Here is a 72,089-nt window from a genome sequence, read left to right as displayed (position 1 = left end):
CCCAAACAGTCTAGAGACTTCCAAAACATCTCGAATTAGGGATATATTATCCACAATTGATCTATTAGGTACACAGTAGGATTGATCTAGATGTATAACCTGTCCAATTACCTTCTTCATTCTATTCGCCAAAACTTTTGATAAAATCTTATAATCAGTGCATAATAAAGACACTGGCCTCCAGTTTTTTATCTCTTTGAGATCACCTTTTTTGGGGAGCAAAGTTAAAACAGCTCTCCTGCAGCTTAGTGGCAGTTGTCCTTTATCCAAACTATCACTTAAGACTGCAAGTAGATCTTCTCCCAACAAATGCCAGTATGCCTTATAAAAATCAACAGGCAACCCATCCAATCCTGGTGCTTTACCATTCTTCATACTCTGCAAAGCATTAAGAAGTTTCGTCTATTGTTAATGGGCATATCAGGTCTGCATATGAATCTTCATTCACTTTTGGTAAATTGGACACAAATTCAGCCATTAACTGGCAATCCACAACACTATTGGAATACAGCTCCTTGTAAAAACTGACAGCTCTTTTTCGGACGTCAGAAACCTCAGTCAGAACTTTTCCATCTTCTGACCTTAAACACTGAATACTTTTTCTTTGGCCATTTTTCCTTTCTAAACTGAAGAAGAACTTGGACGGAGCATCCAAAATAATCCTTTCCAATCACATGCCAGAAACATTTATAAAATTCAGATGGAAGACCATCTAGACCAGGAGCCTTCTCTGATGCAAGATCTTTTGCAGCTTTTGTCACTTCTTGAAAAGTAATTGGTAAATCAATAACTTCCTGCTGCTCAGGCATCAACTTCTTAAGACATGAAAATAATTCTTCTTTACATTCAGGATCTGTGACATTGGCTGTGTATAAGTCAGTGTAAAAATCAACAGCAATTTTTCTCATTTGATAAGAGTCATAGGTAACAACACCTTCATCATTTTTTAAACCCACCATCAAATTTGTTTGATTAGTCTTTCGTTCTAAATTGAAAAAGAATTTTGTGGGTCCATCAATGTCTTTAGTTTGGATAAAACGTGCCCTGACAAGGGCAGATTTCACTCTATCATTCAATAAGGAATTCAACTGAAGCTTTTTCTCTGAAAGAGCAGTCTCCAAAAGCAGTCCACTCCTTGCCACCATTTTCTCTTCAATATCAGAGATCTCATTTTCCAAGTCTTGTATCCTGGTCTTTAATGTCATTTTTGAATATGAAGAATATTGCTGACAGAAAACTCTAATTTGCACTTTTCCAATGTCCCACCATTGTTTAATATCATCATAATTTCCTTTTTGCATTTGCCATGTTTCCCAAAACAACTTAAAATGTGCACAAAAAACATTGTCTTGCAACAGCTTATTATTAAAATACCAATACAGACTTCTTTTACTTTCATTTAAAAGAACAAAATCCATTGTTATCATTTTGTGATCTGAAATGATATTTGGAGTTATATTAACATTACCCACTCTGTTTCTTGAATCACTTGTAATATAAAATCTATCCAGTCTGGCAGCATGAACTCTACCATCTGTAACTTTTAGCCAAGTGTATTGTTTAAGCAATGGATTTTTTATCCTCCAAATATCTTCCAGATTTAGACTTTTAACCACATCAGATAAAACAAGTGCTGATTTATGGTGAGGTTCTTCAGCATTTCTATCTATATTGAAATTCAAAGTGCAATTCCAGTCTCCTGCCATTATAATTATATCTCCTGAGTTAAGAGCTTTTAAAACACGACCCAATTTCTCAAATAAAAGAACTATTTCTGTTCCATCATTAGGGGCATACATATTAACAAAAAGAAAATGGAAATTATTTATTTCAGCTCTAACTAAAAGCAATCTTCCAGGTTCTATGTCATATGAAGAAAGGATGTTTGCTTTTAAAGTAGGATTAAACATGATCGCAACTCCTGCACTAACGTTACAGCCATGACTTAAAACATATTCTCCTTTCCACCACAATCCCCATTCAGACTCATTACTTATATTACTATGGGTTTCTTGAAGAAAACCTACTGCAATATTCTTAATATTAAAATACTCTGAAACTAAAGCCTGCTTTTTCTTATCTCTCAGACCATTCACATTCAGAGAACCTATTCTAAGAGACTCCATCAGATAGAAAGGGTAGAGAGAACAGCAGAGGAAAAGGGAAAAAACACACAGATATATACAAGCCATAGTGTTCATTTAGCTTTTCCTCGAGACCTTCTTTCCTCCTCATTCCTTTTATCCTGTCTTATCATCGTTACATACTTCTTAAGTCTGTACCGTTTCTGTTGTGATAACACAGTATGGTTGTACGTTTTACGTACCCACACTACAGACGCGACGAACTTTTCCTTATCAGGGAAAAAATCTCCTATATCTACCCTTCTCCCTTTAGTCTCGTCCAAAAAAGAATTTATTTGTTCTACAGAATACAAATCATCTTTAGCTTTATAGAGATCTGACAAATCCGACAAGCTCTCGTCATCCTGACTCTGCGTCATGATATCAGAAGCATCATCATCATCATCCCCGATGCTTTCACACTGCACACCACTGACGCGTAGGCCATGATCATCATCAACTACAAGATGCTCTTCTACAACGGTTGCAGTACCATTTACATTGCTACAACTCGGCTTTTCATTATCAACATGGTTTAAGTTACTCACAACGCTCTCACTCACCTCCATTCCAGTGTCCTTACTCGTCTCAGCCACCGGAGCTTCGTCCAAACCTGACGTTTCCCCTCCTGCTTTCTGTTTTAACTCCACATCTTTGCGCACCGTTGATACATCCGTCTCACCACTAATCTTTGCTTCTGCCGAAGTTTTCTTTTGAGGGCACGAGAGTCTCTTATGTCCGAACTCTCCACATTCAAAACATCGCAAACTCTCCGTACTTGCAAATATCAGATACGAACTATCGCCATCTTTCACTCTAAACGATACGTCCAGTAATTTATCCGGAAAATTAAAAAAAACGAACACTTGTCTCCTAAAAGACATGACATGTTTAAGCGCAGGATTTTTGCATCCTAAGGGAACCGTTTTAACCTCGCTCACCACTTTTCCGAATCTTGCGAGTTCTCTGACAATGACCTCATTCTCAATGAACGGAGGGACGTTTGAAATGATCACTTTCGTAGCCGGAGCAAACAGCGGAGTGGTACTAACGAACATTTCTTTCACCCACAAACCGTTCTCAATAACCTTGTTGATCAATGCTTCTGTTTTTAAAAAAACAACTACGGCTTTATTCATTCTCGAAGCCGAGACGATATTTTCATAGCCTAACTGCTCACCAACTGCTATCAAAACATCCTCCACTGTAGCACTCGCTTCTGGCACGCACCTGAAACCATGGCGGAGGGATAATGGCGTCCTTCCACCTGTGGACGCCATACCTAACGTCAGGTGAACCGTGCAAAGCACGGCACGCTAGGCCTACTTACTAGAACCCTAAATTAATCTTTACAAACAATAAATTATAAATATCAAGAAATAGAAAAGAAAAAACACAAAAAAATATATAAAGAACAGCGTACGATAGAACCACGCTCTCACACACGCACCCTCCTCACTCCCAACACGCACTCAGAGAGAGAGAGAGAGAGAGAGATGTGCATTGCAAGAACGGTCAGAGAAGTAGAGGAGATCGTCTGTACGTGCAAAATGAATGAAGATTTAGAGCATCTTTACAAATTAATATGATCCAAATTACATAATACAAAGGACAGGGGAAAGTACTAATAACTTTTCAAAAGCTTTGCTCCACAATAATCAGAGAATAATTGTGTCTGCAACAGGGACCGTCTGCTATGATCAAACTCCTGGGGGCTGTTCCATAAAAGATGCTAAGAAAAGCGGGGATTAAACTCCAAAACCCGACTTGAATAAACCTAACAAATAAGTTGGGGCTAAAGCGGTTTCATAAAAGGTAATTCAAGTTCACGCAATCCCACTAATTTGATCCAGGTTTATCTAGCCTAGATAACTGCGTGCGCACGCGTTTCTTAAGCAGCCCTGGAGGTCGATCATAGATCAAATCGATCCACCATCAAACTGCATATATTTTGTGCTTTTTTATGCGTTTGAGACATGGTGTTTGCAAAACTTACATTTCACAGGAATATTCTCCATCTGAAAATCTTAGAAAGTCGTGCAAATAGTTCAATTTTGCTGTAAACTTCACATTGAACGAGCGCTGCTGCGCGCATGCGCGCCAAATAGGAGCGCAATAATTCTGACTAATATACATTTTGCTTGGAAAATTAATAGGCTATGCGATATTTTATAACACCAAAAATATCTTCTGATTATAATAATTTATCTTTAGGATGTTGGATCAGTTGCAGTGAACTTATATCTCATTACACTCATTTTATACTTATAATAAAACAATTGAACAGAAGTAGGCCTAATTCAGGGAATTTTTTTTTTTTAAGAAACCAAATATAATAAAGATACAAAATATAGTTTTGGGTTTAGGACCTAAGCTACTTAAAAAAGATGACTTATACTTATTTAAGTAGAATGCTGAGAATTACAGCTTTTAAAGCAATCTTTTTTTTTTTTGGAGAAAGCAAGAAGGTTTGGTTAGATTTAGTTTATACAGTTTATTATGGAGAGGATAACATGAAATTAAGAGCAAAAGTATACATTTTGAAAAGATATGTGCAACTCTAAAATCAAAGAATTTTCCATAAAATAAATGAATACAATAGCCTATAACTAAATAACCTTCCCTCCCTTAATTCTATTTATTTGTTATTTTATTTATTTACTTATTTAATATTTGATATTTAAATAATATTACTTTAATAACTTATTATGAATTATGTGTCATTATAAGAGTTTGATATAAATATGTGAATGTTTGATTTGTTTAAAAAAAAAATCCATGTAAAAGTGTCTAACTATGTACTTAATGGTTATTGTTCTAATTGTTTTTATGTGTTGGTGGGTATTATCACAAAAGAAAAAAGTAGAAGGAAAAATAAGATTTATTGGGGGGAAAATATTATGTCTTTAAAGGAACTGTCCATTTGTATAATTGTGAAATGTATTTGAATTGAAAGACATAATAAAGTACATAAAATATAAATGCTAAAATATTGGTTGTTGGACATTAGATGTGCCTTATTTATAATTTTAAACCTACAATTTAGTGTATTTTTATGATATACAGTGCTATGCATAAGTTTAGACACCCATGCTAAAGTTGACTAAAAAGAGGAATTAAAAATCATCTTTTGGAAATTTAACTTAATGCCTTAATTTAAAAAAATAGGAAAAATCCAACCTTTAAGGACACCAATTTTCTTTGTGAATGAATAATGTATCGTAAATAAATAAATTTTCTTCCTTAAAATACAGGGTGCATAAGTTTGGACAACCCTATGTTAAATTCCCATAGAGGCAGGCAGATTTTTATTTTTAAAGGCCAGTTACTTCATGGATCCAGGATACTCTGCATCCTGATAAAGTTCCCTTGGCCTCTGGAATTAAAATATCCCCACATCATCACACACCCTTCACCATACCTGGAGATTGGCATGGTTTTATTTCAGTTAGCCTAACAGCTGGTTTGATTTGCATTGAGAGATGATCTTATGGAAAGTACTCCATGCCAATCTCCAGGTATGGTGAAGGGTGTGTGATGATGTGGGGATATTTTAATTCCAGAGGCCAAGGGAACTTTATCAGGATGCAGAGTATCCTGGATCCATGAAGTAACTGGCCTTTAAAAATAAAAATCTGCCTGCCTCTATGGGAATTTAACATAGGGTTGTCCAAACTTATGCACCCTGTATTTTAAGGAAGAAAATTTATTTATTTACGATACATTATTCATTCACAAAGAAAATTGGTGTCCTTAAAGGTTGGATTTTTCCTATTTTTTTAAATTAAGGCATTAAGTTCAATTTCCAAAAGATGATTTTTTATTCCTCTTTTTAGTCAACTTTAGCATGGGTGTCTAAACTTATGCATAGCACTGTAAATAACTGTAAAGGGACTATTGTAATGGGGTAAATCAAGTGTAGGTTAATATAGCAATTACTAAGCTCAGATTCATCTTACCAGTTTAAATGTATACTGTGCTTTGTAATTATTTATTTTAAATGTTCTGTTTCATAAATTTTTAAAACTATCTAATTAAATCACAAAACATTCAGCCAGTAAGAAAATAAAACCTGTAGGATATATATGTATATATATATATTTATATATGTATATAAACCCCAACATATATATGTTTGTAGGTCTATATTGTCTAATTTATCATTGTAGCCTTATTGAAGTTGATTTTCTTCACTGCATATTTATTTTTGGACTTATAGTGGTTAATAAAGTCAAATAATGGTATGAGAGATTGTCAGTATTTGTGTTCCTATTGGTCAGTGTTAGAGGATCTGTGTAACAACTGAGGCTTAGCCTGACAGTTAGCCTGCCCTGGACCAGGCTAGTTTCCCAGCATAAGTTGCCAGGGTAACTGAGTTTGAACTATTTTAAGTTTGCTTTATGAAACAGAATCAACCGACAATAAGTCTGACTAACCAAAATAAGCCTGGCTTGTATTCTAATCTTGTTTTATGGAACAGCCCCCTGGTGTGTGTGTGTATTCGAAGTTAGTGTTCTGTGTTTATATCCCTCCCTCCTGTAGTTCCTCTGTTTCGTACTTAATTGAATATGTTTAATATTTAGTTCAAAAGGTTCCATTCGTCTGAAATATATTGATATTAATGTCGTGGAAGACTGTAATTACTGCAACAGACGTGTGCCGTGTGCATCTGTTATTGTCTATGACTTTGAAGTGGACGGTTTTAATTAATTTGCTTAATTATATTTCAAAGCTTCTAATGAAGTACGGCAGATTAGCATACACAATAAATCCATCACTGGAAGCAGTGACAGCTCCTCCCACACACACACACACATGCACAGTGATATTAAAGCTGGACGTCCTCTCTCATCTCTATGTTACGACCTCCTGCATGCGCTCTGTGTAATTAGCTTTTATCTGAAAGGACACCCAGGCTTCTGCAGACACCCGTCGCTGTCGATACTGTTGTGAGGCTCGTACGAACATCTGCACGCCCCTCGAGACGCCCGGACGCCAGTAAGCTCCCCAGACACTGTGCGCGCATTTTCATCATCGCTCTAAATGGCGACGGTTTGTCCTTCATTCTTGTGGGTTTTCCCATAAAAACCTGGAAAAGGAACCACCCACAGGACCCTAGCAACTGCCAAGTAACCACCTAGCAACCAATTAGTAACTACTCAGAACACCCTTATAACGTCTAATAATTTATATAATAGTATTTATTTATAGATTATCATAATTATACATAATTGTAACGCTGTGTTGCTGTGGCTGTAATGACCAAGCACAAAAAGGAACAATGTGACATGCAAGCACGGCTTCAGAAAAACGCAACAATAAGTAGTTAAAAGAAAAACGGCAACAATAATTAGTTCAACGTTTTTAGATTATTTTAGTCAGAAATGGCTGAAAAATGACAAATACAATCACTTATCACTTTTGACCAATAGGTGGCGCTGTTATCAAATTATTATGGTGTGGTCAGCGTGAGGTGACAATGAATCATAAAAAGTTTGGTGACAATAGGAGGAGTTCGAAAAAGTAGGTTTTCAAAGAAATTCAAAATGGTTGACGCCCAAAATGGCCAATGTGGAAAAATTGGGTATCATTCAACTGCACTTCATCAGAAGATCAGAAGAATTTTGGGGCAAACCATTAAGATAATTATAAACAAAAATAGCCATTTTTCATATCTTTGGAACAGTAGGTGGCGTTGTGCCGAAACACTGCATGTAGCCTGAGGTCATGCTTGTGATGACATGTACCAAGTTTGGTCTAAATACGCTAAAGTGTTGCGTAGATATTGCCTCGTGTGCAATTTGGTGTGCTCTTTGTCAAATTCGGTTGCACGTTATTCGAAAACGGTTGGGTTTATCAAAAAGCTTTTGATTAACTTTTTGCCAGCATGGTCTGTAGATGATCTGATTCGAAATGGCATTTTGAGCCAAGGAATCAGAGGGAAAGCTTCTAGCACTTATGGTTCAAAAGTTATTGTAAGTGAAACTTTGGACAGAGGGATTGAGTTAAAGACTCCAAATTTGCTGTGATGAATGTCTGGACTGTCCTCTATCTGTGTGCCAAATTGCACAACCTTTTACCATACGGTTCTATGGGCTGCCGTAGACTTCCAGAGCGGAAGAAGACGGGAAGATTACAGATGCAATAGGTGCCATCGCACCATTTGGTGCTTGGCCCCTAATAATATTAATAACATTCAAAACTAACAGGAACACGAAGGAGATCTTAGGAGTAACAGAGCAGAACACAACCATGTATTAACACTAACATAACCTTAAACAATACAGGATAATGAACTAAGGAATCGCAGGGCTTAATTACCAGAGGAATGTAATCAAGTTAGAAACAGGTCAGGTTTGTGGAATTAGGGACTATAAAAACTAATTAGAAACTCAAGTAAATGCTAACACAGTGAAAACAAACTTAAAAAGAACATGGGCAACATTAAAATAATGGTAAATTATTCATTTATTTTGGTATTACAGTAGATTTTAAAGTGGATTTAGGGTAACTGCTAACTGCCGTTTTCTGCAGAATTATAGTTACACGTTTTTAACGTTAGAGTTTTTGATGTTAAAGTTTACTCTTTCTAGCAAGCCTCTGTCTGCAGTCATCTACCATTTGTTACATCACAGAACACTTTTCAGAGATTCATGTTTTTTCAAGTTAACACTGAGGATTTAATTTAGAAACACAATGCTACAATTTGCACCTACTTGATAAACCGCTAAGTTAGCTAGCGTCTGTGTTCAGTCATGAATGTTTCAAAATACACTTAATTATGTGAAGCTATTAATTGCCATTAAGTACTGACTGACTGATTTGCTAAACACAAGCTGGCTCCATGAATATTTTAGGAGATATCTAACAATGGAGCATCTAACACTAAATTACCCGATCTGGAACGAGCTGATACGGCTTTAGACTTTGTAGGTGATGCATGAACGAGAACACAGTGGAGAACAGGCGTAGCATACTTACTGAGCGCTAGTTTGTTGGATAAATCTTTTTGATGTGTGTTAACATGCGGGGCAGTACAGATACGAATGTGGACTTTCATTGATGGGTTCTACTAGCGCAGCACTGAGGACTCCTGGGAGATAAGGACGGTGGTAGATGAGTGTTGTTTTGTCCTTACGTCGACTCTCAGCTGAATGCTAACAACTGGCACCGCAACAGAAGATGAAACGCAAACAATCAGCAGAGGCCGGCTCACTGAGTCAAATAACGCAAAGCACCACTCAGCTACTCCTGGACCTCGTCCACAAACAAGGACGCAAAGAAACTGAGCAAAAGTCATAAAGCAGTCAGATGTCCAGGGATGGAGGTTTTGTGTTTTGGTCATGTGTGAGTGACGGCTGTGGAGATAACAAATCAATGTATTTTAAATTGAATACATAACATTGTCGCTGTAGTGTGGGTAGAAAACGTATATTTCCATATTTCGTCAGGTTTTTCTTTTCATGAAAGATTATTGGTCGCCCTTTAAGTCTGACTGTCAGTGGGTTTTGCACATAATTTTGACGAATGAAAAGTATTAAAAAGAGCTTATGATTAAACCTCCTAACTTGCTTGTAATCTTGTAACTCTATTTTATCTTGATTTTGGTAAAATGTTAAGAATATAATGACGCTGTATGCAATTGTCTTACCAAAGCCACAATATCATCTTTGACATCACATTGTTACGCCATTTCCTGAAAAGTATTAGTTTTGAACTTGGTTTCCGCCCAATGGCTAAGATTTATGCTTATGGTTTTGTTATTTTTTAACTAGAAGGAAAACAACTTAATATAAAGAATAACATGTAAATATGGCAGATTTGTATATTTTTGTGAGAAATATGACTGTTTTCCCATAGAAAGCTTGCCACAATGATGCTAGAGCGTTAGTGGTTTTTGCCAATGCATTGATATGTGGTTGATATGGTAATCTGGTTGTTTTCCTACTGGCCAGTGTTGATTTATTTATTTTTTTCTGGCAAAATTATAAAACACACAAAAAAGCTGGACTACCTGACGTGGACCACCTAGGAACGACCCTAACAGCCACTTAGTAAACACCTTGAACACCTCCTACCTACGTCATTCCTTCCTACCAACTTTTTTGGCCCATTTTTATCTCTTGAGTGAAAATACGATGGATTAAGAAAGCAATCGTGGAGTAAATGATGACAGAACTTTAATTTTGGGTAAACTGTTAAGAGTCAGGTGTTTTAAACAAATCCCTATATGAGTAATAGTGACGCTTGCATTGGCAGCAGTAATTGGCTTCATTTAAGAGCAAAGTTGATGGGAAGTTCCAATTTAGATGTGCACATTACCCACGTACGCTAATTTTTTCCAGAGCAAGTGACTCATTAGAAGTGTGTTTGCTAATGAGGACACTTGACGAGTTCTCACCACCAATAGCCCCCTGCTCTCCTCAGCGAATGACGTCAAGACTGCGGCCCACACGCTGACCTGCTGATGTCAAACTCTGAATGAGAGTGTGAGAACCAAAGAATGAGACAATCAATTGGCTTGTGTAACTGACTCCTCAGCTTAAGTGACTTAAACGGGGAGAATGGCTCAACAATTGAGCTCCCATCAAGTGTTTTCACACAAGTTTGAGTGTGCTTATTAGTACATAAGTGTGTAATATCTGCATACCAGCCAAAATAAAGGTCAAGCTCTCATGTAGCGATGTATTCACAGCTGACTGCACTTAGCTTTTAATGTTCGTGCCTGTTATTTAAATAGGTACTTTGACACAAAATAGTGTCTTTAATGCTAAAACTAAAAGCAATAGTTCACTCAGAATGAACATCTGCCATCATTTACACACCCTCATGAGTCATGTCCTTTCAAACCTGCATGACCAGGGACATGCAGAGAGTTTATCCGGCTCAAATGGAAGCTCAAATGTAAAAAAGGGCATCTATCATCACGGAGTAATTCTAAAATGTAAATTGCTAATATAATAATAAGATGGATAATTTTATCACCCTGGTAGACATTTCAAACAGACTGTCACAATAATGAATATGAGACTACTGAAATAGACTTGTTTTTTATTTTTTATTGGGGCAGTCATGTCCTAATGGTTAGTGTCAGACTGGTAACCCGAAGGTTGTGGGTTTGATTTTCAATACCGGCAGGAAATGGCTGCCCTTGAGCAAGGCACTTAATCCCCAATCACTCCCCAGGTGTGTGTGTGTGTGTGTGTGTGTGTTCACTACTCGCTACTCCTAATGCATGTGCACTAACTTGGATGGGTTAAATGCAGAGGACAAATTCCAAGTATTGGTTACCATACTTGACCTTTACATGTTGCTTATTTTTACAATTAATAGAAAAACAGTAATTACAAAAAATAGGGAACAAATTAGTAGAGAGGTGAATATAACAGGAGTATTTAAAGTAAAAAAAAAACATCATGAAATTAAAAAGAAACATCTGTGTCTACATCAGGACAGAATATCAAAAAATTATTTTCACTGTAACATTGCTTTCTGAACTGTTAACTTACTTTTTGGTCTCATATTTTTAGCCTTCTGCTGGGAGCCATTTGTTCAAATATGTTGATTCCTTCCATGAGGGATGTCCCTCTCTATGCCAAGTAGCAGTAAATCAGACTGTCTTTCCTGTCCACAGAGACTCCTCAATATGGACTTGACCAGTTTAAGCTTAGACAATGATCGCTTTACTGTGACTATGGAAACTGGTAATGTAGCATATATTTTCACCTGCTGATATAAGGCTGGGAAAACAAGGTGAACGTTGCTGTCTTTGAAAATCTCCAACATTAGGCTACATTGGCACTTTTCACTGGGCATTTGTTGGCAGAATGAAACACTCTGACTTTTGAATATGGGCATGAGCTGCTTCTTTGGCCTCATCCAACACACCTATCCATTTAGATGTATCTGTAAGTGTATGGAGTGACTTTATGATCTTGCTTGTCTTTATCTGCATTGTTGGGTTCTAGGGCTGGGATAAACGATTATTTTTTAAACGATTAATCTAGCGATTATTTTTCCCGATGCATCGATTAATCTAACGATTATTTTCCCCAGTCCGATTCGATTTCGATTATCGATTATCTGCCCATTAATTGACTATAATAGCAATTTATACATGTTGATTTACATGTCTGAATGAAAAAAAACATGAATTCCTTAACATTGCAATAGCCTATATGTTTATTGCTCTTAAAATTCCAAAATAAAACATTGTACAAGTGCATGCATTTCTTAGTCAGAGGTAGCATTCAATAAAACCTTGATTAAATATCAACAAGTAGGCTAATCAAATCCTATGTGTGTAATATAAAGATTTCAGATTAATATATTCGTTTTCCTTAAAATTTGAATTAACAGAACAACTTAAACACTTTGCAGTTTGAATGATGTCCTGTAAACAAAATGACGGAGTATGTTTTTGTTTCCACTGTTCGATCGCGCCTCACACTCACACACACACACACACATAATTAAACACTCTGCGACTTTGCGATCGCGCCTCTCTCTCTCTCTCACACACACACACACACACACATAATCAAACACTCTGCGACTTTTCGATCGCGCCTCTCTCTCTCTCACACACACACACACACACACACACACATAATCAAACACTCTGCGACTTTTCGATCGCGCCTCTCTCTCTCTCACACACACGCGTACACAAATATAATCAAACACTCTGCGACTTTGCGATCGCGCCTCTCTCTCACACACACACACACAGACACACACACACACACACACACACACATAATCAAACACTCTCAGACTTTTCGATCGCGCCCGCGCCTCTCTCTCTGCCGTGGTGCTAGAATGGAAGGCCATCTCCATTTTGCAAAGACGACATATCAGGGAATTGTTTCCTTTTTAATTAAAGAATTCCCACACTTTAGAGGAACGAGTGCGTGCCGCCTTGCACTTCTGAAAGTCTGAGGAGCGAGTGGTGTTGCTACTACTCTCCGACGCCGCCATTTTTGTTTTGGGTCTGACGAATCGACGTGCATATTTTGCGTCGACGTATTTTTTGCGTCGACGTCATCGATGACGTCGACGCGTTGTCCCAGCCCTATTGGGTTCTCTTTCCCATTAAAAAAGGTATCTGGAGCTCTTGCAAACAGACATCCAAAAATGTGTAGAAAAGTCTAACCCTGTAAAGTTGTTTGAGTGTGTGTGGCTCATGATATTCAGTTGCTGATGTTGAGCATTGCATCAGCTTTGCAGGTATTTTTTGTCCATGCCCAGGAATGACATCAAGAACATCAATACCTGCTGCCTCAGCATAGCTAGTGGCTCTTTCATAGATGCTCTTGAACTCCTCCTCAGTCCATAGGTCTCTTAGTAGAGTGACAATGCTACTCACTATGTCATGCAGCTTCCAAATCTAATTCTTCTGTTTGAAGGGCAATGGAGGCACATGCGGTTTCAAGGAACACCGGAGTTGTCATTTCCAGGCAAAGCTGAAAATCGTAGTTTATTGAATGCAGCAGTATCTTTGCTTCTCCAATTACGGCTGCATCAGGTGGATTTTGTTTTATTAATGTGGTCAGGAATTTCAGGAAGTTCTTCAAGGCTTTCTCCCTAGATGCCCACCAAACGTCAGAGAGCCTTTCTAGGTTCATTGGACGCTGATCTGGATACATTTCTTTCTGGGTCTTCACAAAAGAACATGCTGCTTTGAGGAGTTTGCAATGAAAGCATGAAGCTTTTCCACCAAAGAAAAAAAGGTTGCCAAAAGAATGCTTGACTGCAGATTCCACAAGCACTACATTTAAGCAGTGTACCTGGCAGTGGACATGCAGTGCTTTATTTCTTTTTTTTGGATTCGCGACTGAAGTCTTTTTGTAGTGACAACTCAATTAGCAGCACCATCATATCCTTGGCCATTTATGTTCTCCACTTTGAGGTAGGCTTATTCTCACAGAGAACTCATGACCAGGACAGCGACATAGTGTCGGCCCAGGTCCGGCCAACATCTGAGCCTTGTGGAATCCAACCAGATGTGGGCTGGATCTGGGACCAATTTCTCAAGCTCTTCTCATGTTGTGAAATCCACTTGGCACAAGTGAATTAGGCATTCTTTTATTTCCATCTTATGACAAATTATGCTTTGGGAAAAAAAATGGATGCATCTTGGATTTCACTGTGTATGACTTTTCAAAAGTATAAAGCAAGGGCTTATATAATGTCATTCTGCATTCGATTTGAAAGGAGAGACACCTGTGGTCGTTTCTTTGACTTTTCTTCTTTGACTGACTCAAGATGGAGTTGTAATATGCTGTTATACTTCCCTAGGAGTTCAACCAACTCCAGAAAGTTTCCCTTACTTAAATTACTTGAACTGTCATTGTCACCACGGAAGGCAATTCCTTGGCTGCATCCAAAATCACATACAGTACTTCCCTTTTAGATAGTAGGCAAAAACAATATGTGACAAAAGTATTTCCGAATTACCCAAAAAAGTACCTAGAAGACCTACTTCTTCCGGCGAGATTCTGAATTGTGCATATGATGAACACTTTGCTATCTCATAGGGAGAGGATTTGTGATTGGCAGTGAAGCGACAGTAACTGACGCTGGTAGGTCACATGATAATGACAACATGGAGAATGTAGTAGTACATACGATATAGAGCAGGGGTGTCCAAACTTTTTTTAGTGAGGGCCAAATACAGAAAAATAAACAAAGGGCCGGGCCACACACTATATTGACACATGAATACTGCATTTTTACGACCTGGCTTGTTACTCAAGGTCTCAACATAAAAAGGAACAGGAACAAACAGTTTAGGTTTTAAAATTTAAAATGAATAAAGAACTGTTTATTATTAAAGTAAAAAGTGTGGTATGAATTAAATACAATGTCAGTTGTGTGTGTTTGCAAAGAGTCAGGTAGGTTAATAACTGGAACTGCACTGCTCGTGCACTGGAACGACAGGCCTGCAGGTGGCACATGAAAACATGAACATGTGTAAACTGTAAGGTTTACCATATTTAGCAGGACTTGTCAGACTAATAATCTGAGGCAATTTCAAGAGACTGCTAATTCACCTAAAGAACAATTCTCACAAATAAAAAATACTTCAAAACTAACGCACACAATTCAAAAGCGACAACGAGGAAGGTGCAGCAAGACTCGCGCAACAACCAACTCACAGCGCTCGCCCCCGGGGGGAAACGCGTTCATGTGACAGATCTGTGCGCGGCGCCGATGTCCGTGGTACTAGGTCACACGCGCACTGCTTTTAGCTTTATTGCTAACAGAGTTGAGCTCAAGCTTCTTGTGTGGGCCATATTCAATTATATTTTCAAAATTTGCCGCGGGCCAATAAAAACTGGATCGCGGGCCACAGTTGGCCCGCGGGCCGTAGTTTGGACACCCCTGATATAGAGCATACTTTTTTAGCGGTCGTGAAGTAATTACTTATTCGAAATAAGTACCTACTCAAGAGAGTATGCAATTTCAGACGCAGGCCTTGTCTTGCCAGCAACAGTGTTACATCAATTAAACGACACAACAGTGACCAGTTCCTCTGTCTTTATGGTTCTCTGGAGGCAAGCAGTTCTTGGTCTGCTCTTTCAAATGAATTTCTGCAATTAAAGCATTTCTCTCGAGTGCGTTCCATTTTTATCATACTCAGCATATGAGACTCGGTACTACTTTGCTCTTTGATCTTTTGCTTTGCATTCTTCCAGTTTTTAACACCAGGCGTCATCCATCCACTTTGGGTTTTGAAACTGTCTTCATGGCTTATAAATAATCGACAACTGAATATTCAAGCCAGGGATTGTCACTGTAACACTGCCCCCTTTCATCTTTAGGGAACTTGACGAGTTCACACTTACATCTAATTAAATAGAGTAAAGGTTATCCATATTTGGTGTGCTGTCTGGGGGGAGGGCATCGAGCTGGACCCAGAGTACTCCCCCCGGTTGTGGTAGGAATAGTTTGAACTAGAAGTGTGGAGATTGGGTGGTGGAGGGATGCTGATAAACTGTCAACGAACAGAGGCAAGTCTGCTGTATGTTTACCTCTTATCTCGTTAATTGAGTTGATTAACTGAATGCGCTCCTCTCGTGTTAATTAAGTTATGTGCTCCTCCTGAACTTTGTTAATAAAACATCACTTCATATACGGTCGGCATGGTCCTTTTTTGATGGCAAACTTGATATAACCTTGTTTGGACTTGTTTTACTACCATTTTTCTGTAGTAAACCAGGATCTGTTGGATGTTTATGTTGTAAAAGACAAACCTATTCTGTGTTATTTGCTTCATCAAAGTCTGTATCTGGTACTTTCTTTTCAAATGTCACATCACATTCAGCCTATTCTCTCTCTCTCTCTCTCTCTCTCTCTCTCTCTCTCTCTCTCTCTCTCTCTCTCTCTCTCTCTCTCTCTCTCTCTCTCTCTCTCTCTCTCTCTCTCTCTCTCTCTCTCTCTCTCTCTCTCTCTCTCTCTCTCTCTCTCTCTCTCTGGCATCTATCAGCGGCATGCCGCTTTCAAACGCTCCCATGTGTATCTGTGTAATTGCTCGATGAAGAGCGTCAAAGACATCATGTTTTTGAAGCTTTGATCTTTTGTAGCCAATCACAGACATATATTTTCAGCGTGTGAACACATTGGCCAATCAGAGACATACATGTTGAGCATGTGGACACAATGGGCAACCAGAGACATATTTGTTGAGCGCGTGAACAAAATGGCCAATCAGAGACATGTTGTGCGCATGAATGCAATGGCCAATCAGAGGTGTATAAGAATCCGTTCAACAGCGCTCAAAGTGCTAGAGGCAAATATTGGTATCGTCAAATTTATCAAATTTCAGTACTGATTTGGTACCAAAGTCAGTACTTTTCACAACACTGATATATATTATAAATATATATAATTTTACCAAAGATTATAGCTAAACCTTTTTTTTTATCCATGCTGATAGAGAAACTGTCGCTTTCACTGTCTCCTTTCATCTCTTTGTTTGGCATCTTTACTCCCTTTATAGAGTTCTCATGTCTGGAAATGTAACAATTTGAAGTTGAAATGTACCATAAAAGTCCTTTATTTTAAGTGTGATGGCAGAGGGGAAACGTAAATTTTCTTGAAGGGAGGCAGAAAAGAGCAGAAGAGATGAGAGAGAACAGACCTCAAGGTGCTTTATTGATCAATTAATGCTATAAAATTTTAAAACATTTTCTCCCAAAGACCTCTGAGCCCTCTCGTGATTAAAATGGAACATGGATAGCTTGGAGAGAAAAAAAAAAAACTGTCACAAATGCAATATTGCTCAGCTCATTGCTAAGTAAAAGACTTAAAAAAAGATAATATATGTAACAATTATGTAACAATTTTGTAATAAAAGATCCAAAAATCACTTGGACAGTGTGATATATTTCCTGCAGTTATGTACTTACAATATCCCAAAAGTCTCCAAAGATTTTTTATTTCAGAGAAATTCCAATTTTAAATAATTGTCCGTCCCGGAAAAAAATGTCGCCTGTCAGTGATGCAATATCCGCAATATCACGTGGACAAATGCGTTAGTAAAAAAAAGTTGCTCTAGCTGGGACGTGAACTCGGGTCTCCCACGTTATATGATGGCAGACTTGCACACGACACTATCGTGATGCGATAGCCTATATCAACATTATAAACCATACAAAATTGTCGGCCGCGTCCCCGCACCCACGCATGTAATAGCCTATTATGATTTCCGTCATTATTTTATATTCTGTACAAGGTGGGCCGGCCAGTCCGTGACCGAGATTATGGCAGTGCAATTAAATACAATCGGATATCTGTTGTTAAAAAATATTAAGCCATTACTTGCAAATGTCCGTTCAAATTACATTTTACTACGATTGGTTTGAACACGTAAAACAACAAATCATTAAACATCCTAAAACTACGCAGCATTAACCTAACAAATCATTTGACAAATAGCTGTAAAAGGGATAATATAGCATAACATTTCTGGTTCCTTATAGTTAATTCATTATCATGACATAAAATTTCGCGTTCAGACGTAAAAGTAATACAAAAACTAATAAATTACCTCATCCGTGATCATGATTCACTTGATGATGACTGGTGCATAGATGTATACACTAGATGTCGCCTTGGCTACGGCAGTTCATTGGAACGAATGTCTTTAATGCGACATCTAGTGTATATATATCTATGCACCAGTCTGCGCACACGTCACACAGAAGGAAGCGCCCGCGCCCTCAGATCACTTGAACATGGCTGTGTTACAAGAGGTAAAAACTATATAAATACTGTTCGTTTTCTCACACAAACCGCTCGTTTCGTGTCTTAGGCCATCAATGTGTACTTACATTTACGAGTCATTAAATCATGTTTAATTTGGACTTCTCTGTGCATGCTCTTTGAGGTGGACCCCATAGACCTGCATGAAATGACTGTCAAGACAACAACGGTTTGACCTAAAAATATCAAAATTGAAAATACTGTGGAAACAAAGACACCTACATCTTGGATGCCCTTGAGGTAAGCTAAAACATATCAAAAATTTATTTCAAAGTGAACTATCCCTTTAATTCCATACGTCTCTGGATGTTGAAAACGACATCTCCCATCGTTCCACTCTCCTTCATAGCGTCATCAAGATTCACCTTTGTTATTGTTGGAAACAGCGCCCTCTTGTGGCTTTAAATCTTACATACTGTAGCTTTAACTTCTCGATTTCGGCCTTTAAACAGAGCCATGGTTCCTTTTGCAATCGCATAGTTGAACATAATATTGATCTCTCTTCTAGTAAACCTGTTCATATACATTGAGAGCACAATAAAAGTAAAAATGCTCATCCAGCCCATCACACCATCAATTTAGTATATTATTTAACAATGGAATCGATATTCAATCACCCAAAAATAAGAAAAAATACAGATACATCCCAAAATACACTGGTCATTCTCTTGAAATCACAGGAAGAAATTACATCTGAAAATATATTCGAATAGAAAGTAGTTGTCCACATGAAAGTGCTATACATGCTTCATTCATTCGTTCGTTCATTCATTCATCAACAGTTATTTAAAAAAATTAAATACAATGTGTAATTTAACTACCAGAAATGTATTGTATGGCTATGGTGCTTATACATTTAGCCTAAAGAAAATCAGAATTTTTTAAATAAGTAATTTTCATGGCACACATGACAGTAGATTAAGCCCCACACACACTAGTACGGTTCCCGGCTGTGCTTGTGTCTGTCTCTAGTTATTACACCATACACACATCTGTCACTGCAGACTACCAGTCCTTTTCTCATTGGTTTTTGATAAGGTCTGCCTCATGCCTTTACTGCTGTCCATCACTGGAGAGCGTGATGGTGCAATACACACCCAAAAAATGAAAATTCTGTCATCATGTCGTTCCAAACACAAGACTTTTTTTTTCTTTCTTTTTTTTTCAGTTGAACACAGTGATTTCATGACTGTTCTCGTCCATATCGTAGGCAGCTGTCGGGTGGAAACATTGTATCTTCATATTTTGTCTTTTTTTGTGTGCATAAATCTTTATTATTGGTCACCCTTTGTCTTTCTGTGGGTTTTGGCAAATATTTAACCAATGAAATTAAAAAGAGCTTGTGACTAAACCTCATAACTCTATTGCCTCAAATAGGTCAAACCTCAACCATCTTTGCTTGTTTACAATCTGAGGGTAAATAAAGAACTGGTAGTTTGAATAAGTACAGCATTTTCTTTACTCAAGAAATACTATGAAGACTAATGTTTATGGGCCTCATTTCTAAAATGTTGTGCAGAAACTGTCCTACATTCGATCTTGCAAAGTGTGCGTACGTGTGATTCAGAGAACATACACATAAAAAAAACGTGCGTACACCCCTCCCCCAGATGTGAAATCTGTAAATCACACGTTCTAGAAATTGTGCGCAGCTGAATGTTTTCAGATCTCCACCTAATTTATGTCATTAACATATAACAGGGCACCAGTCAACATACAAATCCTTCACTTGAGAATGGCGAGCGGCAGGAAATGCTTAGATTTTCAAACACCTGCAGTACTCGGACTCTCTGCCACAAGGAAACGTGTGTACGTCTACTTAGACCCTGCCGTGGCGCTGAGCACTTTTCCGCGTCAAAGACCGTTTTTATAAATATGAACGTTGGCGTGGATTGTACTCGAAGTTCAAAGTTGTAAATGAGGCCCGAAGAGAGTCTTAGTCTAGCATTTGTTATCGAGCCATAGCCAGTACTGTTTTAAATAGCCTGTGCGAAGCACTTCATCTTTAATAACATGAGGCTTTGGCAAACTGACTGAAAAAATTGAGTGCCCAGATAACTTCAGTAAACTTAATAACCAGTGAAATGATGAAAACGTAATTGATGCAGTTACTGCCTCAGATGACCAAGTTTTTGTGAGAGAAAGTTTCGTAAAAGATGTTTATTCACTGGAAAATCACATTTGGATCTTAATGTCTGTTTGTTCCTCATACAAAGCAACTTGAAACAGAGATATCGAAGTGCCGCTTTTATAAAACTTTTATAGTGTGTTTTGTGTCCTATTGGACTTTTCAGTCCCATTTTCTTTTTTGTATGGAAAGAGTGTCCTGAATAACATTCACCTCTTATGTCCCACAGAAGAAAAAGTCATTTGGAACAACATGAGGGTGAATGAATATTGACAGACCTTTCATTTTTGGCTGTGCTATTTCTTAACATCGACAAACCCTAAATACTTTGTCACGCTCCAGCAGGATCTTTAACTTTTGGCTCTAGAAGGAAACTAGGTGTCATTATTTTTAACTGAAGGTAGAATCTGTGTGTGTGTGTGTGTGTGTGTGTGTGTGTGTGTGTGTGTGTGTGTGTGTGTGTGTGTGAGAGAGAGAGAGAGAGAGAGAGATATGAAGTCAAAGAGGTCAATCATTCAACTGTCTGAGACTGTAGCTCCAGCTGGCGTTTGTGACACACACACACACACACACACACACACACACACACACACACACACACACACACACACACACACACACACACACACACACACACACACACACACACACACACAGTGTCACTAGGGTTCAGTAAGCCATCTGCCAAGACACTAGACTGATAAAGACACATCATCCAAATAAGTATTACATCTCTGTCTGTCGCTCGCCCGCCAGTACACACACAACAACAAACAACTGCCATTTTTTTGTCTGCTAAACACAGACGACAGTTTACGCAAAATAAATGTGCAATTATGTCTCCAAATTGGAAGTAACGATTTTCTTTGGCAGCGTTTCCACATTGAATGAAAAATCGCCACACTAGCATCAACGGGTTCATGCATTTGATGGACTGCCACAGCGCTCCGGCCTGCTTTTCTTCAGATAAACGACATTGCGCAAGACTAATGATGAACAAAAACCAGAGTGACTCCTTTCCTTTTTTTTGCTATGCAAACTATATGTGTTTATTTACCGCTGTGAAGTCCGCTAAATGGAAAATCAAATAATCAATACATGAAACAAGAACAAATCTCCAGTTGCCGCTTTAAAGGCAGATGTGCAGCTTAGTGCGGCTCCAGATTCAGTTGATCACGAAATCCTCTTTGACCGCACGCAGTATTATGCAGTCCGCCCTGGCACGGTTCCTAATTGGCTGCGGATTTACCTGTCGAACTGAGAAATTTCACAGCGTGTGGGTTCCTGCTTGAAGAATGAGCTGTTGAGGTGTTTCCTGAGGCAGCGTTTGAGCGTCTGTGTTGGTCTTCTTTTATCTGACTGGTGGTGGTACAAGTTCATCTAATATTTATTCGAAAGGAATTGAACAACTAAAGTGTTAAACTTATCTTATGGTTTAATCCATTTGCTCAGTAAAAAGTAGTACTATTATTTTCATTTCATGCATGGAAGCCCAGATGAGGTTTAATTTCTGAACGAATGGCAAAAAAAGGCTGAGGGGAAAAGCTCTAGATTACCTGCTAATGAGCTCATTTGTGCTGATTTGCCGATGTCACCACAAGATATCACAGTCCCAGGATTCATTTTGGATTTTCTTTTAGTGCATCATCATATCTGTTTGTGGTTAATAATGAAACGGCAATGTATAAATCTGCCAAAATAAAAAGATGAAGAGCAGGGTTGTTTGCCATTCACAGTTGATTTTAGAAAACCATTTACATTTCAAACAAAATCCTGAATTATAATTGAGGTACCAACACGAATTAGTTTAAATTTAAAGTAATTAATATAATATATGCATTTTAAATAGAAGAACAAAGCTTTTCAAAACTTGAAAAGCTTGGATGGATGGATGGATGGATGGATGGGTGGGTGGGTGGACAGTCCTTGAGAGATAGACAGATAGACAGACAGATAGATAGATAGATAGATAGATAGATAGATAGATAGATAGAACAGAGGATGGATGGATAGACAGAAGCAATATTAGTTCAGACAGGATACGTTTTCTTAATGGGTTTTGAGCTACAATTATTAAAACAAGACATCTGTGATTTGATGCACTAATTTGGGAGTGTTAATGATGTCTGCTGGTTTTAATAAAGAGGGTGCGTCACAACACCCCCTGATGTTAATCATTATAACACAATATATATAATTAAGGAAGGGACTTAGTTTTCTTAATTGATATAATTGTCTAAAGTGGACACTCTCCTTTGATTGAATTCTCTTTGTATGTTGGATTTGATGCCAGCATTACTTAAAGGGATAGTTCACTTTAAAATTAAAATTCTGTCATCATTTACTCACCCTCAAGTTGTTTCAAACATCCAAAATGCATCCAAGTCAATCCGGAGGAGGTTTGAAACGCATACAAAACGCAAGTCAGCCAAGTGTAAATCAGGTAAATGTGTTTTGCAGTCCTACATTCTGATTTTAAACCTCTTTAACCTCTATATTTGTACAGAGCAAAATTAAGAGCGAACTCGAAATATCTGCGAATGTTGTATTAGTTTTTTCCACAACGTTTGCCCTAAATTATTTTGACTTTTGACAAATACATAAACTGATGGTAAATTTCTCTTCACTCCGGCTGGTGAACCTTCATCATATTATGGATTTAGACATTTTTGCCAAGATTATGGTAAAATAACAGCTGGTGGTTTAAAGGGATAGTTCACTTTAAAATTAAAATTCTGTCATCACAGTAGTCAGTAGTCAAACAGTAGTCTGTACCCATTGACTTCCATAGTAGGAAAAAAAAATACTATGGAAGTCAATGGGTACAGACTACTGATTGGTTACTGACATTCTTCAAAATATCTTTCTTTGTGTTCAGCAGAAGAAATAAATTAATACAGGTTTGAAACAACTTGAGGGTGAGTAAATGATGACAGAATTTTAATTTTAAAGTGAACTATCCCTTTAAACCACCAGCTGTTATTTTACCATAATCTTGGCAAAAATGTCTAAATCCATAATATGATGAAGGTTCACCAGCCGGAGTGAAGAGAAATTTAGCATCAGTTTATGTATTTGTCAAAAGTCAAAATAATTTAGGGCAAACGTTGTGGAAAAAACTAATACAACATTCGCAGATATTTCGAGTTCGCTCTTAATTTTGCTCTGTACAAATATAGAGGTTAAAGAGGTTTAAAATCATAATGTAGGACTGCAAAACACATTTACCTGATTTACACTTGGCTGACTTGCGTTTTGTATGCGTTTCAAACCTCCTCCGGATTGACTTGGATGCATTTTGGAGAGTATTACACTTGGTAACGATTTCAATTTGAACTCAAACATTATCAACCAACTCTTTGAATCTAAATGATTCATTCTGTGCAATTCACATGTAGCTCCATAATTTGACAGTCAACAACTGCATCTCTTGTTTCTACAGTATTTGGATTTGTCCTGAGGAGTTTTAGGAGAAACATCTGAGATAAAGTTAATACTTAAATAAATCAGTAATTCACTTTTCTGAGCTATGAAACCGCAACAGATTTTTTTATTTGTGGCTATAAAAAGAAATGGAAGAGAAAAGCCTTAGATACTGAAATGCCAAAGGTGTAAAAAAAAAACAAAAAAAAAACTTTGCAACGACAGAAAACAAATAGGCCTATAAAAGATGCACAAGCATAATGTTGTTAATAAAATAAGGAAAAGCATGGTCCATCCTTCTCCCTGAAAGGTTCACATACTGTGTGCTTTAATTACCAGCTGGCAGGAGCGCTAAAGCTCTTCTAAACCCAAAACGCTAACTTAATACTCACACCAGAGGCAGAAGGGAACATCACACCAAATGCACTGGATTTCCAACTCAAAAAAACACTCATTAGCTTAATCGTCCCTGCATCACCTCAGTCTTGGTATAATGTGGATGCAATATGGAGATGCATTCCCAATTTCCCACAAGGTGCTCAAATTTTCCATGTTCTCCTAAAACAAGATGAAATCATATGGCGAGGCATCGTTTCTATCCTCTTTTTTTTTTTTTTACTTCGAAACTGCAAAAAGCCTCAGATTATCTGAGGACACCAGAATTGTTGAACAGTGAATTTAGGTGAAAAGTAGAAGTCACAGAGGGATGTTTCACAAATAAAGGTTAAATGCAGAAATGATTCTTGGTTTTTAAATGACTCATACCTAGAGGGACTCATTCGGAGCAACTGAATTGTAACATCATTTAGAAGACATGATTAGTTGAATGCGTATTAGTTGCTGCTCGCATTTTCACAAGCATGTATTGCGTACTTTCAACTTCTGTATTTTCCATTATCATTGGGATTTTTAAAGTCGCCTTGTAAAGAAAAGCAGCAGTTAAAAACAAATGATCATATAAACTGAAACACTTGACCTTGACTTAAGTTAAAGGGCACCTATTATGCCCCTTTTCACAAGATGTAAAATAAGTCTCTGATGTCCCCAGAGTGTGTATGTGAAGTTTTAGGTCAAATTGCCCAACAGATATTTTTTTACAGCATGTTTAAATGATCACTTTTTGGGGCTTAGAAAAACGCACCGTGTGTATCCCTTTAAATGCAAATGAGCTGCTGCTGCCGGCCTAGAGGGCGGAGCCTCACGAGTTTGCGCTCTCTCAGGACAATCTCATCTCGCAGAATGATAATATCAAAACAGAAACACTCAGTAGTGTTCATTTCGACCCGGAGTCGGACAATAATCCCCACAGAGTCACAGTATACGCTGTATGGAGATAGAACAGATATAGTTTAGTTTAATTGCAGTTATAATGTATTTGTCATCTGCTTTCATCCACTATTAATACAAGCCTGCTGTAGCAGACGGCTTGTTCTGAGACAGTGCTTATGATTTATGGGATTTTTAAAAAAGCACTGGGTGGATTTTTATCATTGTAGGGTGGTTGTGTACACACACTGCCAACTCACATTTATGTTCTAACGCCATGTAAAAATACATTTTGTATAACAGGTGCCCTTTAAATAAATATTATTGTCAAGATTTACCCCCTAGATGTGCCATTTTTAGCAGGCACTTTCAATGCAACTTCCAAAACAGAATATATTGGTGTTGGTACCATTGTAAAGAGAAAACACAAGTGATGTCATTACCTGTAATGGAAAAACAACATCATATCATAAATATCATCCTTCCCAGACAGCAACATAGTGTCGGCCTAGATCCAGGGCTGTGTGAAGTCCAAGTGTACCAGATGTGGGCCGGACCTGGGCTGACACTGTTGCTGTCTGGGGTGTTATGGGATTCAAACTCGCCCATCAAAATACAATCAACAAACATTTATTATTTAACATCTGCATCTGATGGACTTGTTCTCCACCACATTTTGTGCAACATAATACTCATCACTCAGTGTTTCAATGAGCAAACAAATGACCTAAATAAACAAACCCTCTATTGAATGTGATTAAGTCACACTCGCAACACACACTCATTCTTGCAAAACCTGATATAATGCTTTCAGTACAGCTGTACATATTTTTTCCACATATCTATTATGTGTTATTGAAAGGTGTGATAAAAAAATGTCATTGCCATGGGTTTTTGTGCTAGAACAGATGCTGTTAATACAGTAAATGTTCCCTCTGTACCATATACTGTAGTAGTTGACCTTTTTAGATGAAGTTTAAGTTACAGTAATTAGTCTTTACCAGGGTAAGGCCTCTGTTGATAGTATCACATGGTATTCTGTAATGCAAAATGCCTGTATTTTGATGCAACAGATAGCCTTCCTGATCCGTCTCCTGATCAGTATGCAAGGGCTGAATATACATAAATTCAATACTACAATATTCAATACAATAATATACTTGCAGTACATACATTATACAATATATTCACCTGACATGCATATGTGATTACAGTACTTTTTTATGTAATTGCAAATTTTGTTTATATACTGTGTACACTACGGTGTGTACACTATACTTTTTTTCTGTAACCGCATGCTCTGGATGCGAGAAGAGTCTGGGGGTTTGTGAATTTAATTTGAAGATTTGCTGTTGTGTTTAATAATAGGCTCCTAACCAACTTTCATCTCGGCACAGCGGTTAATTTCACATTCAAAATGCACTAAAATTACAAAAACGCTTCATGTATGTCTCTAACTTCATACGTTCATATACTGTACATGTCTTCTGTAACACTAACAACGTTTTTCACCCAACAAACACACTTTGTCACTCATAAAACAACCTAAAAAAACACTGACAGGTAGCATAAGACAAGGTTTTTTTTTGTTTCTTTATAAAGAAAGACAATCTTTACTCAATAAGACACTCCAACATTGCATTCGAATCCCGTAACAAGGATGACATTGTTGTTGTTTTTTTGTTAAACGTACTTCTGCCATTACAGGTAATGACGTCACTTATGTTTTATCTTTACAATGATACAAACATAATGTCGTAAGAAAATTTAATTGTAATGAACACATTGTGCAGGTTTTTCAGGAATTGACAAATCTGCAGCTGATCGTTCACATCTGGCGTAAAGTCAAAGCCACTTGAAGGCAAGCCTGCGAAAAAAGCGTAACGCAATGCTGCTGTAAAGGAGACAAGGCCATTTTTTTAATGGATGTCAATGGAGGAGAGGCTTCACTAAACTTGACTAAACTAAATATTTGTTTTGGATTAATCTATCTAGTTTACACCGGAAAAAAAATCTGTTTTATAAGAGTAGTCACAGACAATTGCTCAACAGGTAGGATTCAGTTTACGGCACTTCTCATTCATTTTTTTTTATGGTATCCATTAACAGTGATTTACTGTCGCACAACTGAACGAAATTCACTAATGTAAAGGCTGTAATGTGATTGGTTATCAAAGCACACGTTATCCAAGTTAGCTTTCTCCAATGCCATGGACCATCATATCTCCCAAAAATAAGAGCATGTCTGGTAAAGTCACCAGTTAAACAGTTCTGTCAGTTCCGCCTGAAGCAAAACGCCTCCTTGTTAAGTAAGAAAGCTGTTGCAATAGTGTTCCATTTTTACCATAATGCTGTTTAAAGAGCAGACATAGAGCTTACTGCAAATTGAAAATAAAATGTTCAGTGATAAACCTACCCTTAAAATCATAGGCACAATTTGAAGGTGGGACATGTTCCCATATGTACACGCATGTCCCCACCACTTTTTGAAACATCTCGAGGCACGGATGTACCTAATAAAAAAGAAACATCTCTAGTTGATTAGCAATTCATCATTTGTGTTAAACAAGAAGCATTCTGGTACTGGAATGTGTTGTTTTTTAAATCATGCTGAGTGGGTGAAGGCAACAGTGTTCTCTTGGTGCTCGTACACAGTCTCCACACAGATGAGCGCTTCAATCTATCGCTTAAGGCTGTTGTAGAGACTTCGTTCCGGTGAAATCACAAAGCAAGATGTACACAAACATGTCCCTGCTCTAGATATACAATCACTGATGAACATCTTTGGTTTTAATAAAAAAAAGTAAAAAATATTTGAGGGTTGGTTAGAAGAACCCAGAACCTCTGGGATGCTTAATAAAAATTCTACCACGCATCCGTTAAGACACAACATTTTAATGCGGCTTACGTATTCATTCACTAATGTAAATACTCTCGAGACTAACAATATATTAAATTATGGAAGATGTAAGGATAAAACTATTAAATTAAACATGAGTTCAGTTTCCTTCAGTTCAGGACCACTTCTAAGAATAATAAAATGTATTGATAATGTATGGATTTGGCGAAAGGATTAGGCTCGAAGGGGTTCAACTTCCATACTAGACAGTTTGAGATACATCCTTGAGGCATAAATCCCCCTAGCCTGATAATATCCAAATGTGTCTTACCTACATACATGTACACATTGCAGAAAGAGATACAACAATTGCAAAAGATAGACACATGGCAATGTGAACAATAGTAGTCCAGTCAAAACAGTTTCTAAGCAGAAATCCAAATACTTTACTATAGAGATGCTAGGATATGGGTGCATGGTGCAACAGATTGAGGAGCGTGCGTTTGAATGGGCTTAAATATTGCAGTTGATATTTAACGGGAGTAGGATATTTATTTGAGTAGGTGGAGGAACGGATCAGCTGAGTGTCAACGGATATTGTTAGCGATCAGCGGTCGGCCTAAACTATGATTGAATTCCAATTGATCACTCAAGCTCCGCTTCACTCAAGCTCCATTCGGTCACCAAGGACCACTTTTGAGAATAATAAAATGTATTGACAATTCTTGGATTTGGCGAAAGGCTTAGGCTCTAAGGGGCTCAGCTGCCATACTAGACAATTTGAGATGCACCCTTGAGGCATAAATCCCCTAAACACAATGGCGTATTTCAAAGTCAATGAGTCGGGATCGATTTCATAACTGACTAGAGACTGTGTGTCTTAGAGTAGCGCGGCTCCTTAAAATCAACAGGGGTAGCATACCTCAAGAGGGTAGGGAACACAGTTCCCTGAGCTAGTCTTCAGAGTCTGATTATGCGTGTTCAGAAGAACTATAGGAGCAAGACTGTACTTAAATATGTAGGTTAGCTCTGAAAATGTATTCAATAATCCCGCCAACAAACTGAGTACATGGTACATTAGGATGGATTAACAAGTTCTGTCTGATGGGTTGAGTCTATAGAGTGTGGTTGCTCATAGTTTCCTGGGCTTGCAATACAGTATGTCGTTAGTTCCTGAGCGAATGTAGTGTTGGAAAGCACGATATCCATAATCCCATTCTTTTGAGCATGGGAGCAGGGATGGAAGAAGCTGCGCCGATGCAGAAAGAGGTGCGCTGTGTAGAGTTTAAGGGTGAGACCACAATGTTGGCAAAGAAGATGGAGGTGATGTGTGAACCAGCATCCTGTCATGATGTTCCCATTCTCTGTGGCAAACAGTGGCTCGTTGAAATGCGAATGACCGCAGTAGTTCAGGTACCGGACCATGGAAGAGAGGGAACGGAATTCTTAATTATTACGAGATATGGTTGCAAACACACCTTTCTTTTCTTTATCTGACTTTGAATGTTTAAGGTGAAAGGGTTAAAACATTTTAGAACGTGCAGTAAATTCCCCACATAAAAGGCTGAAAAATAAATACTGCTTCCAGGAGTGCGTTAGCATATGGGCCAAAGAAATCTGTGTGCAGCTGAGAAACCATGAGATGGACTCTAGGGATGGTGAAAGATAAACGGTTATCATTAATGACTGGACATTCCTTTTTAAGACCATTCATGAGGCTGACGGATGGACTTTTGAGAAGGCTTTGCATCTCGGGAACTAAGCATCTAAGATGGAATTGAATTGCTTATACTGGTGCTTTAATGGATGAAGGAAGACTCAAAACAATGGACAACCAGGCACATACTGTAGGGATGTTAACTGAAACCATAGAAACTGCATGTGCAACACTGAATGAAGAATAGTAAGACCAGGCAGAATCATAGGTTTTAATGGTGATTTTGTCAGTCCTAATCTCATGTATTGATTAGCTGAAGAGATCAGGTGCCCTAGAGAGTCATTTAGTTGAGGACAGTTAGACTGAAGGGACGGCAGTGGAGGCTTGTTGGGAAAGACTTAGGCATAACCATCTGAATTACTGGAAATTGAATCAAGATAAGGAGTCCGCAATTTTATTGCATTGCACTGCTCGCATAGTGAAATTACCCAGTACGCATAAACGGGTAAGACGTCTAATGAGTTTATTAATGAAAGGAACTGAATAGCATCCTTTATTGATAATGTTCACGGTAGCTTTATCACAGAACACTACGATTTGTTGCTTTCTGTGCCACTGTTTCCCCCCAAAGAATAGCTGTGACTACTATAGGAAATCATTCTAGTTGTGCAGTAAATTTGAGATCAGAAGGCACATTTATTTCAATTGGCCAGGAATCAGCAAACCTCTGGTCCTGAAATATGGCTCCAAAACCTATAGAGGAGGCCGCATCAGTGAAAAATCATAGGTCAGGGCAAGTTTCGTAATGATCATGGTAGAAAAAGGAAATGCCATTCCAAGACTTGCATAGTTTAACCCAAAATACTAAGTCTGACCTGTAGCCTTCATCTAAAAAGACTGAATCATGGAGATTACTAACTGAATTGGATATTTCTAGAAATGTGGTTGAGGAGATTCCCCCTTACATTTGTGCCTTGAGTACCTAGAAAAGCGCTATATAAATGTAACATATTATTATTATTTATTATTATAAAAGAGCAACCCTGTGGAATAATTATCTTAGCAAAATGAAGGTACCCTAATAGAAAGAGCAGCTCTCGTTTGTTGACTGATGGAGCTAGCAAGAAGGCTTGTATAAATTCTCTGATGCGATTTAATCTATCCTGAGGTAAAGAGCCTTGCATATTGATGGAATCCAGAGTAATAACTAATCTAGTAAAAAAATCTAGTTTGCGCGAAGAACCTAAGGTGTTCTCTTCTGACAGAGTTTAACAAATAGTTATTTAAGTGCCAGTATGGAGTGATTTGCTTGAGAGTGTGGGTAATCAATAACTAGGAAATCGTCCAGCAGGTTGAGCACAAAAGGCAGTTTACAATTATTGGATAAGATCCAACACAAGACTTCAGATAAAGAGTTGAAGATGTGTGGGCTACTTTGCAACCAAAGTAACCCAAAAAATCTTGTTGAAAATCTTGTTGCGCAACCTAATGCAAATAGGTGCCACTGGGACGGGTAGAGGGGCATGATTTTAAATGTATCGGTTATATCAGCTTTATTTAACCAAGCACCTCTGCCGGTAGTTTTAATGAATTTAATGGCGTGGTCGGTAGTTGAATAATGAAGAGAAAAAGGCTTGTGGTATTCATAAACCACCGTAAGACATCGCTAGATCTGATATGATGGCGAGGTAGGTGTCCAGTTCTTGCCTCATTTCAGGTTGAATTCTACAAATAATGTCTCTTTACACTCTGAAAGCGATGTTGAATTAGGCCATGATTAGGCTCTTAGAGAGTATGAGGTCACTTTCTTTTAATACCACAGATACATCACCACAGTCTACAACCCGTTTATCGCTAGATTCAGAGCATAACAAGATATTTACTAAATGAATGTTGTTACCTGCCTGGATTTGAGCCTTCAACTGAGGAGTGATTGCTGGTGGGAAGAACGGCACTCCAGGTGAAGCTGTTAGAACGGCGGAACTGAGTGTACCCTAGGCTGGAAATTAAGGTTCGGGATGTACTGGTGAGCGTCGCCTGTGGATAAATACCTGAATCGTCCAGGATGGGATATAAACTGTTGCTGGTTCTCAAAGGCTTGTAACCTTTCATCCATGTGAGATAAGCATTTTGAATAGAAGATACAATAAGATGAGATGCTGAGGACTTTTGAATTTCTTTGAAAATGTGCATTGATAGATGCTCGATTGGCAAATGCTTCTTTGCTGGCTTTCCATCCGAAAGGTCATGGAGTGGAGACTTCTGATGGTGGAATACACTCTTGTTCCTGTGCAGTTTCTGAGAAGAGTTGGGATAGATCTCATGGCTGGCATGTGGCAGAATATGGATATTCTGTTTATATAGTGCGGGCGGGATTTTCTCAAGAGGTTAATCATTGATAGATGAAGATTTTGCAGCTAATCTAGAGCTTTGTCTTGGAGGTGGTTGGGTCTCTATGGATATTTCATTGATGTCAATGTGGTCGGATTGAGTTTTCTCAATCCACAAATCCACGAAGAGGATGGCGTGTTCTTCCGTATCGAAGAAAGGTGAGGAATAATGCTCTTATTAGTCGCATGTATGCTGTGGGACTGTGATCTCTATGGCACAGATGTGTGTTTGACAGACTGAGCCTGAATTTGAATTGTGATAAAATTGTTATGCCACTGCTTGAAATAAATTCTGTTGATTAACCTCTGTCGATGGGCGGGGATACAAAAATGCGGAAGTATATAATCTGTAGTTTTCACAAAAGCCCTGGAGCTGTCAAATGTGTTTTGCATCATCCAGCGGACTTTTTCTGACAAATAAACGTGAATTTCTCGGTCCAGGTAACACGGAGAACGAGTAAACATTGTTCATTTACGTACACTACTGACATTATAACAATACAAAGTAGGTTCAAAATCAGCAAAGTTAAAAAATAAAAATACATGATTTGCACAACACAATCTATAGATAATTAGTGCTTGTTAGTGATTTGAAAGGATTTGGAAAAAAACAGCAAGCCAGTCATTGTCAGTGAAATCAACAAATTTTCCACAAGCATCACAATTTCCAAAACCGACAACCATCACCATATGCATAGTACATTTTGGCACAGTTAGATTTCTACCCCAGAAATCAATAAGCACGTTAATCCGCTCTGGCCCTCTTAGCAACAACAAAAAAAGATTTGCAACAAGATTTGAATCACAGATGCATCATAAAAAGGAACATTAATCCACAAAATAGCATGAAGTGACTCACATTTGCTAAACAATACTGTTTTACACAGTGCTATACTTAGCAAGCTAGCTATCCACCTGAATATTACCAAAGACTTACAAAGGCGCTTGTAGTTGGGGAAGGATTTGAAAAAGCTGTCAAGTCGAATACTTTCTGCTTCCCGTAGTGGTTGCATGAAAAGAGCTGTTATAAAAAAAAAGCTTTTTCCAATGGTAGAGCCACGGACCCTCGTATCTCCCAATATTAAGACCATCTCTGTCTCAAGTCGGACAAAATTTCAAACCACCATTCGCTGCTTCAAATCAGATGCTGTGAAGTGCCGCGTGAAGTCTAGAGCGTCACTGCAGCTGCCTTGAGAAACTCCAGTTTCTATAGAAAGTGTTTTGAAACACAAAAGCAAAAATGCTCAATTCATGAAAAAGAATTTGAACTATTTTTTTGTTCATTTTTTGTACAGTTGTCAGATTTCATTGGTGATTTCAAATAGGTATGACATTTAAAGGTACAATATGTAAGAATCTTGTAATAAAATATCCAAAAATCACTTGCACAGTGTGATATATTTCCTGCAGTAGATATTACACTATATATTACTTACAATATCCCAAAAGTTCCCAAAGATTTTTAATTTCAGAGAAATTCCAATTTTAAATAATGAGCCGTCCCGGACTCTGTTCACTTGTCGCCTGTCAATGACATAATATCTGCGTTATCCCTGGTTTCCGCTCATACTGCTATAGTAACCATGGCGACAGACGTGGACAACTGTGTTAAGTCTAGGCACGCTCACGCTGTTGTTATTTCGTTCAAACATTATAGACCATGGCAAGCAGACTTTGGAACAAAAGGAGAACTAAAACGAGGATCAATATCAGCGTGGCGTTTTCGAGACGCCGAGAGCTCCACGTCCACGACTAACTTCGACTTGACAGAGACACCACTCTTACATGTAGGCTAGTTTATTAGACAGGTGAGCAAATATACATAAAACGAATCAATGTTATATAGTTCAACATTATGAAATGTTAGAACATGATCAGTATGTTATTCTAATGTTAATCTAGTTTACTGCTAGTCTCATACAGCCAACAAACTAACACATATAATAACATTATAACTTTCACCACACTCAAATGCAGTTTAGTGTGATAGTGTAGACTAAGTGAACAGCGCTGCGTTACTTCACAAGTTTAATTCATCTAATTAACTGACCTGTGTGAGTAGTAATTCAGCACTTGCAGGTAGTTCGTTAGAATTAAATGTCCTTTAAATTCCTTCATATCCGCGGGACTCGCGTCACATCGCGTGTGGCGCTGATATATCTGTCTCTCATTAGCAATCACGCCCTGCTTTATTCCACAGTCATGTTAAAAACAATGCATTCACTCATCCATAAACATTATTAGATCCATCAGCTTGACGACAAGTTTCATAATTCCGCTGATATTTTGCGTCATCAAGCTACGCCTTTGTTATTGTAAAAGGTTAGCGACCCCTAGCGGTGAAAAAAATTACATATTGTAGCTTTAATCATAAGCTTGGTGAACAGATTTGGAGAATTTAATGTTTCCCCAGTCAAAAAGATGAGAGCTGCACTTACATGCCTGAAATAGCTGCCTGAGAGGCATTTCAAAGATGGCTGCCGAGTGAAATGACTTGCCCTAAAGGGACTTTGATATTACACTATTTTACAAAAGAATTTGATCATTGAATCTGTGGATGTTTTTTTTTTTAAATTACTTTGTTGCACAGATTATGCTTATTTTTCTGTTGTTGGCAACAGGCAAAAAGGTGACAAGCTCGGTTCCAAAACCTATTTTCCATTTTATAAGGATACTTCCTATGTAGGTTTTGATTTTATATTTCATGTTTATTGGTAGTTTGTGACAAGCACACTGCTGCATAATGTTTCATTAGCTTCAGTAGTGTGGACTTTTTGTTCACAAATCAAAATCCAGTCTTGTAATTTGATACGTGCCTCAAATTCTTTTCGATCATCATCTCAGATTTGACTTGCAAAACAAGGACTTGATGTCTGATAGGAAGATGCTTCACTGATCCCTGAAGGGCAATTCAGGCATTTTTTCATCTGCGTTTTTCAGATTCAGATTTATAGAACGGTAAACAATCATATTTTGTTTCACAAGCACAAATACATAAAGATAATGGATTGCAGTGATTTTGACGGAGGATGTGTAATGATGACACGGTCTGCTCTGGGAGCCACAGATGACCTGTCAGTTATCACAGACGGGCTCTGTGAGCGTTTAGACAGGCTTGGCTCTTCCCATCCATTACTCTGAACGTTTAGCCAAGCCTGAATCAGCTCATACATTACTGATCACTGCGGGGTAGACACATCCGTCTCACTCCATCTTCTGTAGACACACGATCTCGTTCACACACCAAGAATCCATGCATTTCATTGTGCGCATACACACAGAGCGGTAGCATTCATTCATTAAAATATCCGTTCAATCTGTGTTAGTGAAATTCACCACACATATAATGCATGCAACAACAACAACAACAAAAATTTGGGGGATGTATACCATAGTAGCATCATTATTTGTTGCATGCACACTTTTAAGTCCAAAAAACGACAGTACAAATGCTGCTTGCTACGTTCAATTTCATGCATTGTTGCTTGAAAAAAAAAATCAAGCACCACCCAAGATTTATTCTCATATTCTTCTTCACTTGGAAAATACAGAAGCTCAAATAAACACCCGTTTTTGTACTGAAGAACATACACTGATGATGAGCCAAAACATTGACCACTCATAAGTGAGGTCAAAAGTCAAGTTCTGTGAACAATTCGTCAATGTGTTGGATGCAGCAGAAATGGGCAGGAGTAAAGACACGAGAGACTTTTACAAGGGACACATTTCTATGACTGAGTCAGAGTATCTCTGAAACGGAGAGGCTTGTTGCTCTCGGTCAGCAGCGCTGAGAATCTACCAACAGGTCAGAGGAGGGACAAACCACAAACCAGTGACTGAGTGTTGGGCGCCCAAGGCTCATTATTCATGAGGGCAACGAAGGCTATCCCATCTGGTCAGGGCCAACAGAAGGTCTACTGTGGCCCAAGTCACACTACATTTTAATGATGGTTATGGGAGGAATGATGGATCTTGGGCTGCATAGCTCCAGAGTGTCCACCATCGCCTATAATGGGCACGCGAGCAGTGGAAGAAGTTCGTCCTGACTGATGATGAGTCATGCTTTCTTTTACGTCACATGGACGGCCGGGTACATGTCCCATCACTTCCCCAGGTAAATGACGCACAAGGACGCACTGTGGGACAATGACAAACCGTTGGAGGGATTGTGATGCTCTGGTCAATGTTCTGCTGGAACGGTGTGAGTAACATGATGAAGAGTTCAAGGTGTTGCCCTGGCCTCCAAATTCCCCAGATCTCAATCCAATTGAGCATCTGTGGGATGAGCTGGACCAACAAGTTCGATCCATGGTGGCTCCACCTCGCACACTACAGGAATTGAAGGAGAATGTCTTTTGTGCCAGAGACCACAGGACACCTTCAGAGCTCTTGTTGAGTTCATGCCTCGGCGGGTCGGTGCTTTTTGGCAGCAAGCGGAGGACCAATTAATATGACGTTAGCATATTAGGCGGGTGTTCATAATGTTTTGACTCATCTGTACTCACTCACTCACTCACTCACTCACTCACTCACTCACTCACTCACTCACTCACTCACTCACTCACTTTATTTTAAAGACATTAATACTTATATTTAAACATACTTAAAACATTAAAGGAATCTTAAAAAACTCAACCACCCCAAAAACGTTTGAACTGTAGGCTAGTGTACGCAATTGAACAATATAAGCAAACTGGGTTGTATGTATAGCCAGAAGACTTGACCTGTGCAGAGTATGCCTGTTAACACCAGACTAGCGTTAAATCATTTTGTGAATGATTTATTGGTGCACGTCCAAATCCTAAATGCGTGTCTTTTATTTTTCGCTCTTCCTCTTGGAAATGGCAATTCACTTGATCTGTGTGTGTTCATGGGGACGAGCGCTCGTGCAATCCTTTAGTCAAGCGTTCATGTCTCTGGCCTTACAGACGAACGCATGCGTGGCAAAGAACTCCAAGCGTGTCAGATCGACGAAAGAATGAAACTCTAAATATACCTTTTCGTAGGCTGCCTGCGCCTATAAATACGCATCACGTTGAGAGCCCTCCCTCTGAATAATGCACGTTTTTAAAGTGAGTCCTACTTCCTCTCATTTGAATGATAGATGTTAAATTTCATGCACGTCAAAAATAGATTTCCCGAAAAGGAGCCGGTGGATGGAGGAGGGTGCACTCCTTCAGAAATCATTTCCAAAAGAGCGGGCGAGTCCTTTCTTGCTCACTCCATCTCGCTCGTTCTGTGATCTGCACTATATTTAGCTCGGAGAAGTCTATTTTTGTCCTCACGTGCCAGACAGACTCCCCTCACGCACTCGGAGATCTCGTGTAAAATTCCCCCCGTCCTTCCTCCCTCCCTCTACGCCTCGCTCGCTCTGCTATCCGTCTCCCTCTATTTTTCAGCTTCTAATTTGCTCCATCTCTCTCTGATCCGAGTTTTGCCCCTCGCTTTTCATATTCTATCAGCCCCTCTCTCTCTTTCTCTTTCTCTCTCTCTTTCTCTCTGTGTGTCGTGTGCCAGTTGTCAGGTGTCCAGCTTTCGGCAGAGAGAGGAGAAAACACGAGGAGAATATAAACAAGACCCGACTAATGAGCCAAAGCCAGAGAGAGAGAGAGAGAGAGAGAGAGAGAGAGAGAGAGAGAGAGAGAGAGAGAGAGAGAGAGAGAGAGAGAGAGAGGCCAAGAGATAGTAAGAAAGGGCTGTCTGGTGTCACTGAGCTTTTTCCAGATCTATTTAATTAATCAGAAATAGGAGGGAACATCGTTAGGCCTCAGGTGACAGAACTGATCTGTATTTCTATATAAAATAACCTTATTAAACGTGACATATTTAAATTCTGTCACAGATGACCGTTATATGGACAATGAGCAATTTAATTAATTTACGCTGGCATTTAAGGAAGAGTGAATCTTTCTGAATATATTGCACGATTCATTTAAAGCCATTGTTAAATGGACCCGATTTACATTTTTAATACACGTTCCGGGTCATATTGTGAATGATTCAGAGCACGTTAGTCCGAAGACTAAAATGTATTGTCTTTATAACCTTTGATCAAAATCTAATAACTTCCTCTGACATTGAAATTAATTTCCTTTTGGCTGGCATCACCAACCTCTTCATTTTTCAACCCCTCCCCTACGAAAAACCGCTCATTTTTTACGACCCAATCTATTCCTGATGGATAAAATCAAGCACGGCCTTAGATTTATCCTCATTGGTTATCCTGTTTCACTTGGAAATATGGCTAGAAGAACTTTCCTCCGCTTTTGAAGAACGCTAAGAACATAAGTGGAAGTAAACTGGGTTGCATGAATGTGGAAAGGTTCAATACAAAATAGGGTCTATCTTTTCTAGTACTACAGAAAATTGACTCATCCCTCAATTTGTAAAAGGAAAAATGTCTTTTACAGTAATATACTGACATTTGCACAGCACTTGAATAAATGTAAACATTACATAGTTCTGAAAGTACAGCCACAAAACATTTTGGCCCTGTTTACACCTGGTATTAAGTTTAGAGACGTGCACCAGAAAAAAAGTTCACGGAGGCAGAAAGCACACCCTGTTTATTTTCTTTATTTTACAAAAGCACAATGTTTTATTTCGATTGTAAGTGGACACATAAAAAAGTAGAAATTTTACAGCTTATTTTTTCATATTTCTTAAGTCTGTATGACCAAAAATGACAGAGTATTTTGAGTCTATTTTGCTGCTATGTAAAAAAAAAAACCCGAGCAAAACGCACCGGCGCGTTTGCCGACCCCAGCGGGTTAAGATGCGCCTTGGTCGTACGGACAAGTAGATGATGCAAAATACAGGTGTAAACAGGGTCTAAAACGTTAAGCTTTTCCACTTTCAACCACTTCCAGAAGTAGTTCTAACTCTTTTACTGTTAGTGCTATATATGATGAAATATAGCCTAAATAAGATCTAACACCAGTTAGCTTTGTCACTCAAAATATTAAAACTACAATAAAAATTAAACTGAAAATGTTTAATAATTGATAGAATATAAATAAAAAAAACTTATGAAATAAATGCTTATTTCTATTTTATTAACCAACAGTCTGATAAACTGATTAGTGCTGATAAACAGTAAATACCAAGAGGATTCTTGGTGACAATCAGAACTAACAGGATTATTTAGAAACGCATTTTCGCATTGAAGAAATTAAGAGCTTTAACTAAAAATATTCTTCAACGCCTTCTAGTACAAACAAGATTTTTTGCGTGTCTTTACAAACCGAAGGACGAGTCGAATATGATGTCTGTGCTAATTGACAACCGTCCACAGATACGGTCGATACGGCTTTGAATCCTGAATATTTCCGAAAAAAAAGGAGACTTCCTTGTTTTCTACTATCAGGGTGCGTTTTTACTTAACAGTTTAATCGCTTGCAATACATTAAAAGTTTCAATGTTTGTCGTTAATTAAGACTTATAATTCCCACTGAATATTGCTGCAGTCAAAAAAGAATAAAAATAATTAAATATCACAAGCCTCAGGAGAAAGGATTAGTTTATTAATAACACCTCTAGTCAGCGAGAACATACATTCTTTACAGTGTGCAATATTTCTCTCCCGCAGTGTTAAATGCTGACATGCTATACGGTCCACCGACCTGATAGAGTAAAAGCCATTCCAGAACAGGGTGGAGGGCATGGAAAGCCAATAAGGCTGTACGGAGAAAATATTTCATACGCACGCCATCACTCACTCACTCTCACACACACACACAAGCACGCATCCACCCTACAGTAGCACACCTCGGGCATGTGCCTGTGGAATGACAAACAAATTGAGCTATAAAATACACCTCAACCCCAATAAGACAAGTTCTTGATCCCAAAGCCACTATGAAGTGTCTGTGCTGTCACAGTGTTAACAGTGGAACTGTGCCTTCATTGATTGATTGGTCCTTCATTTGTGGGCGTGGTCCTCAGGGTGGTGAGGTAGTGGGTGTGGTCCAGTTCCCATGGTCACGGAGATGGGTCTGTCCTTGGTCGTCGGGATAAATAATCTCCTCCATCGTCACGTAGGTTCCAGCCAGGAAGCCGATGAAGCCGAGGGTGGCGATGGAGAGATCTTTGAGGAGGAGGAGAGGAGGAGGGGGTTGAGTGGGAAACGCCATGAGCTCCACCAGCGGAGGAAAGATGAGCGCCAACGCTGAGCTGCTCACCGCGCCAACCAATGAGATCACCAGGTCTAACCGCGGTATCATAACAGCGGTTACACCTAAGAGAGAGAGAGAAAGAGGTAGAGAGAAATTATATGTTTCATGTTCTGAAGAAAACATGAGTGGTGTTTGCTCATAAGAAACTCAATCTAATGATGCTGGCAGGTCTGAGTGGTTGCCAAGGTGTTGCTAGGGTGTTTTTGTTGTTAACTAAAACTATTAAAAAATATATAAAAAAAAGCTTAGTCTACATATGTCAATACAATAATAGAATAAAAATAATATGAAAAAAAAAATGGTGTTCTGGGTGGTTGGTAGAGTGTTGCTAGGTGTCCAATAGTGTGTTGGGATATAAATCAGGATTTTGCTCTGGGTTGCTATAGGGTTTTAAGAGTGGTTGATCGGGCATTGGAAAATGTTCTCTTCGGCATGTTGACAAGACAAAAGCACATAACAGAAGTACTAAATCTTGTTGCTAAGGTGTTCTGGGTGATTGTTCTGGTGTTGCTATGGGTTCGTTATGGTGTGTTGGAATAAATAGTGTTGTAATGCCGTTGTTAGTGTGTTCTTGTTGGATGCTAGAGTGTTGGGATATATAAAGCATTACAATGCAGGTGCTAATGTGTGGTGGATGGTTGCTAGGGTGTTGCTAAGGTGGTCTGGGTGGTTGCTAGGGCCAAAAGCTTGGTCGCAAAATTTGAGTTCATGTTCAAGTTTCATACTTATGGTCAAAAGTTTGTACAAAAACCACTTATTACAACAAAGAAAAAATATGAAAAAAATGTGTGCAGTTTGTGCAATCATCCAAATAAGGCAAAAATCTACAAAGCACCTTTTTCTTCACAATTCATCGAGCTGTGGTTTTAAACTGCAGTGTGTGTCTTTTAACTCTGTGACATCCTGACTGGTTTAGTGGTTTGTGGACGAGTGTAAGCAGAGAATTGTGGCTGAAGGACTAAATCAAAAATCAATATTCATCTTTTTTGCTGACGTGGAAGACAAAACCCCTTTTCCTTTCCCTGAAAACAAAGGCACAACACTTGATATCCACACACACATGCAGCTTGTAGTGGAATGTCTCCAAACGCTCTTCGCAGCATTTTATAAAAAGCACACACACACAAACACACACTCTCTGGCTGTACACATATGTTTAATTCATGAGACTCTAGTGTGAAGTCACACACCTGCTCTCTAAGCTACATCTTCTCTCTTTCTCTCCTTCTCTGTTTCAGAAAGAAACCAGTAACATAACACACGCTCGATTCTCTCTCTCACTCATGCATTCTGAACACTATCTCACAAACACGCATGAACGCTTCAGTTTCCCGTCTCTGTGTGCTACTGCCACCCTCAGGATAGAGGTTTTGACAGTTCGGTACATGATATGAGAGATAAACCAACACATGGACCCACGTTCAAAATATTTATGAAGATGAAAATAAATAACCAACCATGAATAAAATTAGAGGAATGTGACACGAGTTCTGATGAAGCAAAAGTTACTTATTTTAGAGTCAATCCAAGTTAACTAAAACCATACATTATTGTCACTTGAAATAAACATTAACTAAAAACAAAGAAAATGGAGAATTCTAAATGTATATCAGTATATTAATGCCAACAAAAAAAGAAATTCGATAAATAAATACCAAAATAACAAATGATCTACAGTAGTGGTCAAAAGTGATGTCTGGAGGGGAAATTTGTTTTAACGACATACACATTTGATTAAACCATCGAAATAAAATATGATAAATATTTTTTAATATGAGGGAAGAACAAAGACTAAACTTTGTTGAGGTATTTATCTGACAGAATTATTCATCAAAAAAAGACAAACTACAGCTACAAGTTTTATTATATTATGAGAAACAAAATGCATAGAAAAACAAAAAGCTCACAAGAAAAAACAAACTTTGACTACAACATAATCAGTAATTAATATTTAGTTGATTCTCATTAGTTTTTTCATAATTTCTTTGTATGACAGCCTGGCCAAAAACTTTGCCCGCAGAATTTGGCATGTTTTATTGCGTTATCACAAATAAAATAATTGACTCCAAGCACAACTATGCAATATAGGTGCATTCACGCCATGTCGTTATTACCATAAATATTCTGAACTGTACAAAGCATTCACATGATTGTAATATCAATAACTTTTATTTACTGTACGTGTTAACTTGTAATTTTCTGAGCTACAACTTGTACCATGTAGCCGCTGTACCACCTGACCACTGAATATTTAAGGTGTGTTCGACTTGAGTATTAAGTGAATTGATGTTTGATGTCAATTGATGTATGATGTCAAAGTACCGCCAGTGAAATTCGAACATAGCATATGCTTGTTGCAAGCAGGGCGGGGACGAAAGCTGTGGAAGCGGAGCGAGGAACTCCGGAAGGAGAAAAAGAGGAGTGACGACAGTGAAGGACGAGAGAGGACCAGGCCTGATTTCATGTTGTTATTTTTATACATTTATAGTTTTAGTTTATGCGGCAGTTGTCCGTGAGGGGCTGCCGCTTCACGTTCACTGGTTCCTGCCGTCTCCTTCCCAGAGCCTTTAACATTGTTACATTGGTAGAGGAAGTGTGAACCGGCAAAGAATAAACGTAAATCACAAAATAAACAGAAACAACAAAACGAAAGTAAAACGGCAGCCTCTCATGGACGACTGTCACAAACTGAAACAAAACGACAACAAAGGCCCTGGCCTGGTCCTCTTCGTCCTTCACTGTCGTCACTCCTTTTATCTAGTGCTCGACCAAAACTGTTTTTTTTATTATAATTTTTTGGCCGATGCCGATATCTTAGTGCAGGGTGGCCGATATATCATTTATATTTATTTACAACATACTTTTTTTATTCATTAATTTGGGAAAAAACCCTGTATAAGTAAACCCTGTAACCAACAGGGTACTCAGATCGGTTAAACAAAGAAAATAAACGGTATATGAAAAATTTACCAGATTACTATCTAATAACGTGTTAGACAGAACTGTTAAACAGAGACAGTAAACTAATGAAGATGAAGAATGGGAGCGCTGTGTTCTCAGTGCCGACAAAAAATATCACTTTTTTTTTAATGAAACTTAGCCACATTCAAGTGTTGATAAAATGACCAAAAATGCCGGCGGTGGCTGGCCACTTAGTTTTAAAAAACACTGGCAGGGAAAGAGTTAACACTCGCGCCACTGGCCTTGCTCCATTCCCATGGCTCTCGGCCCCACCCTGCTTGTCACAATGCTCATATAATCTTTAAAAAACTTTTAATACTATTTGGGTGAAGGTGTAAATTGTCCTAGGCTGGACATCACTTTTGGCAACAACTGTCAGTGCAGCAACCTGGAGTTAACTGACTTGATTCTTGTATGGATCGAACCAGAAACGTTTGTGTTACCAGTGAACTTCCTACAAAGTGGTTGAGTCAGAGGCATCTTGGAATCTCAGAGATGGGCCTCAGCGTGCAGGTGCGTGATAAGCCCCATCACGGAGCTCCGCGACAGGCCTCAGCGGAGAGCTCCATGATGGGCCTGTCTCCGTAGGGCAGGCAGGTAATAATTCACAGAGTTTCAGGAAGACGGAGATAAATGACCAGACACTGAATGAGTCCCTCAACTCTGCCCCAGCTCTCACACACACCACAAACACACTCCCATATATACAATGCACCCGTAATCTATCACGGTGCTCAGGGGGGTGACGGCCTTGAGCCAGAAAAAGAGGGAGGAAGACATCAGGCAGAAAGAACACAGAGAGAAATAAAAGACAGCATAGGTGAGTGACAGAATGAGAACTTCATCTTTTTATCTACCAGCACGGGCCACGGACCCGCAACCTTCGGAGCTCATTACCCCTCTGTCAAACGGCACTTCTACGGGCCTCTTCTTAAACTTCCTCAGAAGAGATCAGTTCTAACTTCACTCGAATCACCGGAACCTAGGGTTTTGTCTGGTTCAGATATCCTCACCTGATCGTCACATTACAATTTTTCTAATTCGGTGTTAAAAGTGATGATATGGTAACATATTTCACTGAGTAGGCTGTTTTACAGTCAAAGTTCTTCTTTGGTAAAAATTGCAATTCCTTAATAACCGTCCTAAACACAGGCTTTACTCCCTTCAAACTTAAACGGGAATGTCACCGATCAGCCCAAGCAAAGGCTGGATATAGGCTTTATGAGTTTATTGTCATAAACCGCGCTTCACAGCAGTTACATATCATATACCCAGCACTTGATTGATCCTGGTTAACTACCTAATTTTGCTTTGTTCTTAATTCTGCTTTTTGAAATGTCTCTCCTGTTTTGCCTCCATAGTTGCTTGAAAAAGTGGACCTTGCAACTGCGTAGCTTAGAATCTCGAAATTACTACCTGACTAAATATTTCCATCATTAATGATATATCTAATCCACCCACCAGTAATTAATCAGTTTGTTACTTTTTATTACTCGGCCCAACCGACCCGCAGATTATCAGCAGTGTCCGTGGATATAACCACGATCCGCATCACTAATGTGCAGCAGAAAAGCCAACGGAACAAAAAACGCAGCTGCATGTGATATGACTAAGACTGATATATCATTTATGGAAATACCGTTTAAAGAGAAAATATACACATTTATTTTTATCCTTGAAACTCTATATCTATCAACTTTATATTATTATTAGTCATATCATATATTATATGATATATAAGAAATATGAAAATAAATTAAAATTAATAAAAAACAAATGACCCCATTTCTGGCTTCCCATGCCTTTTGACCCACTGTTTATAGATACTTTTCAAGTTTTGCACTGAAAAACAGCAATTTGTAGGCAAATAAATAATTTATTTAGAGCTGTGCATAACTAGAAAATTGTATATTTATTATGGAAATTTCCAAGACGTGAAGGATTTCAAAATTGTATTTATTCAGATGACTTTTCCAGGCCTTTTAAAGTTTTATTTTACTTTTGTTTCCATTTATAATTTAAATCATTTAAATAATTTCCGAGAAAGTAGGAACCCTGCTATTTTCTTTCCTAATAGTCTCATTGTACACGGCTCACCAGCGCATTTCATGGTAAAAAAAAAAAAAAAAAAAAATTGTTCTTCATAATCTTTCATCAAAATGTAATGACTTTCTCTGCCTCTGAAATTACTTTTCTGCTGTGTGGGCAGAGAAAATAATATTAACCAATAATATCAAGGACAATAAACCAATCAAACCCTAATGGATAAAATCAAGTCCCACCCAACATAATTTCCCACCGACAATCGCTTTACTCAGAAATGCACAATTCGGAAATATAAATGTAGTTTAGCAATGAATTAACGTGAACATTTAAGTTAAGAAACGCCACTAAGTTCTGTTCTTTAAAAAATGGATTTACAAGGCATTCATGTTTCTTTCATGTCGGGATGTTGCAACTTAAACCTTTGAAAAGAGAGTAGCGAATGACTGAAAGGTCAGGACAAAAGAAAAAGAGTCATGGACGCAATAAAGGAAATCTTATAAGTGGAGAACGTGATATGTCCTCCTAGGAGACTAGAGAGATGGATAGAACAAAAGACTGACAAATGAATAGTGAGCAGAGACACTGGGGAGGGAAGGAAGGAAGAAAGATTGTATTTTCATAGAATGATAGATGGATACAACAATATAAATTGCTGGAATGGTAGATTGCAGGAAAGATAGATCTCTAGAAAATAACTAGAATGATAAAGAGCAAAAACAATACATAAAACAATAGGTGGTTAGAACAACTGGTTGAATGATGGTTACTATTAACAACCGGTAGTTTAGTAAATCATAGATCAGTTGCTGATATGATAGCAATAGATAGTTCACTAGAATGATAAAGATAGCTAGAATGTAGATGCTACAAAGAACGATAGAGGTAAAAATAGTTAAAGTGATAGAAAAGCTACCTAGGATAAATGGAACGATAGATTGATTGATAAATGGAACAATATATTTTAGCTATTGGCAGATAGATAGAAAGATAGAAAGATAGATAGATAGATAGATAGATAGATAGATAGATAGATAGATAGATAGATAGATAGATAGATAGATAGATAGATAGATAGATAGATAGATAGATAGATAGATAGATAGATAGATAGGAAATGAAATAGAATAAAATATACACATAACATTAAACCGGCTTGCGTTTCACACACTCACTCCATTTTTCTCTGTTTCGAATACAAAAACGCACCATCACTCACTTTTCCATTCACTCTCCGACGTGTGAACACAATTCTTGCAACATGCTCTCTTCCTCTTTCCTTCTCTTTCTTCACAGCAACTGCCGGTGTTAAACAAATATTTATTTTCATATTTTAGGTCTCTGGGTGGTTCACGGTTCAGTGGCAGACTCAATTTTTCCAAAGATAAAAAACATATATCAAAGTAATCCAAAAACCTTCAGGTTTACAATGGTTCACAGGATCCATCCATCATTTTTGGGAGGGGTACAAACCTCCACTATCTCACCTCTCATCATCAATGAATACTAGAGGGAGGATTAGGATGAGGAGAAGATAGGAATAGGGGGAAAAAAATGAGAAGCAAAAAAATAAAAAATAAATGAACAGATGGATGGGTGGAGCGAGTGCAGATAATATAGGAGGGAAACAAAGCGAATGATGAAGATGGAGAAGCATACCATGAGCTTCCTACATAGGCAGAACAAACCCATATTCACCATCTTGGATGTTTTTGTTGTCATTGAGCTCAGCACAGTGCATTCTGGGACTGATTTTATTATGAAAGATCAGATTTGACTATAACTATGTTATCAGTTTCCTATCTTATGCAAATTTTACGTTTTATCTCATAAAAAATTATGGAAACGCCAAGATAAATTAATTTTAAACAATGTATGCGCTCAATTGGGGCGGATACTTTTTTTACTCAATAAGACGACATGCGCATAAACAACAATGGAAACACGTTTACTGAATAAATCTCTCGATGCACAACAACAAAATTCACGTGACTTTGCCTCAAAAGTGGATGATTGGATAACTGGACTAACCAGTGGACCGATTTCATCGCACCGCATCTCAAATATCATTCTGAATCGCCTGAGCCAAAGTCTGTCATCAGAATGATTTGGTTTAATTCCCTCCCAGAAGCGTCCTAATGCCGGATAACATGACAGTGTTTGTTGGGTTCAACTCATTGATGATGGAGGAACAAAAGAGTCACAGTTTCTTCCCTGACTGCAGCAACTTCCGTTTTTATTACAGATATTTTACGGCAATTTCTCAGGAAGTGACAATTTTATTGTCTAACACATTATGTGCGTGTTTGTGTGCCTGTGTTTGTCTTTGATGTTTTGTGTGTGTTTGTGCGCTTATGTGATTGATTGTGTGTGTCTGTGTGTGTGCTTGTCTGTGTGTGTGTGCGTACACTCACAGGTGAGGCAGACGAGCACCGCTCGAAGGCTGAGATCAGCCGCCCGTCTCCAGCTCTTTCTGATGCGCTCACACACAGGCGGAACCAGAATCTCTGCCGGCACGAAAAACTGCACTGCAAAACTCACAAACACGCCGAACGAGTACAAGACCTTCACCAGCTGATTGGACCTGCAACACACACACACACACACACATCGGAAATCACAGAATGTGCAATTACGGGTTGAGGAATGTCACTGATGCAATGCACCGTTTCAACACATGACTTCAAAGGAAACAACGCAGAGACTATGACTTTTTGAAAAACCATTAACCCACACCATGCTTTATTTTATCCAAAATATGTTAAAACAGTAATATGGTGAAGTATTATTACAATTTAAAATATCTGGATATATAGTCAAATATAAATTATTCCTGTGACTGAAGCTGTATTTTCAGCATCATTACTCCAGTCTTCAGTGTCACATGATCCTTCAGAAATCATTCTAATATGATCTGATGCTCAAGAAACATTTGTTATTATTAATCCATATTTAAATGGATTTTCCATTTAAATATGATATTCCTGCTTCATATTCTTGTGGAAACTGTGATGCAATTTCTTCCATGATTTTTTTAATGAATGGAAAGTTGAAAAAAAAAAGACAGCATTTATTTGATTTATTCATACTTCCATATAAAAAAAAGCCTGTACTGATCAATTGAATGCATCTTTGCATAATAAAATCGTTTCTTTTAAAAAACTGTTTCAGAAGCATGTCACACTGCTTTATATGGCGGCGGCCGGTTTGCTGAATCAGATATTGGCTCTGGTGACGGACTGTTCTCGGGCTGACAGGATGCTAATGACATCTAGAAATACGTTAACTGCTAATAAACGTCTCGATGGAAGTTAGTTGGAAATGGCAGCCTTTAGTTAAAGCTAAACTTGAAAGCATCTGGTTTTGATTTCTTGGTAATTTGATCTTAAGTCGCTCCGAGCTGCGATCAATCACTCGAGACGTTCCTGACAGTGAGCGCAGGGGAGAGCAGAGGACGAGGAGTTTTTATATTGCTTCTGAATTTAACTGCGATAACTTCATTGATCTGACGGTTTTACATTTAGATTTTTCAGCATTTGCCACTTTTTACTTAGAGGTAGTTGAGAGAGGACGGAAAAGCATGAGAAGGGAGTCGAATGGGAACATGTTGCAGGCCGGACTTGAACCCGTTTTTCCCACATGAGCACTAACGCGCCATAGCATGTGCATATATCCTTTTTAAGCAAGTTTGAAAAGTGTGTATGTTACCAGGAATCATGCGGGAGGTTGAGAGTGATGCTTCCTTTGATGTCGTCTCTGAAGCAGAGGTAGCCCAGCGTCGCCAGGGTCACGTAAAGCACGATGATGACGCCCATGCCAATGTTGAGGGCTTGAGGGAATCGTTTCGGTTCGCTCATTTGATTCTCTAACGGAAGAACCTACACAAAAAAAACAGGACATACAGAAGACTGATTGGTTCCGGGCATCACGTGCACACTCCGGAGACCATGGCAAATATCATTTTTGCATTACCATTTGCTCTAATTCTAAAAAAAATAAAAAATAAATCCACTATCGTCTTTGATGGTCAGAAGAGCGTAAGATGTCAAATTTACCATCACCTACTTACAGTAGAGTTTACTTTTTTGTCATTTAATATTAGGGTACCAATGCATGGCATTATAAATGTATGTTAAATGGGCTATATGTAGAATTCAGAAACGCTTGTTCTTAGCAACTTGTATGTTTTGTGTAATAAGAGACTGAACTAGGGCTGCACGATATGAGAAAAAGCTGCGATGTGCGATAATATTGTTTAATATTGCGATGACGATATGACTTGCGATAAATGTGATTGTTAACTATACTGTTCCCATGTCTTAGTGCTTCAATAGGTTCTTTGCGTGATAGGTCAAAGGTTTATTACCTGCCTGGTTCAGAATACACGATTTTGGCACGATCTGTTTGGCGTATGGGTGTCGTGGAGATTCGTAATAACAACGGGCGTCGGGACGCAAGATTCGATCGTGTCATCGTATAGTGTGTCATAGTGGGCGACAACCTACGTCGCGTCTGCGATGCTTCACGACAGAAAGACTATAGCATGTTTAATTCTTTAACGGTCCTCCACGACGGGTTGAATATGTGAGCGAGACGTGAGTGAGTGCAACAGTGAGTGTGTGTGTGCGCCAGTGAAAGTGTGAGCGTGTGTGTGCGTGCGTGCGTGCGTGCGTGCGTGAGTGAGCGAGTGACAGTGAGTGTGTGTTTGTGTGTCTGTGCGTGCGAGTGACTGTTTGCGAGTGAATGTGTGTGTGTGACGGCACGCGATGACTGGTCGGAAAGCAACGTGTAGTCTGACATGTTTCTTGTCCACGACAAGATTTTAGGAGTCAAAAACGTGTAAATTAGTGCTAATCTGAACCAGGCATTATTCATCGTGTCAGGCTGTCTGTTGCGATGTGTTCATCGCGGGAGTTCATATCGCGATGACGATGAAAATTCGATGTATCGTTCAGCCCTAGACTGAACGTGATTCAAGGCTCCGATACACTCACTGCGAAGTTATTTTTCATTCTTCACTTAGGGGTCAAAAAGTTGGAAATACTGTTAACGAACATCCAGACGGCGTTCACGCTGCTGAGAGTGACATTTAGATGAATACTTAAATGTGCTGTGCATTTCCCTCTCAATAACAAAATAAACACAACAGCAGTGAAGAGCATCTGATCATAGTGATGTGGATATGTTTGCAGCAGCTCTGTGATTCACTGGCAGATGAGGTCATTAAAATGACTGTTATGATAGTTTGATTAATAAGTATATTTGAGGATATATACTATATATATATATATATATATATATATATATATTTGTCTGTGAGACTATAGTTTGAACTAATCGTTTTTCTTTGCATGACACATTATTACATCACAGAATGGCTCTTTCTTTATTATGCTGAACATTGTATAAGCATTCGTTTCACGCATCACTGAACAGAAGAGAGGCTCTCGGGAGCGTAAACGTCACATCCTTTGATTTTTATGTGAAGGACTCAGGACGTTTTTTCCTGGGAAAAACAAGTCTACAGGCTTTCAAAGACGACTTTCAAAAACAAAAAAGTTTTTAAGTTTCGTTACAAACTGTTCACACACTGGCAAAAAAAAAAAAAGCGATTAATGCACAAATATTCTTACACATAGCCCCTTAAAAGAAGTAATATTGTTTTGTAATATTAATACTGCACTAGAAATATGCAAGTCGCTATGGATAAAAGCATCTGCCAATATATATATATATATATATATATGGAAATGTAACCTTTGCAGAGGAAATCCCATACTGCATTGCAATAAGCTCAGTGAAAAAAAAAAACATGAAATGACAGTGGACGAAGCAATAAAATTGTCCATTATTATTATCCCTTAATTTATTCAATACCAATAAAAAAATAGTTGATGTATCGAAATCAAATAAAACCTGAATCATAAACTCACCACTCCAATTCCCTCAAAAGCAAATATGGCTGTTCCAAAGAAGAAGGGAAACTTCCGCCAAGTGGAGGCATAGGGCAGGCTTCTGGGATCGCTCACATCCTACGGACAGAGTTGGAGAGGATAAAACACATGATAGAGGTTCACATGACTATAATTGCAGTCTTTCTTTCTAGTATAAAGGCTGAAAGATGAGCACACACTTACAGGAACAATACATTTAAAGATCAAGTGTCAGGTTCAGACGTGTCAACCACCCACAATTTGATGCATAGAAAAATTACTCCAATCTGATTTGGTGGCTTCATGCAATTTAGGAGAGTTTGCATGCACAGGCTTGTATCAGTCGTGTTCCTAGGCTGCACAATGAGCATTTCTGACTACAAAAGTGGACATGTGAGACTGAAATAATATGAAAGTATGAAATAAAACCGAAATTGCGATATGGCTTAATGCGATTATCAAATTCGTCATTTAAGTGAAGTATAGGACTTAGTGTTGTCACGATACTAGAATTTCTAACTTCGATACGATACCTTGAAAAATATCGATATTCGATACCATTTTCGATACCACAGAGAAAAAAACTGCCACAATATTAAGGGGGTATTTTTTTTTATTTAAAGCTAAATATAACAAGTCTAGAACATGACAATGAGGTATATTTTACATGAACAAAAATGTCCTGAGTTCTATCTGTTAATATTTTTTAATTGGACCAGGGCTAACATGACCCATTGTATTTGTATAACCTACTGTAATCAAAGATTAAAATATAGCCTACTGTAGTAGGCCAAAACTGTTTTTTTGCTTTTTACTGTAAAAAAGCACTCAACAGTATCAAATTGGAGGATAGAGTGTCAGTAATGTATAATAATAAGATTAAACATTCAATTTTCAGTTAAAGGCATTTCATTATTGAATTCAGAGATGCCATTGTCTAGCTGTCTAGTTTAATTCATATCTGTGTAATCAAATTGATGATAATCGCTAAAGAAGGCAAATTGCAGAATTAAATAATAATTTTCTGAATAAAGTTAAATAGGCACAAGTTAATTTACATTTGACCACAGTTAAAATATTTACTTCTCGGATTCCTCAGTCAGATTATGTTAACTTTAAGAATTACGGTGAAAAAACGAGACAACACAGACTCATATCAACAACAATACTAGGCCATCTTGGTTAATGTTTCAGAAAAGTTAAAATGAGAAGAGTTACAGTGTTTCGTTTAGGATTGTTTTTAGCAGTGGGGAAAGGTCTGTCCAAACAACAAACACCCCTGATGCTGAGCGTAGCCTATGCTTGCTAAATGGTACCCCTGGAGCCTGTTCCTTAAGTCTGTTTTCACCTATAAAATAATTTAAAAAAATGAGTGATGTGAGGGATTATTGATTGTCAAACAATCTTTTGGGTGCCCGGCTGCCCGCAGCCCGCTCGCAGTGTGAAGCGCGTGTCCGCGCTATTCTCTGACATACCCGCTCGCAGTGTGAAGCGCGTGTCCGCGCTATTCTCTGACATACCCGCTCGCAGTGTGAAGCGCGTGTCCGCGCTATTCTCCGACATGCCCGCTCGCGGTGTGTAGCGCGTGTCCGCGCTATTCTCCGACATGCCCGCTCGCGGTGTGTAGCGCGTGTCCACGCTATTCTCCGACTCCGACATGCCCGCTCGCGGTGTGTTTTTACCAACACTAATAGGACTAAATATTAAGTGTCAGTCTTGAGAGATGATTCACGACACTTTGCTGTGCCACAAACGGGATTTTGGATGATGACATTGGCATGGACCAATCACTGAATAGATGTCCTTATTTAAGAATATTCTCAGATAAATTCACATTGAATGGAGAAATTCCTAAGAGTTTACATTCAGCACACATTTGACAATAAATCATTTTCAAGAGAATACATTGATTAATTAAAAGATAAACGCCTTTTCCAATATCAATTACACATTTTAAACCAGTGCGCTGTTAACTGATATAGCCTAGATTTTATGATTTAAAAATCATATTTATGTTTACATAATATAATGTTATTTTTTAATTTCATCTATGTTGATTATATGAAAAGTGAACAGCATGAGTAAGGCAGGATCATAAGATGGGTCAGACATGATTTTGACCACTTTATTAAGTTTTGTTTTGTAGAAAGCCTTTCTGAAAGTGAATTTCATTTAGTATAAATTGTATCTTAATTTGAATCAATGTTTCATCCAACCAATTGCCTGGATTTAATAAATAAGAAGCAAATATAGCAGACAATATAATCAGGACATGGCGCCGGCGCGTAAACTGGAGCTCGTCTCATAAATGACCAGAAACTCAGCGTATAGGCTACTCGCCTCACACACATGAGAGATAAATAGAAAGCTTGAAATGTCTACTTTTAAACAAAATTCTAAACAAAAAGAAACCGACTACTCTGCTTATGTAATCCGTATGAAATGTGCATAACTTTCTATAGGCGCGTTCACAATACTGCGAAGATGGCAAGTCAGCATCGTCAACTTCATCTGTGCAGCCGGCCCTTGACACAGAAAACACCGCTTTTTTTGTGACAGCTTTAGGTGCGTTATTGGCAGTGCCGCGCCCCCCTCTGGTTACATGAACCAGAGCACCAAAAATATATTTATAAATTTTTTTTAGACAATAATCGCACAACCTATTGGATATTCTATAGTTAAATCAACTAATCAAATAGGCCTATTCCCATCCTAACTGCTCGTCATCAAACATTTCTCTCCTGAAAGTTGTGCACACGTCTCTATCTGACTGGCAACTCCTAACCACATGAGACCTCTTGAGTCTTAAATAACTGAGTGAGTAAGAGTGATTCTGAGCTTTAAGAAATTTGACAACTTGCTTTCACACTTAAGTTTGGAAGCAGGAGTAAATTTCATGAATTCAATCAGTGTTGGGGTAATGCATTACCAGTAATGCAGTGGTGGGCCGTCAGGGCCAGCAAGGCCTTCTCTGCTGGCCTAAACATTATCAGAATCACTGACTTGAACTTTAATATATATATTTTATGAATGAGTATTACATGATTCCCAATAGTCCATTCTCGTAATGTCATAGCTTTTCTCTTGGTTGCGCTGCTTCCAGTAGTGTATGTTTATTTTAGCGCATTTATCCAATCATATTTCAGCCATCATGTGTTGCCAGGGTCAAATATATCTGCCTCGAGGCCTTCAGAATCGATAGTGCGGGCGCCTGTAGCTTAAAATGAATGGCAATGAAACTTTTGCTTTAACCAATCAGATAATCAGTCAGATTTAATAAGCCAATCAGATTTCGAGTTGAATGCACCGGGGCCATCTAGCAGGCATACAATAACGTAAGCATTTTCACGCCCTTTGATTGGATGGTCAGAGCGTGTACTATTATTACTGGTAGTCAGAGATAGCTAACCGCATCAGTAGCGAACTGTGTAAACTAAAGTATATTCCTGTCGATTTAATAGTTTTTCAACCCACAAATTAATGTTTCTTTCCTTCCTCGACCACCAGCAGGTTCAAACCTACCGGAAAAAATCCCTTATCCATTACGCAGAGTCACGGATCTCTATCGATCTGTCCCGGGTAAAAACAGAACTGACTGCAATGTAACGTTATGCCTGGGCTGATTTTGAAGCCAAAAGTCGCGCTGATCTCATTGATATCGTTCAAAAATCTGTATGAGAGCTTGTGTCGGCTGTAACGTTACACATCATCATGTTTTGCGGTGTTTTCCCGGTTTACTGCTTCTGTCGAGCAGGCACTAAAGCCAATTAAAACTTATGCCAGAAATACGTCGGGACAGACTCGACTTTCAGCACTTTGTAGCCTCGATGGCAATAGAAAAGGTTGTTGGGACTGAAACGCACAGACAACCTGTACATCCAAGTAATTTAAGTCTTTTTGAGGAAAGAAATTAGAATGGATTTTGTATAAAAAAAAATAGGCAGTAGTTTTGGTGAGTATAATGCATTTTTTGCCCCCGTTTTTGTCCGTGCATAATATTTTCTTCCTAATTTTTCTTGTAAATTTATGATCGAAGCAACTTCTTTTTTCAAACATTAATACTATTGTAACCATTGAAGGACAAGACAAGGGAGTTTCCTTTTCTGAATTTATAATCAGAACGCAAGAACCACTGTAGCCTACACTTTAAAGCCGAACGCACTCGCTCGTTTCTCTCTACCCAGCCTTTCACGAACTCACCGCATTAACCCTATAACTGCCGGTGCAAAATAAAAACAGGAATTTCACTGTTTTTCGTTATTAATTCAGGTTGGACATCACTGAAGGCCTAGGTGTGAAATGCACGGCCCGCCACTGCAGTAATGTAATCATAACTTTTTTCAAGTAACTAGAAAAGTAACAAATTACTTTAAAATTTACAACAAAATTTCTGAGTTTTTTTTTTCAATACGTAACGTACATGTATTGACTGACAGCTCTCGTGTCCGCGTGTTGAGAGAAATCTTAAGTTCAGAGGCGTTATGTGTGAACATGATGTTATTGCAGTTCTAGACTAAATGTGAACATGCATTTACTAATCTCACTTGCACAAAAACACATTCAGTATTCCTGAAATTAATAAAACAGTGAAATGCAAATTTTACGCAAACGTGCAATAATTAAATGTTAAATTACACAAATATACTTTATGCATTTAATCTCACTTTATTAACCAATGTCTTTGCTGCAGACCTTCAATGATCCAATTCAACCTCGCTAAAAAGCAAAAATGACTTCAGTTAAACATCACATTTGTGTTTATTCTTTTTTGTTTTTCCTATTGCTCTGCAATCCAGATTAGAAGCACAAACTGAAGTTTGTTTGAGCAACATTTTTAGCGAGTAATGCAATATTGAAACGCATTACTTTTAAAAGTACCTTTCCCCAACACTGGTGCCAATCATCCTCCTAAACTTGTAATGCGCTTAAAAAACAGATGTTGTCAACTCGAGAAGCTTTAAGGTTTTCCTGCAGTTTTCAACCAAAATAAAAGCTTATTTGGTTTAATGTTTGAAAATGAAGAAATTAAGACCATAAATATGAGTCTTGCAATTTTACAGTTGTACTATTAAATCAGATTATAGTATTATTATTATTGAGCATGGCACCAGCAACGCAAACGTCCTGTGTTCGATTTCCTTTCCCAGGAAAACTGATCAAATGTGTACCTTGAATACAATGCTATTTGCTTTGGACAAAAGTATCTGCCAAATGCATAAATATTCTGTTTGTTGTATTTATTATTATATTAAAGGTTAAATCAAGGTTTTAATAATGTCCAATGTGCTTTTCAATGCACTTTAAGACAAACTATGTGCAAATTCATAAGTTAACACCATTGCTGAGTATTGTCTCCTTAAAACTGCAGTAAACTAGCCTGGCTCCGCCCTCCTACATCCGCTTAATTTTAATTTTTCCTCAGTACTACATCTGGGATTGTGGTGTATTCTTGGGTTTTCTTCAGTCAATTTTTTACCGGTTATAATTTTTTATCAGCGAACAGAGGGAGTGGCTGAGAACGATGACGTTGAGGTTGTGCGCTAGTTTGAGTCGGCATACGTCACGACCAGACGTTAGCGATTGGTTATGGCAGATCCAGAGTGACTCTGTTGAAGTTTAAAACTATTGGATCTGCCCAGAGTACCTGCCTTCAAGGAAGTTAACGCTTGCCAATGGAGAGAGGCCAGACTCTCTGTACAAATGAAATGTACGAGAGTCTGGTAGGACCAGGCTAGCAGTGAACCAAAGACAGTCTCAAAAACACGGTTTGAAATCGCTGGCAAACTACCTTGTAACTAATCAGATCAACAAGTGATCGTCAACAAGTGTTTCTCTGTCCCAAATGGCACCCTAAGCACTTGCGGTCTTCCTCTGAGTCCGCACTTTCGTGACGTAACGCCGCTTTGACTGTCGGGAAGAAGTCTGCTGTGGAGCTCGCATCAGTGCGCACTTTTCGAGTGCGCAAATCGACCACATAAATCGACCTTCTGAGAGCTAAAATGACGAATGGGACACCCTACAGTCTCACGGACTTAACGGACACGTGGCAGCCATTTTAAGTCCACAAGACCGAAAGTGCATATGAAGTGTGCCATTTAGGACAGGGCCTCTGAGCTGGTGTGAGTGGAGGCGGGGCTTATTTGCATATTCATAGAACCGCATATACTAAATGAGGCAAGGGTGTAGAGTTACATTCAATCTATTTTAAGGCATCAAGAATTTGTTTCAAGGAAGAAAAAAAACACTTAAATATGTCATTTTGGTGATCAAAGATGAGTTTTAAGGGATAAAATGATTGACAATAGGGACTTTAAATACTTAATTTTACAGTAAGATATTACAAAAGTAATATTTCTTATTTTAATAGTTTATTTAATAATTATTATTTTTTATTGAATAGTCATATTACTATATATTAACAACAAATCTGGAGCTTAAAAAAAATTATTTCATCTAATTTAAACAAAACTTTTTAAATTGCAATTATCAAAAATCACAATTACATCCCCCCCCACAATCATGCAGCCTCAACACACACGCACACTTACGTGGAGTATATATGTGAAGATCAGGATGAGGCTGATGGCCATACAGAGGTTGGCGATGGCGGAGAGCACGGCCATGTTCCGCAGGTCCCTGATGAAGGTCAGCACGATGATGAAGGGAAGGAGGAAGACCATGTAGAGCCGCAGATCCAGCCCCGCAGCAGGAGGAGTGTCTGGGGAGACGGCGCCCTCCTCTGAGCTATTGGAGTATAACGGCACGGTCTCCGCGGAAGTGTTCGGACGAGCTCCTTCCATCACCTATACAAGAACACACTGAGCTTTGACTTAATTACAAACAAAAATTTGATTGGCTGTTACTTTTAAAGCCAGATTCTGTTTGGCTGCTGATGGTCTTCATTCTGGAAATGTGTTTTTCCAATCGTTTTCATTGGCTCTGGCTCGATCATATAGTGAAAATCTGCTTATCTGCGGAGAAAATGACATTTGAGCACTACTGTCGCACATACCTGTTTAATGTTCTCGGCCAGGAACACAAAATAAACGCTACAGAAGCCCAGCTGGGTCAAAACCAGGAAGAAATTCACCAGGTGCCTGTAAAAGATATTAATATGTGATAAGAGACATTAATCAGGTGCAACAATGGTCAATTATACAGTTTAGTGGGTTATAGAAAAAATATTTAACTGAAGCAACTGACCAATAAGTATTCCAGAGAGACATTTTGTTAAACAATTTAAAGGGATAGTTTACCTAAAAATGGAGAAATAAGCAATATAAATATTAGATTTAAATGAGAAAGGTTGTCTTGGCAGCTAATTGAATTAACGTGCTAAAATAAAAATAAATAATTAATTTAGAAAAATTGTAACAATTTGTTTTAATTACTATAAATTTAACTAATATAAAATATAAAAATGAATGGTATATAAATTCAAAACATAAATCAAATTAAATGGAAATTGTCTACTACATGCACTGTAAGCTATATAAAATGTTATTAAAATAAGTTGAAGTGCTAAAATAAATTATTTAGAAATATAAAAAAAAATTTAATTACTATAAATTTTACAAAAAATTTAAATAAAATATAAAAAGTAAAATGATAAAAAAAAAAGTTAATTGTACCGGTATATAAATTTAAAAAAAAATAAACAACACTAAATGGAAATTGTCATAATTTACTCAACCTCATGTTGTTTGAAACCCATATGACTTCCTTTTTTTCAAAATAACATGAAAGGGGAACATTAAGACTACAGTCTTTTCCGTGCAATTGCCATGAATAAAACCTGAAGCTTTCAAGCTTCGAAAACGATGCAAAAGCACCATTGAAGTGTCATAACAAATAGTGAGGCGATTTCAACCTGTTCCAAAAAACAATCATATGGGTTTGTAAACACGTAAGGGGGAGTAAATAAGGACAGAAGTTTCTGTTATATATAATATATGCAACGTAAGCTACATAAAATATTTATTCAATCATATTATTAATAATTTTAATATTATTATTTCTTTTTTTATTAGCAGTAGTATTGGTAGTTTTATTTATCAGTATGCATGATATTATATCTTTCAACAATGACAATATGAGGCAACATTTCCTGGTAAGACGGATCTTTTTAAGATTCAAGGCACGAGGTTTCTCTGTGTGTGTGTGTGGGACATCAGATGTGAAAACACACCACTGCAGGCCGTACCGTCCTGTCTCTCTCTCTGCACTCTAATGAATATATTCATTCCAGCACAGACATTTGCCTCTCTCTCTATCACATATGCACTCAAGTGGGGTGTAAGGCTGTCATGCCAATGAACAGCATGATGGGATAGCTCACCTTCCAAAATGAGCACCTTTCCTGAGGCACTGGGAGGAACTGGTCTCCATGGCAACGGCAACCGTTTCGCTGTAACCGAGGGGGGAACGCTTCAACCTGTGAGAGAACGTGCAGGAACGAGACGCACAGAGACACAGAGAGGGGGAAACAGGAAAATATTCTTGAAGAGAAGAAAAACAAAACAGCTTTTTGTGTAATTCTAGGGTGGAAAATAATGAGGTCAAAACACTGTTCATCACACGTGATTTTTATATTTGATTTGGTTGTTGTTGGAGTTACTTGACTTGGACAAAATTGCCCCCCAAAAGCTAAATCTGACAATACTTCCCTGGTGATGTCCTCAAAAAGAAAAGAAAAAAGATTCATAAATGAACTACTTTTTTAATCTTAAAAATGCTTACATTTCTTTTTAGTGCTTGATAGTAAAAAATGATCTCTTTTTAAGAAAAAAATATTGAGAGATTTTATATTGTATTATTTGTGTTTTCTCGTCTTTTACTCTGTTAGCGCTTTGGGTGTGAGAAAAGCGCATTAGAAATAAAATGTATTATTATTATTTTATTATTTATTATTATTGACAGAAGATTTCTATTCAAATAAATGCTGTTCTTTTGAACTTTCGATTTATCAAAGAATCCTGAAAATTTTTTATCATGCTTTCAACATTGATAATAATCAGAAATGTTTCTTAATAAATCAGCGTATTAGAATGATTTCTGAAGGATCATGTGACATTGAAGACTGGAGTAAGGATGATGAAAAATCCGCTTTGATCACAGGGATAAATTACACTTTAAAATATATTTAGAAAATTATTAGTTTAAATTGTAATAATAATATCGATTACAAAAAAAAATTCACACATTATTCTGTAATTGAGATTTCTCGCACCTAACATTTAAGTTTTAAATACATTTTTATATTGTAATTATTTCACAGTTAATCCAAATTCATGCAGAAACAACAATCACGGTATATTTTAAATATTTTATCGAACAGGTAGAAAAATACACAGAAATTGAAGAAAGTTGCATTATAATTTAAATATATCCTTATTAATGCTAGAAAAGTTACTCAGTCAAGAGCAGTGAGTGTTTTTGTCTTTGGTCTTTGCTTTAAATTAATAACACACACCAACAGGTTTATTAGGCTGCTGTCACTTTAAGATCTGACACACATCCCATGGCCTCACAACTCTTTACGGTCATTGAAGACTTTATGCAACTCAACATAATAATATATTTATGTAACTTATGTAATATAAGACTATGCTTACGAGGATACTCGACAAAGCCGATTTAAGTTCTTTTTTTTTTTTATCTTTTCGCGCTTGAATGGTTTAATAGCGATTGAATGAATGATAGTTTGATTATATACTATAGTGTGACTTATATACTTTGTACTGCTGTGACACACATATCCTTCGATGAAGCTGAAGTTGAGCTGTAATACTGGCACACTTTGTAAAAAACACCCTGCCCACATGTGACTGATGCCGTGTTCTGCCGCTTCCTGTACTCAGACCCGAGGGAGAGCCCTTTGAACGGGTTTAAAGCTGGAATGCATGCAAGAAGTTGCGTTTTTTAAAGTGCGAACACACCGACGGATATTCAGACTGTCCATACGCTAGCAGCTGCTACATTCAGAGTACAGAATATGCACGCTTCAAATGTATGCACACTTGTAATTTTACAAACAACCCAAGCCTCTCACGTTTACATGAATACCTAATGAGATTGTTTTTTAGGTCGCCCCTTCCATTGGGGAATATTTCAAATGCCACGCGTGGTCATGGGAATCACTTTAATCGAGAGCGCCGCTGTCAAAATCTCACTGCACTCACTCACTTTGTTGATGGGAAGTGAGCTTTGGTTTTCCATCACCACCAGTATGAGTATCAGCATCACACATCCACTTAGAACATCAGAACGGTTTAAAAGAAAGGGGGACATATATCTCACATGTGCTCCAGCAGAGGACCACAATCATCTAAGTCTCCTGAAATGAGCGATGCTTTATCTTAAGTCTTAGATGAACACCTGCTATGTGTGAAATTAGTATTTCGGGGGGTTATTTTTTTCTGTTAAATAAAGAATGACAGGAAGTAAAGGCCCATTTACATCAAGAACGAGATCTATAAAGTATAATTAAACTATAAAAGTACTATTATTAGCGTCCACACGACGCACAATATTGTTTTGTTTGTTATAAGCACATGCTGCCGTTTTGTCATCTGCCACATTAAAGATGCGCCAAGTAACTTAAAAAACCAAACTGCATGCATTTTGCATATGGTTCTTTCTCATAACGAGAGAGAGAGATGATCTTACCTCTCATAAAACATTCACTACTAGGCTTAAGAGATATAACCAGTTTAGGATCTCAATCTGACTAGCTGAAGACGTTACTGTAGATTTACCCATTAATAGACACGGTACTTCCTTGAAAATAAACTACAGCTCTACGACAACCATAATGAAATAACACTTCACAATAGATAATGCTTTATAATCGACTATGTTAGAGAGCTACATATGGCAATTAATCTGTTCAATAAAACTCAACTGTTCAGCAATAAAAACACCATCTCTTTTACAACATTTCAAATCCCTCAGTTCTCCCCATCTCTGAAAAGCTAATGTTGATTCATGTTTTATTACGGGCTCTGCCACGTTCTCTTTTTGTCAGAAGACTCTCCTCTATTCGGCGCTGGATTGTCAACAGTAGCAATAGTGTTGGGGGAAAGCGCTTGGCAGAAAGTTGTGACGCAAAACGACCCAGAGTTCGAATCTGCCTTTTGCTGAACTCGCTCTACTCCCTTTTCTTATCGCATATCAGATCGGAAAGACCTTTATTTTCAATAAAAATGAAGAAAATATTCTAAAAGTGAAAATAAAGGGTCTAAGGTGTGTTTATTGGTTAGGGGTAGGTGTAAGGAGGGCTTTATTGTCCCAATAAGGCGGCATCCATTTAATAATTTTAATAAATATAATTACACGCCATTTTATTGCATACCGTTTAAAGTACAACAACACTGAGGTACCAATAGTATGTGCCACTATTTTTGAGTATAATTATCATAACTACTTTTTACACTTATTGAAAAGAAAATATGCTATTTTCACACAGTGTAAATAGAATCTACACATTTGCAAATGGCAGCTGCCTTATATTTGTCATGTTTTGTGTCAAATTCTTAAAATTCAGTTAATTTGATTCTTAATATAATAAATTAAACCAATAAATTAAACAATTTAAATCAAATGAAATCAGTATCAGCAATTATTGCACTGCAGTGGCACAAGCTGCATCTAGATATACACTGAACAAAATTATAAACGCAATACTTTTGTTTTTGACCCCAGTTTTCATGAGCTGAACTCAAAGATCTAAGACTTTTTCTATGTACACAAAAGGCCAATTTCTCTCTAATATTGTTCACAAATCTGTCTAAATCTGTGTAAGTGAGCACTTCTCCTTTGCCGGGATAATCCATCCACCTCACAGGTGTGGCATATCAAGATGCTGATTACACAGCATGATTATTAAAAGATTAATGATTAATAAAAGGCCACTATTAAATGTGCAGTTTTACTGTTTTAATGAAAAAAATAAAAGGTTGTTGATTGTGGCCTGTGTAATGTTGGTCCACTCCTCTTCAATGGCTGTGCGAAGTTGCTGGATATTGGCAGGACCTGGAACACGCTGTCGTATACGCCGATCCAGAGCATCCCAAACACATTAATTCATGCTGACTGCAGGAATGTCCACCAGAGCTGTTGCCTGTGAATTGAATGTTCGTTTCTCTACCATAAGCCGTCTCCAAAGGCGTTTCAGAGAATTTGGCAGTACATCTAACCAGCCTCACAACCGGAGACCACGTGTGACCACACCAGCCCAGGACCTCCACACCAGCATCTTCACCTCCAGGATTGTCTGAGACCCACCACCTGGACAGCTGCTGCAACAATCGGTTTGCATAACCAAAGAATCTCTGCACACACTGTCAGAAACCAGGGAAGCTCATCTGCATACTCGTCATCCTCATCGGGGTCTCGACCTGACTGCAGTTCGTCGTCGTAACCGACTTGAGTGGGCAAATGCTCACATTCGATGGCGTCTGGCACTTTAGAGAGGTGTTCTCTTCACGGATGAATCCCGGTTTTCACTGTACAGGGCAGATGGCAGACAGCGTGTATGGCGCCGTGTGGGTGAGCGGTTTTGCTGATGTCAACGTTGTGGATCGAGTGGCCCATGGTGGCGGTGGGGTTATAGTATAGGCAGGCGTATGTTATGGACAACAAACACAGGTGCATTTTATTGATGGCATTTTGAATTCACAGAGATACCGTGACGAGATCCTGAGGCCCATTGTTGTGCCATTCATCCACGACCATCACCTCATGTTGCACATGATAATGCACAGCCCCATGTTGCAAGGATCTATACACAACTCCTGGAAGCTGAAAACATCCCAGTTCTTGCATGACCAGACATGTCACCCATTGAGCATGTTTGGGATGCTCTGGATCGGCGTATACGACAGCGTGTTCCAGGTCCTGCCAATATCCAGCAACTTCACAGTCATTGAAGAGGAGTGGACCAACATTACACAGGCCACAATCAACAAACCTTTTTATTTGATAAAATGAACATCACTTAATATTACTTTTTTGTTTGTTGAACTGTTAAATAAAATCAGTCACTTTTGCAATCGTGTGGATATTTGGGAAAAATTCTTGATTGTATAAGATATTATCAACATTGAAAACCAAAAACTCAAGAGAGTTTGAGTCTTAAATCGATCTCTATTCACATTCTGTCTATATTTGTTCTTCATGCTAGTAAGTGCTAAATCCCCACTTTTTTTTACAAAGGTACACTGTCGAGAACAGCAATAATGCAGTGTGATTTGCTGAGGCAGCAGACTCCGCACACAACCTATCATATGCACCCTGCTTGTGTGGATGCAGTCAGTAATTTGATGTCATGTTTTGGCCTTTTACGGCACTACCATTTTTCCATTTGTAACACTAGTTTTTACTTAATACATGCTCCGAAGCAAAACTCAGCATTTTGTTTGCGTACCCCAGTTTAGGAACCACTGACCTACACCTAAAATCATGCCAGACCTGAGTGGTCATTTAAAAAAAGTGAGCTGAAATGTGATTGGCTGTGGGGACTGAGACGGTGGGCTGTGATTGGTGGATTCTTACCGCTCACTGAGCTGATGGCTGCAGTTGACCAGGATGTGCATGCAGTGAAGACACACCACACCCATCAGTACCAGACTAACCGGACCGAGCTAGAGGAAAAACAGAGAACCATGTTCAGAGTCAGACCAATGCGTTTTAGACACTTCAACCGTTTTAAAAGATAATATCTGTTTTTAGTGACCAAATGTAATGTCGTCCAGAGCAATAAAGCCTTATCGCTGTCGTTCTCTCTCAACATGAACTTTGCCTACATACTGTACATAAGCTTTATGACAGCAATAAAATATGTGGACTGACGTTCTTACAAACCAATTTGGCAGTTGGCACACAATACAGTCACACAGTTTAGTTTGTAAACCAGTCTGACTAGTTTTTTAAACAGATCAGGATATGATGGTGAAAACAAACAAATCTAATTACAGGGGCAATCAATCCGCAATTATATATTTTTTTGGCAACAACAAATGCATTTAAATGCTCCCCTAAAGCACACAGTCTGCAAGTCAGTTTACATGGCGTACTTCTAATGATCTGGTTTTACTAACAGCCTGAAGCATCAGATTCAGGCTCAGTTTGAGAAGAAGCAAAGAAATGGTCCGTGTGTGACAGAAACTGATCAAGACCGGGTTCATCGAGATGCTACGTACCAGTATCCCAGCATTCTTCACTGCCAGAGGAAGCCCGAGCAACCCTGTGCCGATGTTCCCCTTCAAAAGATGCAGCAGGGTTTGAGTAAACCTGAAGAATAGAGAAAACATGTCAGAAATTAAAGTATAACATACTTTATGTAATATGAGAGTTATACTGTTTATATATACACACACACACACACATTTTGTTACAGGTGAAATTACTGTTTGCAAAACAAACACCTGAGTGCGTCAACCCAAAACTACAAAAGTAACCCTGACTGTGACAGACGATGGGTGAGACTCACGTGATTCCTCGCGGCGGATGCTCTGAGTCTTCATCGATGTCTACATCCTCTTCCTCTCCTCCTGCTTCCTCCATCAGAGGAGTCATCACCTCCATGTCTGCCCAGAATCATATTTAATACAACCACAGAGTTATCAAATGCACTGGGAAGATCATATGCAGTAATAATCATCATAAGTTTTATTTATAAAGTGCCTTTCACAAACTTAGGTCACTGTACAGGGAAATAATAAAGTAGACATGGAAATGGCATCAAACAAACATGTATACATACATATACAGTGCTGTGTAGATTATTTACAAACTGTAGTCTATTACTGAATACAAATCGCATGATACAAATTGTAGTTTGTAATGTAATCTACACATTTTAGGTAATGTAATCTGACTACTTTTTTATTAGAAAGGAAGAAAAAAAAGGTTATTTTTTTGTTATCAACAAGATGAAGTTGATTAAACATTAGGTTTTGGGAAGGAACTGCAGGGGTTCATAAACTGATCAAAAGCTATTAACTAATTAAATCTTAGTGATTTTGTCAAAATAAAACGCTAACAAAAAGTAAAAAATAATAACTAGGCAGAATCAGTGAATTATGAATAATTTACTGCCATTTTGCGAATATTAATTAATCATGGTACTCAATAGAGCATCACAGTCCCGCCCACAGCCGGTGCCGGAAGTAAAAATTCAATACAATTTCTCCATAGACATTTGGGGTATAAGCCATAAAAACGTAACCATACATGGTAGACTTAAAACCAGCAACGGCTGTACTAAGCGATTGTATATGCTCATATAAACGCCAAAAGTTCATGGGGCACTAACCTTGATTTGAGATAAATGCCTTTTATTCGCGATGTCTTGGATAAGTACTTCATTACCCACAATCCTAAACAATCCCACAATCCCACAGTGATGCATCTGATTGGTGGATGTCGTGTAAACCCCGCGAAGGTCCGGAGAGCGTTGCCATGGAAGCAGGATTCTAACAGTATCTGAACGGACTGTTTTCTTTAGCGGAAGCCATATAAATAGTTTTTAAATCAATACATTCCTTTTTAAATTAATATTTTGTGTCAAATTATTTATTTATTTGGTAGGTAGCCATGTAATAAGCGGGATAATGTATAGCGAGTTGGTTGTTATAGCGAATACAACTCCCTTCAGGCTTCGCTTCGGGCTCATAACGTTAATCAGCCTTTCGCGAGTTGTATTCGCTATAACAACCTTTACATTATCCATTACTTATCGTTCACTTTAGATAGGCTACTGTAGCCTTCATATGGTATGAGTCATATCAAGCATTTTATGATGCCACTGTCAAAACAATATTAAGCCTAGGCATACCTCTTCATGCATTTACTGAACATTTGTGTAATAATTCATGGCAAGTTAATAAACTGCATAATGTTCAAGAGCAGACCATGCACCGGTCCATGCATCAGACCGGTGGCGCTGTGCACTTTCTGGTTTGCTGACCATCACTTTTTAATTTTCACTTGTTGTGGATATTAAGAAAATACATTAAATGTTATTACAATTAAGGATTAACTATAACATCATGAAAATGAGCATGGACCTCAACCTGTCCTGTCAGCAGAGTGTCCTGTGTCATAAAGGGCTCTGAAATAAACACACAAACTAACGTTAACTTACACACTGACTGAACACACGTGTGTTGATGACTGAGCTGCACTATGTTGCTAACGTTTTGGTTAACCGCTTTCACACACGCACACAATATATTATTATTTTTATTTACACGATTATTACTGAAATAACTGCTATTAACTACACATTTACTATATAAAATTCACTCAAAAGGCTCATTCCACGAAATCGGTGCCTTTTCAACTTTAAAGATTTAAAAAATATAATTGTTTCAAACTGATTTTTTTCAATACCCATTAAATTAAGACATCTTAACATGTCAAGAAATTGTGTTGGGCCATCTCAAGCTATGCCATTTATTATTTTAGGACTGTTTATTTATTTCATTTTTTGATATTTTCCTCAGTCCTGTTACCGACTAAAGTGTTACTATATAATACTTCCAATTACAAATATGCAACAGTTGGCACATATACAAGTAGTATTTTAGTCACTCTTTTAATTCAGATTGTCATATTTAAAAAAAAATCTGTTTTATATCATATTTGCCATTAAGATTACTGAAAATGTCCTATTTCATGGACGACATCACATTACAATTAAGACATATGTATACTTTGACAAGACATTTCTTTTAAAAAGGGTCTTGTCCAAAATGCAATATAGTGCAGGTTACTATGGTGAGATCTGTTTGACTGTCAAATGTAATGTTTCTTTAAAATATTAAATTAATGACAGTAACAGGACTGAACTCTCAATAACCGAGAGGGTCTTTAGTCACCTTTTTGTTTGTCATTGCAGTTAATTGCATGCATTATGGACAAGAATTATGAACTTATTTACTTCCATATATGTTGTCACCCATGGAACATTAGGCCATGACAATCTACATCCATATGGGAGGTAATCTAGAATTATATAGAAAAATATAATCATAGCAGAAAACACAACTTTTTTATAACAAATCATCTTTGGACATGAAAATCCACTGGAAATACAACTACAAAAAAGTTAATCCACAGGACATAAACTTATTTTCTTTCCTTGTTCTCTGTCTCTCTTATACTTATTTTTTCCCCATAGAAGATACCGTTCCCTCCTCTATGGATCCTTGTCTCTATGAGCGCGATAGCACCGTTGCTTCTCGGCAACTACTAGCAACTGTAAAAGTGTATAGCAAATTAAGTGATGTTAATGCTATGCAAATAAGACAGCAAAGTAAGGAGCATAATTATACAAATAAAAAACAGATGCATAAACAAACAATGATAACTAAGCATGTGCTCGATGCTCATATGCTGCTGACTCATATGTCGCTAGTTTTAACTCAATAAGACACAAAATAACCTTTATAAATGTCTATGTCCCTGAGTTGTTGTCCTAATCCTTAAATTGCATTTGAATGTTTTCCCCGGCAATTAACAAATACACCATCTATAAAGAAGTTATGCAGCTGGGCTGGAATCTATGCTCCCTATTGCTCTGGGGATAGTAACAGGATTGATGGTAACAGGACTGATGATTTGATGCTAATATGCTAATTTCTAGCTAACAGGTCCAGGTCAGAAAGGCACATGGTATGTAATCTGAATGGTTGTTACTTCTAGATATTGGTAATATCAGGACTAATAAATAATTGTTTATATGTACACTTAAAAAAATGGTAACAGGACTGATGTTGTATGCCGACCCCTCTCTAACAACCCTGATAAAACATGAAAAATAGGATATTTAAGAAGAGATAAACTTATCCTTGCATACACTGCGGAATCTACTTCACCTAAATGATGTCACTTCCTTGAAATTATGTCACTTCTGGTTTGTACCATTATTTTATAGGGGTTTTTTGGTGATAGTAACAGGACTGATATGAAATTAGGGGACAATGATAAAATGACTTATATTTCTAAGAAAATATATCTATTTATGTCAAAACCATTACTTAACAATGATATTACACTTGAGACAATATAGAACTGTGAAAATTGTATAATTTTACCAACATTTTACAAATGAGAAGTCCTGTTGAAAAAGAATAACCATAGCGAGGGACATGCCAAAATCCTTACTCAAAGCATATAATATGTGATTTTAATTATTTAAAATCATATTTTATTGCCGTTTTCTTGGTCTTATGTTGATGCATATGATCAATAGTAACATTACTTTTTTTAAATTACACATTTATTTGTTGTTAAAGCAACTTGAGAACTGATTATATGTTAGGGACGCAAAAGGCACCGATTTCACGGAATCACTTCAGTGAGGCGCGGTGGTTTATGGGATGAGTAGTTCCTCCGCTCGGAAATGAAAATATGTACACAGTCTTGTACCTTTGCCTTTTTTTGGATTTTCTCTTCGTTTTTTCACTCGAAATGATATGTTGTATGCTTATGAGTTCAGCCATCGCTGGTTATCCTCAGACATGCTCTAAAACTCTTTAGATACGGATTTTTCCAAAAGTCAATGGGAGAAATGAATGGGAAATTTACTTCCGGCACCAGAGCTCTCTCGGGCTGTGGGCGGGACTGTGATGCTCTATAAAAAAGTAACTGTAGTCTGTTTGTGTGCATTTTAAAACATAATATAATTTAATTACTTCAGTTTTGGAATCGGATTACCCAGCAATACATAAAAACACATACATATAATATATTTATATTACACACACACACACACACACACACACACACACACACACACACACACACACACACACACACACACACACACACACACACACACACACTAATGGCCTAATTAAAATGGATCTAGTTCATGAATTTGAAAAAGGCCTGCTTAAAAACAGCAGCCTGATGCTTTATTCAGTTAATAAAGAAACACACGGACAGCATAAAACACTCTGTGTCATGCGGACGACATGTCTGTCTGTCTGTCTGTCTGTCTATCTATCTATCTATCTATCTATCTATCTATCTATCTTGTTGCTTGTGGTTTGATTGTTCTTATTTTCTTCATTTTTATTTTACAGTAGTCCGTTTTTCCCTGAACATAGCACATACCGAACCTTACCAAAACCGTTACCCAACTGTGATAAAAACCGAACCGTGAGTAATTTGAACGATTAGGCTACATCCCTTATATCTATCTATCTATCTATCTATCTATGATCTCTCCATTAATATATATTTTTTATATAAAATGAAGACCAAATTTGTGGTGTGTCTGTTTGTGTTTCTCTTCTGGATGATATTGATTTGCACTAACATAAAAAGTATCACACACACACACAGAAAGGTACTGCATACACTTACCGTACTTGATAGTGGTACATTTCTGTTAGATTAAACCAATGCATCAAGCAGAGACAGAAAGAGACGGTGACACAGATTGGTTCAGTGTCATCTGTGGTGTAAAACACACAAGTTTACCTAGTTGTTCAGCTGATACCATCTTCTGCTGCTCATCTGGAGGATGTTAATCCACACACACTGAAGCTGATTATCTTACGGCCATGTGTCGTGTGCTCCGATGAGCTGGCACATGGGGAATCAGCTGTAGAGTAGACCCAATAAAATGCAGTGACACACACACATTCATTAGACTCAAAAGAAGATGGAAACACATGATAGACAAAAACTCAAAATACTAAATGTGTCTGTTGTTACACACTATTGTGACCTTTGTCAATGTCATGGTGTAGTTATATTAAAAACTATAAATGTCAAAACATTTTGTAATTGTAATTGTTTTGCAGCAAAGAGCATATAAATATTTTGCATACTGTGTTGCAAATACTAACTTATAGACTTTCAGACTTATGTTTTTGGACACACCTATTATTTACCATGACTATAAGTTATATAAGTATAGTATATATCTATAAGTATAGATAAGTATTATACAAACAATAATAGGCATCATACAAAATATGCAATACATATATTTGTAACATTTGTTTACATAATTTTTTTGAATAGAATAAATGTGCTGCCTAAAAAATTAAGTTTCTTTTATTTTTTAGATTTATATTTAAATATATATTATTCAATTTAAATATATATTTTAAATTCTACTGTATACGCACATGCACATACACACACACAAACTATACTTTATAACGATATACAATAATATATCTGCTCAACAATAACTTTACATTTAAACAATAAAGCAATATACAGAGCTAAGTGTTGATGATGTCGTGCATTTTAAGCAGTTTAAAGTGATAGTTGTGTAGTGGAAGTGAAGGCGACTCACCGAAGGAGCGCAGAAATCTCAGCCGCTCCTCTGTTGCTCTCTCCGGCTTCGAACGCGACCATCACCGGGCCTGTGCTGGATCCGGGACCCCGGTATCCGCTCCGAACAACCCGCGACACGACGACTCAAGCCAACAGTGATGACATGCCATTGGAAAAGAGATACCCGTCAATGAAGATGAGCCCTGGTGGAGATTTCTTTCACACGGACGGTGAACATCATCACAGGATCTCATACACAAACTGTGCGGTGAACGTCACCGTCGTCACAACTGTGCAACTCCTTAAAGGGGCCGCGACACAAATATAGACTGGTTATTACGGCCAGGGCCAATAATACTCGGGTTTGACTAGTAGGCTAGCTTTAGCAGTTAGTTAGTACACAATAATACAGGCTACATTTCTTCCCCGAATTACAAACTTGAAATATTTAATTATGGTATTATTGTAGATGCTTCACTAGAGGTTGATTTTTAGTTCTAATCTAGGATGCCTGTTGAGATCAATGAGAATCCATAACAAACTCATAAATAGCTATACAAAAATAATATACTAGAGTGA

General features: G+C 37.9%; 1 protein-coding gene across 1 annotated transcript; it reads right to left on the bottom strand.

Moving 5' to 3' along the window:
* Positions 1-39,599: 39,599 nt before the first annotated feature.
* slc36a4 (solute carrier family 36 member 4) lies at positions 39,600-71,806 on the bottom strand. Its single transcript, XM_079611289.1, has 12 exons — positions 71,530-71,806; positions 70,701-70,824; positions 65,698-65,794; positions 65,408-65,498; positions 64,761-64,849; positions 59,545-59,640; positions 58,219-58,303; positions 57,755-58,009; positions 51,207-51,305; positions 48,982-49,151; positions 47,688-47,857; positions 39,600-40,331 (listed from the first exon to the last, which is right to left on the bottom strand). Exons 2-12 carry the CDS (start codon positions 70,720-70,722, stop codon positions 40,036-40,038), a joined length of 1,470 nt encoding a protein of 489 aa, XP_079467415.1. The 5' UTR covers positions 70,723-70,824; positions 71,530-71,806; the 3' UTR covers positions 39,600-40,035.
* Between the last annotated feature and the right edge of the window lie 283 nt (positions 71,807-72,089).

The sequence above is a fragment of the Phoxinus phoxinus genome (assembly GCF_949152265.1).
Source record: "Phoxinus phoxinus genome assembly, chromosome: 4".
Classification (NCBI taxonomy): domain Eukaryota; kingdom Metazoa; phylum Chordata; class Actinopteri; order Cypriniformes; family Leuciscidae; genus Phoxinus; species Phoxinus phoxinus.
The sequence above is the reverse complement of the archived record's forward strand: the minus strand, read 5'-3'. Positions and strand labels throughout refer to the sequence as shown.

Bases quoted from the DNA above. Each gene is read 5' to 3' on its own strand.
- slc36a4 (XM_079611289.1), bottom strand. From the start codon at position 70,722: ATGGTATCAGCTGAACAACTAG. The intron at 65,795-70,700 runs GTAAACTTGTGT...GATTCTGGGCAG, and splicing joins GGTATCAGCTGAACAACTAG to ACATGGAGGTGATGACTCCT. The intron at 64,850-65,407 runs GTACGTAGCATC...TTTTTCCTCTAG, and splicing joins TGAAGAATGCTGGGATACTG to CTCGGTCCGGTTAGTCTGGT.